Source organism: Phocoena phocoena, chromosome 18 (assembly GCF_963924675.1).
Source record: "Phocoena phocoena chromosome 18, mPhoPho1.1, whole genome shotgun sequence".
Classification (NCBI taxonomy): domain Eukaryota; kingdom Metazoa; phylum Chordata; class Mammalia; order Artiodactyla; family Phocoenidae; genus Phocoena; species Phocoena phocoena.
In genome coordinates, this window is record NC_089236.1 from 76,506,699 (window position 1) to 76,578,787 (window position 72,089).

Genomic DNA, 72,089 nt, shown 5'->3' on the forward strand with positions numbered 1-72,089 from the left:
ACTAGCCTGTAACCTAAGGAATTAAATGGCTAACCCCCATCAGAAGTTCTTTTTTTTTTTTTTTTTTTTTTTTTTGCGGTACGCGGGCCTCTCACTGCTGTGGCCTCTCCCGTTGCAGAGCACAGGCTCCGGAGGCGCAGGCTTAGCGGCCATGGCTCACGGGCCCAGCCGCTCCGCGGCACGTGGGATCTTCCCTGACCGGGACACGAACCCGTGTCCCCTGCATCGGCAGGTGGACCCTCAACCACTATGCCACCAGGGAAGCCCTGCCACAATTTTTATAAATGCTTTATGTTGCGCTTGAGAAGGGTTTGTTTTATGTATATATAATGTGTGTGTGTATACAAATATATATGTATATATACACTCATATTTTTAAACCAGGTTATATATACACAGTGTTTTTAACTTTTAAAAAATTTTTAAAAAATAGTAAATACATTACGAACACTTGCCTTTAAAAACTTCAAGGCATGTTACTAAAAAGAAACCTTTTTAAACTTTAACACAGAACTTGTCCACAAAAGTTTTCAAAGTCCTGGAATCCTCTTTGAGACTTGTTGTTCTGGGACTCATGGATATCAGACACTGAAAGAAGTCTATGTGTGGATGTGAATGTGTACAATGTTGTCACTGTCCCATACTGTTTGTGTTTGTTTTCTCTGCCTCTTTGTCCAGATAGTTTGGCAGAGAAATCTTTAGAGCATCCGTGCAAACTGGGAAGATAGGGATCCACTCTACACCAGGCGTGGAGGAGGTTAAACAACAACAGAGAATAAAGATAAGGTGCTGGCTTTTGAAGGAGGGCAGAGGGGCTGAGCTCCCCTGAATCTAAAGAAAACTACGGGGAGACCATTTACAGACCATTGACAGAATGAGATGGAGCCCAGGACTCACTCCTTTCAGGCTCTTCCTTGTCTCTGCCAGAGTCTCTAGGAGAGAGAAACACATTCCAGGGCTGCTGGGGAGTCTGCACAGGTTAACCATTGATTAACACCCTTGCTAGGAACCAAGTCACGGAATCCTGCAACACTCCACCCAGATCACGTAAAAATGAGCCCTGCTGACCAGCTTGAGAAACACCCCCTTTAAGTTTCCTAGAAGTCCAACGTTTGATGTGATGTAGAGAACTGTGAGGAACCAACCCCTGCCACATGGCCTTAGAGGGCCCTTGGTCTGACGGAAGGTCGATCTTTCCAAGGCGTCACTAAACGTTTCACAGTGATATTCTCGACGTCATCTCTATGCCAGCTTTCCTGACAGTGCTCTGGATTAGATACTTACTCAGAAGCCATTTTTAATTTTAGCATCTGGAGGGCTGGGAGCCTTCCAAACTAGCAAGTCACGCTGTAGTTTTGAGAGTCTTTGCTTATTCTTGTCCTCACGCGTTTTTTTAATAGGCGATGGGAGCAATCAGGTAACACTTGACACACCCTGGTCGAAAACCCCCTGGGATAAATCACCTGGTAAATTAGGTGTATTTTCTACCTTCCATATACCTACAGGTGATGGTGTCACCCTTGCCATTTCAGATCATATCTCCGTTCATTGAATACAAGAGAGATTTTTGTCTCTAAAACCCCACATTAAGTTTCCAGGAGTATCTCCTCAGCAGGTACCTCAATCCTCAATTAATCCTGTCACTTTCAGCCAATGGCCATATAAGATGAGGAAATGGGGATGGAGAGGGAGGAGATGGGGGCCGCACACCAGGTAGGTGGATGATAAAGGGAGAAAAAAAATCATGAAAAAGCACGCTATGCCTGGCATAATGTTTACAAGGGCCAGTGCAGAATCTAGACCAAATGCATGATTTGCAGCCTTCAGATCCTGCTTCATGTCTCAGCTCCATCCAGATCTGGCATTATGTCACTGTACGACTTGCAGCACATCTGTTGACCTGAGTCTCAAGTTTCTCTTCTGAGAAATGAGGATCGATCATGTCCCTTTGGTTCTAAAATTCTGAGTTTGCGCTGCCTTTGGAAAACTTGTGCAAAGAATAAATTCGGCATTCCTCATTACCCTCAAAATCCAGGATAATCGATCACCTGTCAGGAAGCCCGTCCTCAGGGCCCCTCCCGACCCGAGACGTGGACAGCATAAACTTGCCCTCTGTATCAGATCAGGATGAGAAATCGTAACTCCAGTAAGTTATCTGAAACATGGGCCATTTAAAAGGGAAGGAAGACAGGGCAAAACATCGAATGAATTGTGATATTAGATTGAGAAACTGAAAATATATATACATTTCCTATTTATATTTATTCTTATATTTGCTTTTATTCTGCAAACTGAAATATTAACCTCTGAGAAATAAAGATTTTTCTGTTGGTGATTCTGTTCATATGAGTTCAAAACTGGCACATTCTTTAACAATCTTGTATACTGCTAATTGTTTATTTGAAGAGAATAAGAGTGATAGAAGTATAATTTCGTGAAGATCAATACCTGAAGTCATTAGACAGATTAGTAAAATGTGTCACTAGCTGTGAGAACAATCAGACAGACAGTGGCAATGTCACCGCATGGGTTTACCTCCCACCTGTCCTCATGAAGGTGGCAGGTACTGAACTTGCAAACTCTTCAACAGCTACCTCTATGTCAAGGCAATCATTTCTCATGGAATTTGGTTGATTTCGTGACTACTTTTGATAGTTAAAGTAACAATATCTTTTGAACCCCTTACCATATTGAATATTAGCGTTTTATTTTTAATTGCATTAAAGTAAGTGATTTATTCAAGGTCACACAGCTAGTAAGTGATAGAACTGGAACGCTCATTTTAATTTTTTTTCCACCACACAATGCTTGAGCATGTGCGTGTGTGAACACACACACAAACACAACATGATTGATTAAGAATGAATCAACCAATACAATAAACAAAGCTTTGAAAGTCAGTAACCCCGGAGGGTAACGTACTAATAGTACCATCAACCCTTATCCCAGAACATGAGGCAGGGACCATACTAATTCCCACTTCCTTGATCCCGTCTATGCCCCACCATCAATTGCTTAATCTAGAAACTGACTTGGTTTTAGCCCAATTGTAGCCCATAATATTGCCTGCAATAGAGTGAGAAACACTTGAATTTTCTAAATTTCTTCAGAACATAACTCTGAAACGTAAGAAAATTGCAGTGATGACTTAGAAGAATCACAGGTTATAATGCCCTCAACTTGGTCAATCAATTTTATCAGCTTTATCCAAGTATGGTTGACCTACAGTGAAAATGACCAATTATAAATGCACAATCTGATGAATTTTCCAAATGTGTAGTCATTTAACCACCATCACAATCATGATATTGGACATTTCTATCACCTCAAAAAGTTCCTTCGTGCCCTTTTGCAACCAATCCTGCCCGCCCCCCCCCGGGAATTACTGTTCTGCTTTCCATCACTAACTAGAGTTTTGCTTCTTCTAGAAGGACATATAATTGGAATCACAGAGTAAGCCTTTTGCGTCTGATCAATCAGTAACATTTGAATATTTATTAAATTTAGGACCCAGGCAAATGCAGGTTCTCGGGGGCTTATTTAACAGAATGGATAACTTTACTAGCACCAGGAAGCAGTTCACCTAGAGATTATGTCTTTTTTGTGCGTGCATTTTCAACCCTCTATGTGAAATACAACCTGGCTTCAAACAGTAATTTTCTGCAGCTCTGGAAGTTCGTGAGATGAAGGGAAACTAACTGTGACTGGAACACACTGTTGGTATTGGCAAAATCTCATTTAAGCCTTAAAAGATCACGCAAACATTTATCCTACATGTTAATGCAAAGGAAGCCAAAGGTGGTTTTGTGGACAAATAACAAAAGCATTTTGCTCTTGTTTGAGAAATCGTGGGAGAATAATATTACATAAATATCTATAGGGCTGTTCCAATCTTCTTACATACTGCGATGTTATCAATTATTGTTTAAAATTTGTTTCTTTGTTTCGCCCAGTATTTGGTTTCATTTGCTGTCTGTGTTTCATTTGTGGTTCTTACTCTTTATTCATAATTGAACCAACGTCTATTTTATGACATACTGTCTCGGGCTGTGATCATAACCGTTAGGACAGTCTTTCTGGCAAGGTCAGCAAAACCGGAAGGGGTCATCTGAGGACCGAGATGAGGAGGGAACACGTTCGAATAAAGGGTGGATTTTTTCTGTGCCTAAATCCATCCCCCGCCTCAATTAAGGACAAACCAAAGTCTCTCTATCCACTTCCCCCTCACCACAAGACCTGCATTTCTGAGCCCAAAGTAGGTTCTCCTTCCCTCAGACTCCGGGAATTTAGGGGAAAGGAGCCTGATGGTGTTAAATCACAACCTCAGGATTTATCAATCCGATCAGCAGACAAATGAGAGTCACAAAATGAAGCTGATCCTCTGTAGCGCTGACTGAAGGCCCCTCTGGTGTTCAAGACCCTAACTTTCTCTCGTTTATGTTTCTCACATATTTCTTAAGTTTGTTTATACACTGTACTAATACCTGGGAAGTCAGAACAACTACAGAACATCACCCTTACCCTGGTGGGCCTCACAGAAAGAAGAGAAACGTAAATGAGTACCTCTGGTGTTAGATGACCAGGACTACAATGGAGACACTTGTGTGCGTATGAATAGGAAGGGCCGGCTACTTGTGGACTCTGGGCAGATCAAAGAATGATCCAGAAGAGATGAGACATTTCAACTGAGACCTAGAGAAAAGACATGGCAGGAAGGAGTGCAGAAACACGAAAGCTTAGGGAAACGAATGAGTAATTCACTTCACCATTTTGCTACTCTTAAAACATGAAGAAGCTAAGTGTCCATTATATTCCCCAGCTAAAAGATGTGAGGTGATTAAAAGTGACTACAGCTCGTGCATCTGAAAAAGGAAACAAATTCTTAACCTATTTAACGTTATTATTCTTTCCTTAACTATCTCCAGTTAAATGTGCTTCCATTCTATGAAACCGGAAGCTTATGAAATTAATCAGCACATGTGGAGAGGCAGCGGACATCAAGGCGCTTTCTTCATTCTGTTAGCGCTGGTCCTGCTGAGGGGCCTCGAGTGTGTGGTGCCCCTTTTCTCAACATTCCCTCCAGCTTCATTTTCATGAGCTTTCTCATCCTGCATCCCACAGTTGGCTACTGACATCATTTCCTCTTGCTTTTATTCTCTAATGAGGTCGAGGTCTGACTTTTGAATTCTTTGTTCCATCTACCCAATGTTAACATGCCGCGGAAGGTAGGGTTCTGATTAAGGGTCATTCATGATTAGGATAAAAATTTCCTTGTTATTTTCCCCTATCTTTTAAACACATAATGCCATTAAAGTACACTGAACTGTGTCCCACTCCCTTACAGCTCAAACCAGAAGATGATTCACGTGTGTCCCCAGATAGTCTTAATTTCAAGGACAAGTTCTTGTTGATGATAATTCAGAAGAGGGCTAAAGAGAACAGGAAAACAATTATAGCACCTAAAGTGATAGATAAGGCAAAACGAGACTCTTGTTCACAAATCATCATCACCATGCCCAAAGATTTACGGAGTATGACTAACGTCTCTGCATTATGGCAAAGATATGGATATAAAACAAGACTCTTGAATTTGAAAAAGTTACAACCACAGTTAGAAATAAGACATTAAAATATAAGCCCTAATCATGAAGTATGTAAACAGTTGACTTTAATAGTATAGATACGATTAGTCACTTAATGAATTTTAAAAATAAAAATTATTGAGGTCCTCTGTAAAAAAGAAAAGAATACCTTCAGGCTGACATGGAATGCACAAAATTGCTACTCACTTCCCTAAAACCTAGATTATCAAACACACAGTTTGCTTGTGCCTTGGAGTCACTGTCATTTTAGGTTGCCCCTAGCAAGTGTTCTTTTCTCCAACCATGATTGGGTCAAGCATGAGGGAAAACTAACACCGATTGAGACCATTCTTCAAGCATGGCATTGTGTTAATAGTAACCCAGTCGTCCCTGAAATTCAGGTTAAATCGACTTAAAACCCATTTCAAATTCCTAAGGAGTTTTACCTGCGATTCCACTGATATTTGGCGGGACTGGAGAGGTAGAAGAGGGGGATTTACAGCTTCATAAGCCTTCTCACTGCAAGCCCTTGTGATAGCCTTGGCACCTGGGCTCTCCTTTGGTCCAGTGTGTAGTTCAATCTGTGTGTCCTGGACAATGTGCTCTCCCGTAAGGATGAGTCCCCATTAGAAAAATCTATTTCTTTCTTAAGGTCCTATATTCTGGTGTCTATCCTTTGCATTATAAGCCTGGAACGGCAGTGTGATGGTCTGTATTTTGTAACAATGCTGGTGATTTGCCACAGTATCTAGCAGACTTTACCTGATGGAGAAATTAACTTGTAGTAGTAGGTCAAGTGACCGATATTTGGAAGTGTTACCACAACAAAGCCCAGTTAAATTCAATGAATGCTCAGAAGGTCAGCCTCAGATTTCCATCCTCACCTGCAACTCTTTCACCTTCCTTCTATCTTGAACAATTAGAGTTCTGCATCCATGGGCACGCTATACCCATCTTGCTCATGTGGCATTGTTCCCCGGAAGTCTTCCGAACTTTCATTGTTTACACAAACTCTCTCACGATACAGATATGACATCACTTGATCAGTGATGACTTCCTGAACCTTAGAACGGATTGAGTGCCATTTCACATCACCTGAGAAAGTCACCAACTGAGAAAAAAAACTCTACAATGTTAAAATTATCTCTTTCTACACCTTTCTCTTCTATCAGGTTATAAGCTCTTTATATTATTTCAGATTTTTGTAATATGTGATTATAATATCTCAAGGGGTAGCCTTTGGGCTACCATATATAGGGATACTTTAAAAACCCCAAAGAGTGTGACATTTTGTCTTTTGCTTCTAAATTTGTGTCCCCAATCACCTTGCATAGTTCCAATAGAAAATGGGTGCTTAATATATATTAGTAGACCTGACTTGAATAATGAGCTATGTTATAATAGGGTTGTATTATATCAATAATTAAAGTCTTACTCAAATCCTGTGATAAAGAACAAGGCTTAATTCACCCTAGAAAGGGCACCAAGCCCTTGAAAATGACAAGATTAAAGGCTTATTAATATTGCAGAAAATGTGCAATCATTAACATTTATCTATGATGCCTCCTATTTTTAATGCTATGTCACTTTAGGACTCGACGTATCAGCCCTATGAAATTCAATTTTCCACTTTTTTTGATGCTTATTTGTCGGGTGACCATCGGAGAAAAATAAGAGCAAATATGGAGCTTTGGGAACATACGATTCCTTCTCTATAACAGCATAATCCTGTAACAAAAGAACAAGGAATACAACAGAGCATCTATACATCAAATAAAATGTATGCATACTTGAGGGAAGAAACCTGAGTTAAAGGATACGTAACATACATTTAACAGAAATAGTCAAATAGGGAAATAATCTCTTAAAGATATCTAAAGTCATGTTAATCATGGGTGAAATGATGAATGTGACCATAAAAAGAACAACTGTTAGAAATAGATTTTATAGGGAATTCCCTGGCGGTCCGGTGGTTAAGACTCCCGCGCTTCCACTACAGGGGGCGTGGGTTCGATCCCTGGTTGGGGATCCCACAAGCTGCACGGCCAGAAAAAAAGAAATGGGTTTTATATAATGGAAAAAAAATCTAAAAAAGGATATATATATATATATATATATATGTAATGTATAACAGAATCACTTTGCTGTACACCTGAAACTAACACAACATTGTAAATAAACTATATTTCAATAAAAAGTTTAAGAGAAAGAAATAGGTTTGAAACCAAGTCACCAAGGTGGCAACACATGTTATTTCCCTGCTGTCTGTTGTTTCCACGCAGCAGGATCCTACCCGCTCTCTTGTGAGTGAAATGTAACTTATAGAACTCAAAATTCCTTTGCAGAGACCCCACTGTGAGGACATGGTTCTATCGAGGGTAGGTGATGATTAGATGACTAATCAGGCACAGGATTGGTTTCACTGCTGGTGTCTCTCACTCTGCAATTCCTGCTCGTTTTGCTCCTCAAGGAGACATATTTCCCAGAAGCTGCCTATGGACAGGCCCCCACTCAGACGCACACTGTACATTCGGTCTCCCATAAGCCTGTCGAGGAAAATGCTTCCTGCTCAAAGGGAGAATATGGTATTGAGCATATACTTTGATTAAAATCCCTCATCTGTTTTGATATCCCATCTACAAAGGCACTCATTAAATTGCAAGGCAAAAAAATACATGGTGTTTGGGTAAGGATTTGTTCGGATCTCGGTCTTCAGAAATTATTTAACCTTTTACATGAAGCTTTCAGTGGAATCTTTCAACAATACAGAGCATTCTTGGACAGTGGCCTGTGTAAGTTCATTATACAATTAATATCTGTAATTTCTAGCTCAGGAAAGTAAACCTTCTCAGATATCTACAATACTGCATCAAGGTGGGTTCAGTTTTTGACATCTGCATGTATTATAGTGGGTTGGTTTGAAATATCACCATCATCAAGAGAAAGGAGCAGTGCCTGGCAGGCTGACTGGCAGTTGGTAATTTAGTAAAAGCCATTACCATGATCTCTCAGACTTTTCTCTGTGTGGCTCTGAGCTACATGCTCTAGATCTGTCTTCCCAGACAAATTCCTTTATAAGGCTTTTAGTAGTAGCCCCACCGACAGGCCCCCATACAGTAAAAGAGGATCAGCATTAAAATAACCAAATTAGCCAGGTAGATAGAACACCTTGTAGAACATCTTGTAGAAAATCTGTGGAGTAAGCATATATGGGAATAAACATAAACTAATTGAAACACTAAATAAATATAAATAAACAATTCATACATGTGCAGTGATCTAAATCATAAAATTAAAATATAAGAGTAGTATTTAAATTACATAAATATTTTAGATGAATTCTTGCTAATTTAATATCACTCTAACATTTCAATAGAGCAAGTAACCTAAAAATAACTACCTGTTGATGCTTTTGTGAAAAGTTTTCACATGACACGACTCCATTCTTCTTTTAGATGCTCTATTATTGAAGTATTATGCTAATTCAAAGGGAACTTCCCTTGGTTTCCTAATAATTTATGAAGTTTTACTGTTCAAATAGAATGGTTGCTAGTGAGTGGGGTTATTAAGAGAACACAATTTAGAATCAGAAGACCTGGATGAGAGTACATCCTCCACCACTGTGTGAGTCTTGGAATACATATTCATATTCTCTGAGCCTCTCTTTCCTCATCTGTTAAATGGACCCAATAATAAGATTTGTAGGGCTGTTGAAAAGATTAGATATTTTTGTGTAAAACTTCACAGGACAGAAATGGCTGTTGTTACTATAGACCATTTTTAAAATCCAACTGTTAAAATAAAAGGTAATTGTATTGTTAGTTTTATACCCTGAAGTGGCTCTGAGGACTTTTGCCTAATTGCTATGAAAGAAAGAAAGAAAGAAAGAAAGAAAGAAAGAAAGAAAGAAAGAAAGGAAGGAAGGAAGGAAGGAAGGAAGGAAGGAAGGAAGGAAGGAAGGAAGGAAGGAAGAAAGAAAGAAAGAAAGAAAGAAAGAAAGAAAAAAGAAGGGAGGGAGGGAGGAAAAGAATGATCCCATTGCCCGTAATCAAACAAAACTGATAAGGCAGGGGCCGCTCTACCCCGCACCACAGTGCCCCCTGCTGTTCCTTTCCGGGGACGGCAGCTCTGCCCGTCCACCTCTGCCCGGCACCCTGTCCAGTCCAGCTCTACGGCACCCTCCTTCCTCACACACTCAGCTAGAGCTTCCCCTTTTTCCGAATCTATAATGAAATTCCTGACCCTCCTAACTTAATACTTCTAGATATGATCCTGAAGCAGGGAAAAGTGAATAAGCAGAGAGAAGGACTTAAGAAATGTCAACAAAAGAGAAGCAATAAACAAGACATTTAAGGAGTGTAAAGGAATCAAGAATTGCTTGGTGAGCAGAAAATCATTGTGGGTTCCATACATACTTATTAAAGGTGCAGGTGTGTACTCACACCAAGAGTATACATACAACACATGTATACTATATGTATACACAATAGTTTCTGCTGGGTAAATGCCCCACTAAAATGAGAAGTGTATGAACCTTTTAGATAAGAGAATGATTTATAAATTCCCTTTGACCTCAGAAATTTAATAATCTGTCCAAAGATATCAATAGTCCATTATATCAGAGGTTTTAAAGCTTCTTTAAGATGAACTCAGAAAGAACTAAGCAGTGTTCAAATTGTCATTCTGACAATTTTTGCAGAATAAAGTATATTATGGGAAAAGTACACCAGTTATTAAAAGGAAATTCTGAGCTAATAGCATTTTTTTCGGAAGAACTGATTGCTGCCCAAAAAAGAACTAAGGTTCTTTTGTTTTCTTTTACAATAATCTTACCTCATATATATTTTCCTAAATGCCTTTTTTTTTTTTTTTTTTTTTTTTTTTTTTTTTTGCGGTACGCGGGCCTCTCACTGTCGTGGCCTCTCCCGTTGCGGAGCACAGGCTCCGGACGCGCAGGCTCAGCGGCCGTGGCTCACGGGCCCAGCCACTCCGCGGCATGTGGGATCTTCCCGAACCGGGACACGAACCCGTGTCCCCTGCATCAGCAGGCGGACTCTCAACCACTGCGCCACCAGGGAAGCCCCCTAAATGTCTTTTTATTCCGAAGACATTAATATAATTTTATCTCAGGAAGTTTCCTTTAATGCCTGGAGTTATTTAAGAAATTAAAAATAATTATCACAGATTCCATCTTGAAAAGTGTGGAGAAGTTGCTGGTCAGAATTGTACTTGATTTTTCCAATGGTATGGGAAGAAATGAGTGCAAATAAGATAATTCAGTTATGAAAATAAGGCCTGGCCTATTTAGCCAAAACCTAAAATAAAATACATTGGATTGGGCTCACATGAGTAAGTACATGAGAAACATGCTGCAGACCTAGAGGACTTGTGGCCACAGGTGAAGGAGGGATACAGGAAGGAAGACCATGAGATCTTAGAACAATTTCCCCCCCAAAAAAGGCTTCTTGGATCCTCATGTAAACATCATGCCAAAACAGATCCCAGACAAATTCCGGTAAGACTCCACTAATCAAAACACTAAGTTATTAAGTAATCCATAGAATACTTTGAGGAAAATATAAGTAAGTCTTTAATAAACCTATTGGAGGAGGATCCCATTAACTTCCACATAACTCAAAAAGAGATCCCCCCAAATAGATCTATTTGGTGAAACTGGTTGAATTTAAGCTTGGATGTTTCCAATAGAACACACCAAGCCAACCACAAAGGTGGTTTACAGTGAGATTTGTTGGCTTCCCAGCACAGTTACCCATCCTTCTGGGACCACTGGGCCCGTGTGCACGGGGCAGGACTGAGCCAAGCTCAGCTGTGGCGGCCAGGGGAGAGTCCGATTGCCTTACACCAGTCGATGACGCCCCATTCCCTGGTCACAGCGGATGGCTCAGGGAAAATCCAGAAGCCAAAGGAGAACAATGGGATGTGAGGAGATACTTGCTAAGGTCTTCTGGGAAGGGGACAGTTCCTCTTCTCTCCACAGAAGCTATTAGGAGTGATCCTGTCTCCTCTTATGAAGTACATGTGTAAGGACTGAGGTCTGGAACTGTAGAGGCCCTTTTGCTGTTACATGAGGTGCGACTGCAGGGCAGAGTGGTGGGAGACGGTGCATCCCTTACAGGCTGAGGATGAAACCAACACTGAGTGAGGCAGAGGGAAGAATCAGGATGAATCATGGCCCTGGGTATGTAGCTTGAGTTATTACATAAAGATTCTTTTCTCGATGCCAGATTTTTAGTTGCAAACCCAGTAAATTAACTTTGTCGTTTAAAACATTTTGAGTTGGGTTTTCTACAACGTGCCGCACAAAATATGCCAAATGATGCATATTTAAGTAGACATTTTCTCAAGGCATTTTTTGGAGTTTCAAGGAGGGTTTTTGAGTCATCCACAGAGAGCCTTAAACATATGAAAAACAACAGGAATACAACAGGAAATAATTTCTCACTTTATAAAAAATTCATGATGGGTCTCTAATGAATATGATCCACCCTAGTGCACTTAAGATAGAAACTGACTTCTAAATATTTTATGTTCTTATTTTTTTTAGGTACAATATTATAATTTTTAATGTGCTTTAAAAAAATTGCTTTAATAGATCTGTATTGGAGTATAATTGCTTCACAACACTGTGTTAGTTTCTGTCGCACAACAGAAAGAGTCAGCCATATGCACACACGTGTCCCCATATCCCCTCCCTCTTGAGCCTCCCTCCCAAAGTAATAGCCTTCGTCTCTTAGGATTTTACAGTTTCTAAAGCTGTTTGGTGTGTATTATCTCACTGAATCTAGGAAACCCAAAGAAGCTTATGTTGGCCAAGATCCCAGGAGGGTACTTTTAGGAAGAGCTGATGTCCATCTCAACCCTTCTGACACTGATACTGACCCACTTCTCAGTTCTCCATCATCATGCAAGTACCATCCATCCATAATTACCACACCCTATCATTCACCGGTCACCCACCTCTCACAAAGCAGACACACAGCATATTCTGTTTGATGGTCACTGGTTCAGTAGCCCTATTGTCAAGTGGGAAGCTTCTGTGCTTATTGGGAGACACACTGCCCATGTGTACTAAGTATACAACTAAGCATACAACATTTGGAAAAATCACTTAAACACTTTGAGCCACTGCTTTATCACATGAAAGTGGAAATAATAAGTGCCCACATCATAGACTTTTGAGTACCAAGCAAGATAACTCCTTCTATGTTCTTTTATTCTTCCTATGACCTGTCTTACCCTCTTCAATTCTCTGTTCATAAAACTTTGCATATTTCCCTGCTTTTAAAATTGATCATTTTATTCCCAAGCTTAAAATCTTTCAATGATTACTTGTTTCTAAAAAATGAAGCCTAAACTCCACATCAGGGCTTCCAAGATTACCCCTGACCTGGCCCTGGACCACCTTCTCACTTTGTCACTTGGTCACTCCAGGGTCTATGTGCTCCAGCATCTAGATCCTGCCCTGGATGGCATGAATCCTGAATGTTCCCTTCTGTGTCACCAAACTTTAATCAGGCTTCTTCCTACTCTAGACCCTGACCTCCCTTCTCTTAGAGCATTTACTTTAGAAAACTTGTAAATTTTTTCTCTGCCTCTTTGTGATGAATGCAAATCTTTTTTAGAGACTCTTGCAAGTTTTACAGCCCAGGACTGTTTTTGCCAAGGGCTTGGAGCCATCTCTTTGAAGTATAAACATTCAGGGAGATAGCACCCCATTTTCCAGTTTCTGTTGGAGTGTGGAATTAATTGGTGGGATTTGCTCCAAGTTGGAAAACTAACTCCTGTCACAAGGGTACAAGAAGGTTTGCTTTTTCTTTGGGTGAAGCTGATGAATCCTGACTTTGAAAATCCCCCTGCCCTGTTTCAGTGGAATTAAGGTCAGACTGAGTTCCGGCCTCTCTCTCCTATTACAATAGCCTGGAATAAAGTCATGTTTGCCTGTCTACATTTGTCTGGTGCAATTTTTGCTTTGCCTATCCCCAGATGGAGCATGTGATATGTTCACGCCTACCTTAGCCCGTGTTCTCTCAACTTGGAACCACTTTTTCTCTCCTACCCACAGCTCTTCAGGCATTCCTATGTCAAAGGATTTACCACACTCCCCACTTGGACGAGGAGCCTCTTGGGGACAGAAACTGTTTCATTCAAATTTTTGTTCTTACAGGTTAACCCAGTGTTAAATGCTCAGCAGACCCTCTGCAAATGCTTGGTGCCTATCAGGAAGAATAAACAACTTCTCATCCCAGGAAACTGGCTTTCAGCCTCTTATTTTATTGAGCCTGAAAAAGTAAATTCAAGTGAAAAAGGAAGTTGGAATTCAAAAGGAAATCCCGCAGATAAACCAGGGACAAAATAGTTGTATTGCTGGTCAGCAAAGATGTTGAGAAAACTAAACCTGTATAGTCTTTTTGTGCAGGAAATTAACTACCCTGGTCACGGAAAGTGGTGGTAAAAACAAAGACAGTTACTTCTCACGCTTCAAAAGTGTAGTTCCTTCCAAATAAAATGGAAATATCTCTTTAATGTTTCCATATAGGTTAAGACTTCAACACTTTTCCTAAGTATATTTTAGACATTAATAAAGCAGATGTTGAAACAAGATTTGGGGTTGTGTGTAGGCAAAATCCCATCTTAGTTTGGTGACCACACCTAGCCTGGGGAACATAGATGCTCAAAGAAAAACAGAAGTGGAGTACACACACATTAAGCCAAAGTTATCAGCACTTCATTTACCTGTGCCCTAAAATATCTCAAAACTGAATAAATATGGATGAACATTAATTTTCTAGACAAACCACCTGTAATTTTTAGCAAAAGTGTTTTCAGATCAGCCACAACAGAATTTTTCTCCTCTAATTGAACATAAGTACATAGAATATTAACAGCAAAGAAAGTCATATTTTCCCAAGGAAAGGGCAATTCTACTCGTACAGACTTCATCCCAGTTTGAGAATGATGAGCTCTTCAGAGGAAATAATTGCGTTCCTGTGGGGTGCTCTGACATCTCAGATTGCTCGGCACCTTGATATTAAATTACTCAGAGGTCCCACTGGTCACTGTTTGTTAATGCACATGGAACCAGCAAGGGAACTGGCAACTGAAAAGTATTTTCCAAGAAAAAGCAAAGATACTCAATTAGAGTTTTAATAAGAAACCCAGGAAATCTCAACAAGAATATAGTTAAATTAACTTCAATTTTATTATGTTTAATCTTTTTCCAAGGTAGACAGGAAAGAAGCTTAGATGTAAAATAAATTAATTTTTACTGTTTTAGAGACTTCATGTAGATATTAGCCATGACCTTTAGGAGTCACGTTGGTTTTATCTATTTTGGGATGACAGTAGCTAAAAGTTAAAAGCTAAAACTAATAGTGGGAAGGATAACTGAACTATATCCAATCACTTAAAATTTCTGATGTGAGGCAGGGACTACTGAGTCTAAGATCACATAACTAGCCTCTTTCATGTTACCTAATCGAGTAGAGAGTAGTCAGTTTACTTCTCAGTAAACTGTCCCCCACATGGAACACTTTGGAATAAATATTTTGAAATTTTTTCATGGTTATGTGTTCACATGTGTTTTAAAATAGTGTGAACTTTGGCAAGGACCATGTGCATCCCATTTATTGTGCTATGCATTTGCTAAATTGAATGGTTGATGTTTTGATCTTATATTATTGGACTTTTCTATGGAATTTGACACTTTAATGTTCTCCTAAAAAATGCTGTCTTCCAAATCCAAATTATATATATATATATATATATATATATATATATATATATATATATATATACACATTTAAATGTGTACTCAATGAACCCAAATATCTGTTTCTCAATCAGCTCAACTTCCTCTACTACTGAATTTTCTTCCCTTGCTCTTCTTCCCTTGCCAGGTTGAGTTTGTGGTTCTACATTCCAAGTCTGGGACATTGTCCAACCTCCATCTCTTTCCTCTCCCATATCTAAGTTTTCTTGCAGATTTTTCATTGTACATCTCACAGCTATTCTCATCCCTCCATCCCCATTGTCAAATGTTGCCTTGGGTCAGGCTCTCATTATATGTTTTTCAAAAGTCCCCCCCTGACATTGTTACTTATCACCCATCCATCTACAATACTACTACCTGATTAAGCCTAAAATGTTGTTCCGATTGTGTTGCTATTCCATGTAAAACTCTTCAATAGCTTTCCATAACTTATACAATAAAATCTAACTTCCTTGCAAGATTTTTTTTCCATATTCCTTTTCATTATGGTTTATTACAGGATATTGAATATAGTTCCCTGTACTATACAGTAGGACCTTGTTGTGAGACCTTTAAAGATAGAGTATTGCCCAATTTTTAATATGCATTACTTTCTCTCTTCTCCACCTGCAATTTATGCAACAGTAATGCTGAGCTACTTATTTTGCAAATTCACCGTTACAGACTTAATATTAGTATACGTTTAAAATCAGTATGCTGAAGCCCTTATCCCCAGCATGGTGGTATTTGGGGTGGGGCCTTTGGAAGGTAATTAGGTTTATGTGAGGCCAGGAGCGTGGAGTCCCCATGATGCGATTAGTGCCCTTATAAGAAAAGGAAGAAGCACCAGAGCTTTCTCTCCCTCTGTGCACACGCACCGAGGAATCTCCATGTGAACACACAGGGAGAAGGCAGTTGATCAAGCCAGGAATAAGGTCCTCACTCTGGTCTTGTCAGTTTTATGGACATTATCCACTCTTATAGGTATGTAGTGAGATCACATCATTTTTCATCAAGTGTGATTTTAGCTGTGGATTTGGGGTAACTGTTCTTTGTCATATTGGGGAAGCCCCCTCCATTCCTAATTTGCTGAGAGTTTTTATCATGAATCAGTCTGGGTGTTTTTCAAATATTTTTTTCCTGCCTGTTCACAGAAAAATGGATAGGATCATAGGATTTTTCTTCCTTAGTCTGCTGATGTGGTGGATTATATTAATTAAACTATAAATTACATTGATTAAACTGTATCTTTTCACTAATGACATTATCACATAGCTAAAAAAGTCCAAGATTCTAGTATGAAACAACTAGAATTAATAAGCACTTGAGGAGGTGGCTATATACAATATAACAACAAAAAATCAATTGATTCTATGTATTTCATTGATAAGAACCTAGAAGAGGACGCAGCAGAAAAAATTGACAGTATGGAAAATATTATAAAAAGTCTTAGGTGTCAATTTAATAAGAAAGTTATTAGACCTATATGATAAATATTCTAAACTATTTTTGAAAAGCAAAGAATATTATTTGTTTTAGCTCTTCTGTATATCTTGCTTTCTCAAAGAACTTTAGAATCAGCTTGTCCATTTCTGCAAAAAAGGCAGCTGGAATTTTGATAAGGATTAGATTGAATCTGTTAAGAAGCAGGAAAAGGAGAAACAAACAATAGAAACAGAACTACAGGTGAGCCAGACACTGGACTTATTAGATAGAGTCCTTGCAATAACTTATTAAATAGAGTGCTTGTCAGGTTCAAGAAGAGAATGACAACATGGAGAATTTCACCAGAGAATCATAGATTTAATGTTGGATATTTAGTATAAATAATTGGAGAGCATCTGTGTGAACACTTAGCTTTTGACAAGCAGTTGGAATAGAGAAAGATCCTCCTAATCCAGCCTGGAATTAAGTTTTGCAACATGTGCATCTGTGTCTCCCACCTGAATGATTTTATTTTCTCTCCAGTTTATGGCTGCAAGGGTATACCTCCTGGTTTTGAGGCAGGTTTGGGGCTGCAGATTTTAGAGGTCATGGGTGATTTCTGGTTTATATTTTCCTGAGGATGCAGTCCTTCTGGTATTCCAGCATCCAAGCTAAGAGCATGGGATGTCTGATAGGGTGCCTTGTCCTTGCAGGCCTGAGACTCAGAGTTTTGTCTCTGGCTCGTGAAACCTACGAACCCCTGCTTACTCCTCAGCCCCTGAGGAACCGGCCTCCCCAGTCCTAGCTGATTTGGTAGCCTGAATTTCTCCTGCTGCCGTGAGATAGCCAAGCTCTGCACCGTCGCTGCTCTCTGCTTAGATTTCTCCTTGGTTTCTCAGTTCCTGTCCAACTTAGTTTACATATCAGCAAACACCTCAGGGGAAATGCAGCAAGGAATGTCAGGCTCGACTCTCTCTTCCCTCTCTGAGCTTGGACCCTCAATTTTGGCTGCCTTGGCTCCTTTCTGATGTCTCTGAATAGATTTTCTTTTGGGGGGGGTGGGTGTGGGGAGGTAGGCGAAAAGTATTGTTTTGGGTGTTGCTTTTCTAATTTTGGAGGATACAGAAGGCTTGCTTTGCTGGAATCTAGTCCCTCATTAGCTGGAAACACAAGTATCTGCTAGAATATTTTAAAGCAATTCCCAGTTACAGTATCATTTTGTCTGTAACTGCTTCAATATGTATTATTAGCAGATATGATATGTTTAATGAGTTTAACACGAGTCTGTTATAAAAATAACAATAAATAATATAATCTAAATATCAAGTCTAGGTTCAAATGTTCAAAAAAAATTATCTCTTGAATTTGGATGCAAATGAGGCCCAATCTTTGTATTTTGTTGATGTCTCTTTTTAGTCTATAACAATCCCCTGCTTTGTCTCATGTTCATTTATAATAAAAAAGTAATCATTTTCATATAAAATTTCCCATATTCTGAATTTTGCTGATTGCATTCCTGTCATTTAACTTATCCTCCAATCCCTGTATAATTTGTAAATTGAAAGTTAGATATAGCGGTTTGATTATGATCAGGTTTTTAACAAAAATACTTCAGAGTACTCAGATAAGGTTTTACAAGCCTACTCTTAATGATATCTTCCATTGATCAGTAGTTCCAGGTGTTACCAGCACAAAACGTTTTTAGGTGAAAAAAGACATTGCCATAGACATACAGTATACGCCAGTTTTGTAACTCCCCTGTGATCACGGTGGCTCTCTTTAGGTGATATTATCCGTGGCTTCGTTTTGCTTAGTGTTTTACTTTTAGTTATAATTGCACTTTTATTCAGTTTTAAGGGACATGTAAATTCATCTCAGAATATTCAAGCACTGTTAGAGAAACAGTACCTGCCTTAGAAGAACTCACATGAGTAGAAAGAAAAAAAATAAGACACTGTTTAACAGGGTAGAGTAAAAGAAGCATCCCCCGGAAGTCTCACCCTGACATAAGAAGAGTGTAAAGCAATGGCTCTCCAAGGGGTGGGACTACCCTTGGTGAGCATTGTGGATGGAATGTCATGTACCCCCTAAATGCATATGCTGAGATCCCAGCCCCTAGCGCCATGGTACTAAGAGGTGGTCTTCAGTTAATATCTGGATTTTCCTGAGTCCTACTCAGCTTCTGACAGCCCTTCTCCAAGAGGACGATCTACCCACTCAGCCTCCTCTTCTAGCCTGGACACAGGCTGTGCTACACATGGACAGATCCCTCCCACCTGGGGGTGCTGTGATTTCCTTTCCAGCCTGGGAGTGAAAGAGTGTACCTCCTACAGAGCTTTCCTGAACATATTCATTTTGTCAACTGTGACTTAGACAAGCTGGTTATCGTCTTTGTGGCCATATTTTATAGCTGTTTATTCTCTCTCCCAAATTAGAAAAAAGGATCTCTGCTTGATTTCAGCTCCCTGTTGGCCCAGGGCTGCTAAGATATCTGGGTAAGAGGTGCTTGGGTCCAGCCAAGATAAAACAGGTGCCATACTAGCTGGACTTGGCACCACTCCACCCTCTACGACTAGTCACTGATTCCTACTGGATGCAAAGTACAGTGTGAGGTATTAGCAGCTAAGTTTGGGAGGACCTTGAAGGTAAACAAAAGGTGGCTCCACCTCTGAAAGGAATTTACCACCCCGTTGGAGAAATCACAGTGACACCAGAGTTGACAATGCCACGAGAAGGCTTCTCATCCCATTGCTTTTGAAACATGAGCCACTGTTTACCCCAGCCTCTCTGACAAGCCCCTGCCCCTCTTTCTCCAACCTATCCATTCTGCCTCTCCTTTGGTCAATATTGACATTAGTCCAATAACCATTATTGACAGGGGCCTGGGAGATGGGGCTCCTCCAGGTCTGGGGAAACAAGATAAACCCACAGAAGTATAAACGTGAGGGATGTATTCAGAGAATAGCCAGTACCCCACGGTGAGTAGGGTTTCAGGGAGAGAGACGTTCGTAGATAGGACGGTAATTAACTAAATAAAAACATTAAATCAAAGGTCATCTGTAAATCTCCTTACTCTTCCTAATCATCACACAAAGGAAAAATTATGGGTAAGTACAGATATTCTGTAAGCTCTGTCCTATTCCCCCACCGAGGGGTTATGTGCTCTGGCCGCAGCACAGATGGAGGTGATGGAGACCTCATCCTGGAATTAGATGGGCAGGGTGAAGCACAGGACACAGTAAAGACTGATTCCCTGGCTAATGCTCCATCCCGATGCAGAGCCTTCTCCACGGCCCCGTGCGCCCCTGTGACATTTTCTGTGCCCACACGAAGTTCTCTCCTCTCTCCTGCCCTTACGTGTTACCTCTCTTTGCCCTACATCAGAGTGCTCTGATTCGGACCATTAACGGCAGGCCTCCTTAAAACCTCATTTTCTCTTCTAGTTTTATTCATTCATTTCTTTATTTCTTACTGAAACACTCTTTAATGACCTAGTAATTAGCAGCATGACAGTGGTTCAAAGACTGGCCATTAGAGCCAGATGGCCTGGTTTAAAATTCTACCACCTCCACTTAGCAGCTGTGAAAACTTGGGCCAAGTCCCTGCCTCGGTTTTGTGGCCTGTAAAATGGACACAGTAATAATACCAACAGAAAGGTTGGTGTGAGTAATACATAAATGCCGCGTATAAAGTGCTTGGAACGGTGGGAAGCGTAGATTTCGCTCTCGATATAGTTTAGCTGTTTTTATTATGATTGTCTTTAGCATGGTGTGTTATCTCCGTACTGAAAAGTTGTTTTCATTGTTAGCACGTACACGCATGTTACTTTCACGTTAAAGGTCGCGGGGCGGGCTCAGTCACGGTAAAGGGTGAAAGAACAGCGCGCTGGTGCTTAGACTGTTGGAGGCGATTCGGCCCTTTTGCGATATTCTATGCTGCCACCTGCTGGAACTCTCGGGAATTGTTCCCCTCAAGAGGAGGTGAACCTTGCCGTGGTGTTTGAAAGAATTTCACATTTACACAAAATAAAGGAAAATATATTACTCGAAGCATTCAGTCATCTAATATTCATCTGAGCAATCGGTCTCACTGGGTGGCTCTGTGAATAACTAAATGTGATCTTAAAACGCTCAGAAAGGCATGTAGTCTGTGAAAAGAAGACACCGATGTGATTACGAGCATCTTCATATTTATGATAACGACGGTAAATGCTCTCTTAGCTATAAGAGCCACACTTCAGGGGACATTTTAATGAAAAGTGGAATGTGAGATAAATGTGACATTTAAAAGATTGTATTTTTTAAATTAAGTGAATTTAAATTATTGATATCATAAAACTGTTTTCCTCTTGTTATTTAGAAATACTTTAGTATAAAGTGAGGAAAATGATTAAACAAATAGGAGATACTGAAATAAAACATCAAAAACCTCTATTCAGAATGTTAAGGAGAATATAAAATATATTAAAAAATTTTTTTCCATTAGTTCCAGTAGTCATCAGATTTTTGTTTCACAGAGTCCAGGGTTCTGTAATATTTCTGTTATGTGCTATGGCTAAGCTATAAGCCAAAGTGAGAGACAAATCCATATGCAAGCGCAGAAAATAATATTGGAGAATTTCATAAATAAAGCTTAGAAAGTATAAGATCTCATGATTTTAAATTTCTTAACACCAAACAGAATCTTAGAACATGTGACATCTCTCATAAGCGCGTGAAGACAGTGTGGTCCCTGTCCCTTGAAGCTCACAAATGCTAGGTAGTGGAGTGTTGGGACACATCTCTAAGACTTAGTAATATTAGCAAATTATCCTATATCCCTTAATAATCACTAAATCATTAAATTCTGGATTCTGTCTAGAAGGAGCACAGGTGAGGGCCAAGAACACCAGGTGAGACGATGTGACAGCTCCTCTCCTAGCTTTTCTGCTGAAGAGGTGTGTGCATCTGGGCACACCTCTGCTCCGCTCAGTACCCTAACCTATAGCCTGTGGGGTTTGTACCGCATGGTGGTTAATATGCTGGGTGTCAAGAACACAAGTGAAAGTCAGATGAAAGCTATGAAGCTCTTCCTGGAAAAATTCTCACGCCCATCCCTCACATACATACACACACACACACACACACACACACACACCCTTGCCAGATCCCTGAATAGATCTCTTTCTTAGACTGCTTAAGGGTAAAGAATCCATATCATACATAAGGAACATTCCAGGACTAAAGTCCAAATAGGAAGTGTAGGCATCATGATGGCTAACGTTTTATGTATCAACTTGACTGGACCACAGGACACGCAGACATTTGGTCACACGTGCTTGGGGTGCGTCTGTGAGGGTGTCTCTGGACGAGATTAACATTTGGGTCCGTAGACTAGGAGAAGCAGATGGCCCCTCCCTGAGGTGGGTGGTCCTCACTCAATCCGTTGAAGGCCTGAATAGAACAAAGAGGATGAGTGAGAGGGAACTTTGCTCTGAATGTCTTCCAGCTGCCACATGGCTCTCCAACTGCTTTAGGGCTCGACTAGGACTGGAACGTACACCATCAGCTCTCCTCGGTCTCCAGCTTCAGAACTGACTTCAGAACTTAGGACTTCTCAGTCTCCGCGGTGGTGTATATAATCTTTATAATAAGTCATATACACATATGTGTGTGTTCTGGAGAATTCTGACTCACACAGGTATGTAAGAGGAGAACCCACACTCCTGGAACTGGGGAACTGGAAGACTGAGACAACTTAAACATTGTGTGTGTTTCCCTCTTCCTTGCCCACCAGGTGCAGTTTTGCAATGACAGGCACTCACACTGAAAGACCTTTCCTAATACCCTCAGGAAGCCTCACAACGTCTACCTGGGGCATAGCAGGACCCCCTGCACCCAGACATAAATGTGGCAACACACACGTTTGTCGGGAAGTACGTCTGTCCCACTCACAATTCCAACTTTGTCTGAGTCATTAAGTATTAGTTGGTACTTCTTATCCTTCACAGCCTCATTGTAAAATACGTGACCCTCATTTATTCCCAAACTCCTGTTAGTGGTCTGCTGTGAATCCCCAATGCACCCCTGTACGTATGGCCCTTTTGGGTGTATTTCTAGACCAAGGGTCTACAGAGGGAGAGCCTGACTCCTAAATCCTACCATATAAGAGCACTCTGCCTTCCTTGTGTTTGATGCCTCAAGTTCATAGCCATGTTTATTTGCAGGTGACTTGGATCGTCATGAGGACATATGGACTGAGAGTGAGGGGAACCCCAGGACGGGCAGGGCTGCTTCTTCTCAGTGGACACTTATCCTGAGCGTCAGGAGGCGTAGCTGACAAATGAGTGCCAGATGTGCTCAAACTTATTATTTTTTTTTAGTTTTTTCTGAGATATACATTTTAAAGAAATAACTAGAATTATGCCTTATAACATTATAACAAATAACTAGAATTATGCCTTATAACATTATACCAGAACATATAAGATTTTTAGAAATTTCATGTAATGTCTGAAACATTTATATTAACATTTCCATACAAACAACCCCAAGAAAGTTTAGTATTAGTTGTTTTTTTGTTTGTTTGTTTATACAGCAGGTTCTTATTACTCATCAATTTTATACACATCAGTGTATACACGTCAATCCCAATCGCCCCATTCAACACACCACCATCCCCACCCCACAGCGGTTTTCCCCCCTTGGTGTCCGTTTGTTCTCTACATCTGTGTCTCAACTTCTGCCCTGAAAACCAGTTCATCTGTACCATTTTTCTAGGTTCCACATACATGCGTTAATATACAATATTTGTTTTTCTCTTTCTGACTTACTTCACTCTGTATGACAGTCTCTAGATCCATCCACGTCTCAACAAATGACTCAATTTCGTTCCTTTTTATGGCTGAGTAATATTCCATTTATATATGTATCACATCTTCTTTATCCATTTGTCTGTCGATGGGCACTTAGGTTGCTTCCATGACCTGGCTATTGTAAAGAGTGCTGCAATGAACATTGGGGTGCATGTGTCTTTTTGAGTTATGGTTTTCTCAGGGTATATGCCCAGTAGTGGGACTGCTGGGTCATATGGTAATTCTATTTTTAGTTTTTTAAGGAACCTCCATACTGTTCTCCATAGTGGCTGTATCAGTTTACATTCCCTCATTGTCTTTTTATTTTTTATATACATTTTAAATAATTAATTAATTAATTTTTGCTGTGTTGGGTCTTTGTTTCTGTGCGAGGGCTCTCTCTAGTTGCGGCAAGCGGGGGCCACTCTTCATTGCTGTGCGCAGGCCTCTCACTATCGCGGCCTCTCTTGCGGAGCACAGGCTCCAGACGCGCAGGCTCAGTAGTTGTGGCTCACGGGCCTAGTTGCTCCGCGGCATGTGGCATCTTCCCAGACCAGGGCTCGAACCCGCGTCCCCTGCATTGGCAGGCAGACTGTCAACCACTGCGCCACCAGGGAAGCCCTCCCTCATTGTCTTGATCACTGTTTAATCCTCAGCATCCACACCGTGCCTGGTACACAGTTGGTGTCTGATAAATATTTGTTAAAGGATATAAATTATTCATCTTTAATTAACTCTTCTGGAGAAAAATCTCTTCTTTAAAAATCCTTTCTGTGGTTCACACTGAAACCACCTCTTCTGTGTGTTTTCTACAAACCATAATATGACTTAATCAATAGATTCATACTTCAATTTTAACAATTTAATAAGTCATATAGATTTCAGTTATTTTTCCTCCCTGAGTTTCTTCTCACACACATCACAGCCTTTCTGACATTAGGACCCCATATTTGAACCATTTCTTTGTACTTTCTTGTGAAAATTCTTCCCTGACCTCCAAGACAGGATTAGATGTCTCTCATGTGTTCCTTTGCACCCTTGTCTCTCCATATACCCCTTTGATGTCAAGGCCTCATTTTGTCTTTCTGTTGAACAAAACCACGAACTCTTTGAGACAAGGACAGTGTCTTATTTTTGTAACAGTAGTGCCTATCATATAATAGGCCCATAATTTATATCTGCTGAATTATTTAAAGGCAAACATACAAATCAATGAATGTCAAAACAGTAAGACCAACAGAATTCATTCTTGACCAGTAGGTGGCAACAGTAGAAAAATGCCAAAAGAATGACCCCTGGGAGGTGACCAGGAAGCCTTTGGTGTGGGGTCTGAGTGGGGCTACCAGTTTTGCCAGAGGAAGTCACCTTATATATTAAATTTATTAATATAAATTTAGTCGCTCTTGTCTAGATGCCTTCCAAATTTGCTGTACCTTTTTCCAGCTCCAGAAATCTGAACTGGTTTAATTATTCCATTTGTAATAATATTTTTGCTGGACTTCTTTTCCCAGTAGCCTAACTTGTAAAATATTTATTTTCAAAGAACTGATAAAAGTGTTTATATATTTTTCTTATCTAATTAAGCTATAATTTGAATACATATATGATACATGTCCCGATTTGAAAGTATACCTTCCTATTCCTGAATATTTGTGGATTTGGAGAAATTCTGCCTTTAATAACAACCTGATATTGGAGGAAGATGAAGTTACCCAAAACAAGAAACCATTATTACTGAACACGGAAGCAGAAATGAATATGAACAGTTTTCCCTTTAGGTTTAACCACGGTCCAAACATTCTAGAAGAAGGGGCACGCTGCAATAAAATTAAGAAAGAATGTTCCTCTCACATTTATTTACATAAATTCCCATCCTTCTAATCAAACTATTCAGACTAGTGCTTCTTTTACAGTGCAAATAAGTCACTCAGAGATTTTGTTAAAATGATGCAGGGAAGGGTAAGCTGGGACGAAGAGAGTGGCATGGACATATATACACTCCCAAATGTAAAATTGATAGCTAGTGGGAAGCAGCTGCATAGCACAGGGAGATCAGCTCCGTGCTCTGTGATCCCCAAGAGGGGTGGGAGAGGGAGGGTGGGAGGGAGACACAAGAGGGAGGGGATATGGGGATATATGTATATGTATGGCTGAATCACTTTGTAATACAGCAGAAACTAACACACCATTGTAAAGCAATTATACTCCTATAAAGATGTTTAGAAAAAAACCCCACAACAGCCTGGCCAGCCATATGACCAAGAAAAAAAAAAATGATGCAGGGAGTCTGGGGTAGGGCCAGAGGTCCTGCATTTCTAACAAGCTCCCAGGTCAGGCTGAAGGTCCTGGACCATGGACCACAATCTCAGCAGCCAGCACAATTATTTCCAGCACTTCCAGGACAAGAATAGCCTGTGCCTGTATGTTAGGGTATCTGATGGCCTCAGGCTGAATCTTAAGGTATGAATCCTTCTTAGTTATATTTGACTTAATACACTTAGCTCTTATGTTGATTATTTTATTATTCAGAGACAGTCATTCCCTGAAATTAATGTTAAATCTCTTCCTAAATTAATCCAACCTGCAATATTCTACTAACGCATAACAAACTCTCCCCAAACTCAGAGGCTTTAAACGACAGTAATCTCATTGTACCTCACAATTTTGTGCACCAGGAATTCAGGCACGCATTGCCTGAACATTCGGTTAGTTTGGTCTCCAAGGTCCCAGATGTCTTTATTTCCAAGTCTGGTGCCTTTAGAGCCATGGCTAGAAGGCTGAGCTCCTCTGCGCCCTTCTGCTGTCCCCCAGGACAGGACATCTCTAGATGGTCTGTTCAGCAGGGCAACTGGACATCTTACACGATGGTTCAGGCTTCAGGATCAAGGTGGAAAGTGCCAGTCCTCTTAAAAGCAAGTCGTGGCCTGTCAGGGCATCACTTCTACCGTGCTCTGTTAGTCAAGACCATGACAGGCCAGTCCAGGCTCCAGGGAAGGAGCAATAGGCTTTCCCCTGGACAGGACGAGTGTCAAGGAACGTGCACCCATCTGGACTCTCCCACAGCTGCCTACTCTCAGAGAACAGATGGACACCATGGAACCAGGGCACATCTGTGTGTCTGTGTTAAGTGGTAGGAGGAACTGGAATATTTATACTGTTTTTTTCCTCCTTATAATTGGTCATATATTCAAATTGAATTTCTTTGCATCTCTCTTCATTTCACTTGACTGTCATAAGATGGAACACATTTACGTTTGCAAATACATTTGTTAGTGTTGAGGTATGTATCTCTCTCTTGGTCTCAATTTTCTTCTTGTTAAACTGAGTAAGAACTTATGTGACAGCTAAGCCTCCTTGGAACTCCATGATTCCAAGATATTTAATCTCTTTTGTCATCTCGTGTAATATACTTATAGTAGTTTTTAAAAATATTTAATATATTTAATGTCTCAAAATTATACCAATCCAAACAAAAAAGTATGTACTTATATATAATATTATTAATACTATATTATATATAGTATTATAAATATTATATATAATTACCTATATATATAAATTATATGTATATGAAATATATATATAATTACCTATTTATATCCTAAGTCTCTGCCTCATCTTTATTTCTGGCAAGTTCTTCAAGAGCTTCTGCATAATTTAAGTATTGCTTACTTAAAGATTTACCACTTTAATTATAGCATCCTCCCTCTTTGAAAATCCTTTAGATGTTTAGGGAAATCTTACAGCTCATTCAAGCCCATATAATTTATCTATATAACATAATTTTAAAGCTTAACTAAAACCTTCCTCAGTTCAAATTATGATTGACTGTTTTAAATCTTTCGACCTTTTTCTATTTCGTATTAAACATATTCTCGCAGCTATAATTTCCAAAAAAAAGTTAAAGCATAAAAAAAAATTGCACCCATTTACTACAACCTCTAGCTCCCTCTAAAACTGAGTGATAGTGAATCTTTGGATTGACATTCAAACCTAGAAAAAGGAAGAAAAAGAAGGTCACATTATCATAAAGTATCACAGAATTTTCTAGATGTTTCTTTAAAACTGCTGGTATGTAGTGACTTTTCTAGAGAATGAAAAAACATGTTTGTAACTCACGGCAGAAAAAGAAAAGGGCTGGGATTAAGGAGAACCAAACATCTGCAGATGCGTTAGGTTCAGGCAAAGAGCGAGATGCCTGATGAGAATACAATACAAAATAAGAGATGAAAGGTCAAGATGGAGAAGCCAAGGTGCAGAGGGAAAGGAGGCAGTACAGGGTCTGAAGATTCAAGGCTGATGCCAGCCAGGGGCCCGCAGGCGCCCTTCAGGAAATGCAGATGCTCAGGAAAAGCAGAGACTTGCAGTTGATGTGCCCAAACTATTGTCCATCCCATTTTAGATGTAAAATGGAAACACTTTAAAGAGAGTTCTTAAGTATACATGGTTTTATCTCCGCATTTAGAAAGTAGTTGTTATGGACTGAATTGTGCCCCCCCCCCCAGCCCCATGCCAATTCATACGTTGAAGGTACCTTAGAATGTGACTATCGCTACTTAAAGAAGGGCCTTTAAGGAGGCGATTAAGTCAAATCGAGGCCCTAAGGGTGGGTCTAATCCAATCATACTGGCATTCTCATCTGGAGAGGATACACAGATAGGAAGGATATAGGCACCCAGGAAAGACCACCTGAGGACCTCGATTATCTGTCTGGCTGAGGTAGTGTCTCCCAGGTGTCTCCACCATAACATTACGCTTTTCCTTCTGTGTACACAGTGAGGAAACATTTCAACCACCCTGAACCTGTTTCTTACTGTTGTAAAATATGGACGAAACCCCCTCCCACTGTTTTGGAAGCAATTCTGTGAAATGATGTTTTCATTCTAGTGATGGACCCGAGCGGCATCTACTCTACACTTACCTTGAGCAGGACAGGGGAGCTGCCTGTGCACGCAGATTTCACACACACACACCCCTGCCCCCCAACCCACGCCGGGTCCAAAGCCAACAAGTGTCATCTGAAGCTCTCTCTTCCAGCCCATTCCCCGTGAGCTGCAGCCCCCAATCTCAGATTCCATCCCCTTTAATACCTCTCCTCGTTTTCTACGTCAAAGAAATCTTGAGTCATAACAGCCATCACTTAATACAGTCTTCAACGGTACAAAAGTCTACCATACTCTCCCCGGTAAATCTTGTGGCCACTTCTATTCAAAAGTCTGGAAAATAATAAATAGCTTTTTTTTTTTTTTTTATCATCCCTTGTTTTCCTCTTCCACTGGTGAAAGTTCCATCAGGTTCACCAGCAACCTTATGGAATATTTACTTAGCACCTTTTGGACACTCTTACTGTTTTTCATTCTAACACTACTAAGATAAAAATACAAATTTAAGAGTATAATAGCACATAATATCTAATTAACTAATGATAGGAGTTTGCTATATAAATTATAACTGAAAATTCCCCCCAAAATAGGGGTAAAAGATTAAATTTCCCTGAAAGAACTATTAAGACTACTACAGCTCTAGATAAAACAGAGTGCTTAAGTAACTTTTTTTTTTTTTTCCTTAGGCTAGAAATACAGTAAGAGTTCAGAGAAAAGGAAAGATTAGAGAAGGCTGTTGTGAATGAAAATGTCACCTGCCGTATCAGTAAACAAAGAATGTTGCAGCCGTCAGGTCCCTGCAGCGGCCCCTATGGTGAGCCCTGAGGGGATTCGGGATGAGAAAACACGGGACACTAACCCCAGAGAGCTAAGGTGCATACGAAAGGAATGATTTCAATGAGCCCAGACTCTTGCATCTTCTCATACACAGAAAAGCACTGAATTCCTTTACTTGAGATGTCTGGTTTTCTTTAATTAACAGCAATCTTTTGATGTTCCGACTACCTGGTCCGTGTTGCAAAAACCCCTGTATATCCTGGTTCCTTCCTTACCTCTTTGGAGCCGTCCCTCAGAACTATCTAGGAGGCTGCCTCCCGGGCTTAAGTCCTCAGAAAGTCTGCTGAATAAAACATAACTTGCAGCTTTTAGGCTGTGTTTTTCTTCTTCAGCCGATGGTGTATGGAGCAGGTCAGAGTAGGAGTGAGCCACAGAAAACACGATGGGTGTTTCCAGGCAGAGAGGGGGGTCAAGGGTGCTCTAACATCTCTGTGAACATAAGGAAGGGTGTATATAATGATACATAGATCTTTCCTGGTTTTTTACAGAAATGATTTATTATAGACTGATGGGCCACTGGGAAGTCTGTTGATGAGAACAAAGATTTCATGTTGAGAAATTGAAGCGTAATTTGAGCATTAAAGAGGAGGCTATGGTGAAGAGATGATGGAGATTATTGATAAATAAAGAATGAAGGTTCCAGTGAAGGTTCTTTCTTCCATAGAATGACAGGACATGGCATTCTATGGTTTCTCAGTCCCAGGACATTATTTTTTCTAGTTGCCCTCTCCCTTCTAATTTTTATTTGTTGTCCTTAAGAAGCACAATCTTCAAGCTAGAATTTTGATTAACACAGAAATGCTAAACTGTACTTGTCATTAAGCTCATAGTAAACGTTCCTGAGAGAGGACTGAGGAAACCAAGAATCCTATGACTCCGGTACGATGCATTTGATGTATGTTTCTAGCTTCATAATTTATACTTCCTATTATTTACACAAAGGACACCTGGTGAATTTTTACTTCTTATCTTACTTTATTCTGATATACTGTGCTACGAAATCAGTTGTTTAAAGAACGCAGAAAAATGTGTATGTAAGGTTCATTCTCATAATATTCTAGTGATTCTATTCTATTCAATTCAATTCTATTCTATTCTATTCTGTTCTATAGTCTGGGCCCAGTCACTCTTTCCACATTAGCAGAAGGACTGGAGTGAGGGTCTGTGATACTACAGGCCCTATTTGGTATCAGCAACACCACCAATGAATTAGAACCAGATTATACCTAGCAACTTACAATTAGAATAAAACATAACTCCTGCTTTCCCATTAGTAAAAAACTTGTGAAAGAATAAAGGAATCATTAGAAAGGAATCTGAAAAATTAAATCAGCCAAAATTTAAAAAAAAAAGGACATATCTTATGAATTCCACCAGGAGAGAAAAATAAGATTTCTGATTTCAGTGTTCAGTGTCTCATTTTTTTAAAGTTCATAACAATTTCATTTCCCTGGAACTTTTCCCTCAGTGCAAAAGTACTAAAAGATTTAGGAAAACACAAAGAAAAGGAAGTACTCATAATTTTCGCATTTACATATAATTGATGCTCATATTTTGATATATGATCCACAGGTTATATTTTTTCTATGCAATTAAGTATTTTTAATTGCATACTGTTTATATCATTTTGTCCACATTGCAGGCTATGAAATCTTCCTCAATAATTTAATGTCTGTCTATCATACCATTATATGAAGTACTTTATTTTACTTACCCATTTAGATCGTTCCCCAATTTTTCTATTACCGATAGCATTGTGATAAGCACCCTTGCACATACGTCTCTCCATATCTATGGAATTCCATATTGAAGAGCGATGCTAACCAAGAATTAGATCATGAAAAATGTAACCTCCATTCTCACTATGTTCAAATAAATGAGTATGGTTACAATCATGCATTCATGCCTACATCTCCCATCAGGTATTTGATGGTAACCGCTAATTAGCAACTGCTCCTACAGTGATCTCATTTACACTAATAACAAAATCAAATAAGGTTGAAACCTATTGTCCTGTTCAGCGAACCATGAGTCTGTCAGCTGCTCCTCCCGAGGCTGGCGTTTGAGCCTGGTTGTTAACAGACTGCCTGCAAAAGTATTTTGCTGATTACCTTCTAACGAACTTATTCTTTGGAGACAATAGTATAAGAAATACATAACCAGATTTCTCTACTGAAAAAAGTGTAAGCTGATTTTACATGAGGATTTCCCACACAAAAGGGGAAACTCCTTCAATTAATAAGTTTACATTGAAGGAAAACCAGGAAACTCTGGGGAACAGCCATTTTGAGATACCTTTCGGAGGAGAAAACTGTATCTTCTCCAAGCAACAACACTGCTGAGTGGAGACGAAATCCATTTGGCGCCTACTGTGCCCTTTAATTTTCCATCTCATCATCTGAAATTACAGAGTATCCATTTTGAACAAGTCAGATCTTATCTTTTTATCTGTATTTACAATACAAGGACCAATATCTAAGGGTGTTCATTGTCGGTGCAATAAAACAAGGAAAGAAAACAGTGGGTCTCTGTTGTAATTAGACAAGGCTCTTAGAATTAGCACTTATTCTTGAAAAACAAACACAAAGTATAGTTTGAATTTAGCTTGGCTATCATGCCAAACATAAATGCCAGGTAAATTTAACCTTTATAAAAATGTGTCAAGAAAATAGTCAAGGCTTCTTCATCTAGGCTGTTTCAATGAAATAACATCCTTAACTCCAGTAATGTTTCTCCATGATTAAACTGGTATCATTTGTGTGCATTTTTTCAATAAATGAAAACATTTTTATTTTAAAATATTTTATTTCTATGTATCTAATAACCAAAAATATGATATAGTTCAGATGACATGATAATATATAGAAAGAATCCTAAAGATGCTACCAGAAAACTACTAGAGCTAATCAGTGAATTTGATAAAGTAGCAGGATACAAAATTAATGCACAGAAATCTCTGGCATTCCTATACACTAATGATGAAAAATCTGAAAGTGAAATCAAGAAAACACTCCCATTTACCATTGCAACAAAAAGAATAAAATATCTAGGAATAAACCTACCTAAGGAGACAAAAGACCTGTATGCAGAAAATTATAAGACACTGATGAAAGAAATTAAAGATGATACAAACAGATGGAAAGATATACCATGTTCTTGGATTGGAAGAATCAACATTGTGAAAATGACTCTACTACCCAAAGCAATCTACAGATTCAGTGCAATCCCTATCAAACTACCAATGGCATTTTTCACAGAGCTAGAACAAAAAATTTCACAATTTATATGGAAACACAAAAGACCCTGAATAGCCAAAGCAATCTTGAGAACGAAAAACGGAGCTTGAGGAGTCAGGCTCCCGGACTTCAGACTTCAGGTTCCCGTCCATCAGAATTTGGCAAAGCCAAATCTCACAGCTCAGAATTATTTACCCCAGTATGTCACTACAGATACTTCATCCAGATTGAAGCTGAGTTAAAGACAACATTGTTATTTAAATCTGAAGGTTAGATTCTACCTCCTAACAGGAAAATGGTCACATTAGGTAAAATCAAGAGCCGTACTGAAATTTAAAGACATTTATACTGTCAAAGGATAAAATTATATTTATGGGACATGATTTACACTTCATACCTACAGAAAAAAGCATACTGTATTATACTCAGTTTCTTGGTTCCTTTAGAAGTTCTTTGCAGTTCATTTTATTGTCTTCATTATATCAGACCCAGTCCGAGTTACACAGTGACTCCCAGGCCAGAGAAAACCAGTTTATAAATATAAATAGTAGAATTTTTCTATAAATTAATTGTTTCTTTATAATAATTAAAATTGTATTATGGATTCTTGCTACTCCCCTCCCCCACCCCGCATACAGTGCTGTGAAATTGGAAGAAACTTACTCCTGTTTAGCAGACATATCCCAAAGCTAAACCTATAGTTTTCTTAGTCTTAATGAGCCAAGTTATATACAGTCACATCCTAGCCATTGAAAACTGGCTTAGGTCCTGATGCCCATCTTTCTCATTATAAATGTTCCAGCTTAAATAATCACGCAGTGCCTCTTAGGCCTTTGAGGCTTGGCTGTGGTCATGAACAAGGATCACAGCACGGTCTTCCAGAATGGTAATTAATAACATAGCATTTACATACGATTTTACATCTTCAAAGGACTTTGCAAACACTAATTAACCCAGTTACTAACACTTTTAAAGGAAGAAGCGGGAATTAGCTTTCATTTTATGAATGAAAAACTGGCTCGCAACAAAGCTGTGATTATGCACGGTCTTTTGGAGTTACTCATAAGTAATATAAGGTCTTCTTTCGTTACATTTCAGGTGACTCTTTGTCAGCCTCACCATTACTGACATTTTGGTCTGGATTGTTACTTGTGAGGAGCTTTTCTGTTCGCAGTAGGATATTTAACGGCATACTTGGCCTCTGCCCACTCGATGCCAGTCACACCTCACCCCCCGCCCCCCCGTCTTAACAATCAAAAAGTCTCCAGATGTTGCCAAACCCCAGAAAGGCAAAAATCTTCCCCAGCTGTGAACCACTTCGTAGGAGAAAGGGCCAGAAAAGTTTGGTAATGCCCATTACAGGGTTTTCCCTTACAAACACAGTTCTTTTCTCCAATTCACATTCTATTATTACCATGTATCACAGAACCTCTGCACGTATTATTTTTCCTTCTCACATTACGTACAAAAATTATAACTGATGATAGTGTTCTACACAGTCATAATACGTATACACACACAGGGTCCTTACAACCACTGGATAAACCAGTTACCACTATTACCCTATTTTACGCAAGAGGAAACTCAGACACATTTTCCTAAATGGGAATAGAATTTGCAAAAGAATAGATACATGCATGTATTTAGCCGAATCACTTTGCTGTACACCTGAAACTAACACAACATTGTTAACCCACAGTACTCCAACAGAAAATAAAAACTTAAAAAAAAGATCATGTTTGTTTGAGAAGTCAGGAATTCTACACTCCAACAGAAAATAAAAACTTAAAAAAAAAGATCATGTTTGTTTGAGAAGTCAGGAATTCTACTATAAAATATCTTTAGGTGAAATCATGTGATCTAAGATGACTTCAAAATAATTCAGAGGTCTATAAATATGAAAAAAAGATTAATCATTGATAATTGTTGAGAATGGGTGATGTGCATGCAGGTTCACTATGCGATCCTCCTGGTTGCATTTAAATTCTTTTCTATGATTAAAAAAATGTTATGGTTGGACACATTATGTTTGAGAGGCCCATGTGACTTCATGAGGAGATGTTACGTAAATGGTTAGATATGTGAACTAGAGTTAAGCAAAGAAATCGGGGCTAAAAAAAGCGCGTGTTATTAGCACATTTAAAGCCACTGGGCAAGATGAGAACGCCTATGAATTGAAAGGAGAGAGAACAGGTCTAGTACTAAGAAACTGACCTCTCCAAGAAAATCCAGAAAGGCATCCTTGCCAGAATTTTACAATGTGTCTCAAGTCACTGGAAAATACGTAACCATGAATCACTAATTCCATTTCTACAAATGCAAACAACTGATTACAAAGCTCAGTAAAGAAGTGAGGGTGACTTAGTGACATAACCTAAAAGCCAGACAATAAGGACCAGCTGGATACATTACAAACCAGTCAATGGAATATTGTGCAGAAATTAAAAATGATGTAGATATAGTTTAGTGACCTGTAAATATTCTCACAATTTATTAGGTGAGAAAAGCTAGTCATAGAAAGCATTATAGCTTATTTTGTTACACTGTAAATATGCATTTTGTGCTTTCCCCACCATCGGTAACCTAAAATAGATGTTATCTTCGGTGGTAAAATTATGTACTTTTCTTCTCATTACACATACCTGTATTTTGTAATTTTTCTCAATAGACATTATATAAAAATATACAAGTTTAAAAATTTTAATGAAGCTCATTCAGTAATATGAAATTCAAAGGACCTGAAATAGGAACTGACTTGAATCAAAAATTATATTAATATCATAATGTCTATTTGACTGAAATAACTATTATGAATTGTTTGAAAATAAAGATAAGAAATTATTTTAATAGTACACTAAATATTTTATTTAAATTAAGAAATATAACAAAATAACATACATTTGTTCCATGGGTTCGATAAAATTTTTAACTACTTACAAATAATCTACACACAGTTTCTCAGGTACCAAATTCCAAGTATTTAACTGATGTCATAAAAACATATTTTTCAAAATGTGCAGGCTGCATTCCAAAATTTAGTATATTTTGGTATTTATATATTTGGTGTATAAATCCAGACATAATATATATATAAATACATACACATACTATACAAACTTTACATAACCTAAGGGTAAATAAAAGTCACTTAAAAAAGTCAAAGCAATGTACTTCTCTGTAAAGAAAGTTATAACACACCTGCCATTCTGACACATTCAATGGGTTACACTTAAGAAAATCACTCTTTGTGGATACTATTTATACTGAAGTACAAATTCACATAAAAGTATTTTCTTTAAAACATGCTCTATTTTAGAAAAAACATTAAGTGTGGGCCAAGTACTTTTAAATTTGCAAGAGATTTTAAAAATCAAACTGATCCAACTTTAAGTTTTTAGACCATTAAACCTCATTCAACTTCCCCTGATTTAGCTAATGACATCATTAACAAGGTATGTATTCATGAGCTTGACTTAACCTTAAAAAATAAATTTGTTCACATTTCACATTTAAAAGAGGAATTTTAGCCTTCAACTTAATAAGACATATTATTTACAAGTCCAATTGTAACAATTCTGATTTTTTTCTTGCAATGCTTTTATTAGACAAAAACTATTATTAAAATTTTTATTTGACTTCAGAAAATCCTGTTAGGTCACTGTTTTTAATGACTCTAAAAGCTTCTAAATCTATTTTATTAATATCTGAGTCAAAATTCTAGATTTCTATAAGGAGACTGTTAACGTTAAATATTTTATTTCATCTTGGTTATAAAAATAATCAAATACTACACTGTTAAAAAATTTTCTTTCTTGACATTGGGCCATTGGGTGTCTTTTCTATATCAAAAGTTACGATTACTGTGTTTCTATATCTAATAATACTGTTTAAGCACAGATTTTAAGAGATTAAAATAAAATGTGGTTTAATGAGTCAGCCAGATCAGAGGCCTTCCCTCACTAGGAAAGCTAGCTTCAAAGCAAATATTGATTTTCCTCCTGTAATTCCCTCTTGTCTATTGATTCAGTCACCCAACGTTCTTGTAGGATTTTAAACTTTCTCTTCAGAGTTCTTCGAAAAGCTTTAAAGTCTGCAAGCCGACTCTGATCCTCCCCAATGATGACATGAGACACTCCCTCAGCTAAGCATGAAACTACTTTTGCTCCATGAAATTGAAGCTCCAGGGCTGTGACAGCTAATCTTGCCCCCTCGATTTTAGTACTTAGGTCATTAATAACAGTATACAAGTCCAAAAAAACGGTGTGGTGTCGAAACATGCTAAGAGGAGTGTTGTCCCAGGAATACCGGTGTTCCAAATCGGCAATCACAGGATCCATTTCCCTAGGAGTCTGTTCACCAGCATTTTTAATTCCCGAGAACACTTCCTTCAGTTGGTTCCAATCTGTATCGACAAAGTAACTATCCCCGTAGCAGTCGTATTCCCGAGCAAAGTGCTGTTTTGTGGACGGGCACATGTGAGTCATGAAGCGAGGCTGCCACGGCACACAGCTTTTGGTCTCTAAACACTCTAACAGCCACTCGGGCTTGACGACGTCGTGTTTATCAGAAGAGATGATGTTTTTCACTCGAATGTTCTCACACCCTGCGATCACACAGTATGTGTCTGGGCCTGGATTTTGGACTACGTAACCACCGAATTCGGCGATTCTGTTCTCCAGATCGGGCTTTGGATGGCTCTTGGTTCCACTCATGACACAAAACTCCACATCTTCAAATATATTAGAAACTTTGTTTATGTTAGAGAGGTTGGGTGCTTTTAGGTGCTCAATAATTCCAATAACTTTCTTCATCTTTGGGGCAGCTTTCCGCTTTTTTTCTTGTGGTTCATCATCGTCACCCACATAAAGGTGTTTAGATGCGAGCTTTCCAGAGGCTTTCCCTCGAAGTTGTTCTAAGTCCTCCAGAGATGTACATTCGTGCCATTCTTTGTTTTCTCTTATGTTCTCAATTCGTGGAAAACGCAACGTGCAGCCAGTTTTATACATACCACTGGGGACAATCTCTGCGGCCTTAACCTGAACGATGACCGAGTTCCAAGGTTCGATGTAGACCTCTGGCTTCTCTGTTCCACATAAAATGCAACTTGGTGGAGCTTTCCTATGAAAAGGCTTCCAGTGTTGGGCCAACTTCAAACCCAGGTCGTACAGTTCTTTCTTGGTGTAACCTGAGCCAACGCGACAGAGAGTATGAAACACTGATGGTTTTTCACCAGGAGGGGGTTTCTCTGACACCGCACACAAAAAATGAGACATCATTCCACCCCGGGAACCTTTCCCCCAGTAGCCCCCCACGATTAGGATGTCCAGTTCATCCATCAGCCCATCGACATACTCTGGTTTAATTTTTAACCACCCTTCACCTCTCTTATCTGGCTTGTAAATGGACAGAGGATGTTTTATCATGATCCCCTCTTCTCTTTTATCTATTGCTTCATTCAGAGCATCAATTACTTCTTTCTTAGTATGAGCTTGTGTCTTTTGCACTATTTCTATTCTACCTGGTATTGGTGTAAAAACACTATTAAGAATTTCATACCTCTTTCTCAGTGTCTCCTGGCCTAGCTTTTTATCATTAACCATCAGTACATCAAAAACACAGTAACAAGCGTGCAGATCAGAATCTTCGACCATTCTTTTAATATCAAACTTACTCCCCTTCTGCATAAAAGTTTGTGTATTAGGGTTGTAGGCCATCATCTCACCATCAAGGATACAGTTTTGAACATCTGTTTTGAATGCATCATGGATGAACGGTGTAAGGGAACCTTCCTGTGGGGAAGAGCCAAACTGATCCTCATAGTTATAGCCATTGCGGGAGAAGTACCGATACACGTCCCCATCCTTGTGCATCTGCATACGCTCACCGTCCAGCTTGGTTTCGATGTAGAAACTCTGGTGTTTCATGTCCTTCTCAATTCGCTCGATATCTGCTATAGAGGCCAGCATGGGTTTAAATGCAGAGAATAAAGTGATAGAAATGTCACTGAGTCCAACTGAAGGATCATGCAGCTGCCTACAGACCTTTTCCAGATCTGTGGTGACATTATGCAACTCAGCAGCATCATTATGAAAGACAGCAAATACAGTTTCCCGAGTAAAGCCAAGCTTCAAGTCCTTTAAAATCATCCGTATCAGCCACTTTTGTTCAAGTGCTGAACTCTGAGTTATAAGCTGAAGAAGACTCTTCTTTACTAGGTCCTTCCTTTGGGCAGAATTATTGTTGGCAATGGAGTCTAAAAGGTCATTTACTTGCTGTATGGTTAAACTTCCCTTCTGTAAACATCTGGGTTTCAACACAAAGTATGCAATCATCGCAAAGTCTCCAGCATCTCCACGAGTTCCGGTAGGTGTTCTGTAGTTTAGAAGTTTGAGGGCATCTTTTCCTTCTCGAGGTAAGTTAAGCAATTCAATATAAAGCTTAGCAAGCATAGTTTCTTTGATGCCATAGGCCATTCTCTCTCTTTCCAGCTGAGGAAGAATAAGTCTCATGGCTGGATAAAAAGAATCTGTGACATCTTTTTGGTTCTTATGAAGGGCATCATGAAACTTTCTCCAAGAATCTAAAAGTTCTTTGAAGTGTCTGATTTTTTCTGCACGTCCTTTACTTTTCTGTATTCGTTCTAAAGTTGAACATAAATCTGCAAAAGGAACGTGAGATGCAACAGTCTGTGAAGTTTGTGAGGCAGCCATGGAAGCGACGGTGAATCTTCTGGTTTATCTGATAAAGCAAAAAGAGAATAACTGTAAAGGATAAAATTCAACTAAATTTTAATGTAAAGACCTCACAGAAAGTGCCTGGTTCATAACAAATGTTTAATAATGTTTGTTAAATGAAAACAGACCAATGTTACAAATGATGTCTCTTTTCAACCTCTACATTGAATGATAATCAACTATTTTGTTTCAAACCCATTTCACTTCTGGGCTCCTGAGGTCTTTTCTTATATTTCTCCTCTTTTTCTTTCAGACCACCACCACACAGCACCAGAAACAAACTTTTTTTTTTCAATTTACAAACAATTTTCCCCATTTTATTGTTTTATTTTTTACTGAAGTATAGTTGATTTACAATATTGTGTTAATTTCTGCTGCAAAGTGATTCAGTTATACATATATCTACATTCTTTTTCATATTCTTTTCCATTATGGTTTATCACAGGATAGAGAAGATAGTTCTCTGTGCTATACAGTAGGACCTTGTTGTTTACCCATTATATGTAAAAAAAAAAAAAACCTTCCTAAAATCATGTTTTTAACAAATTGCTAGCTCACTGAATTGAAATTTGGCTGAACTGAACTTCTACGTAGATAGGGTCCTTTCCCCCAAATAAGTACCCTCTTCTTCCAGACAAAGCCTATGACTATGTTTACTGTCACTTCTTCACTGCTATGACAAATCACTCTAACATTCAAAACCCAAATCAAAATATCCTCCCCATGAAATTCTCACTTTACCTATCTCTTTTTTTCTTTTTTTTTTTTGCGGTACACGGGCCTCTCACTGTTGTGGCCTCTCGGTTGCAGAGCACAGGCTCCGGACGCGCAGGCCCAGCGGCCATGGCTCACGGGCCCAGCCACTTCGTGGCATGTGGGATCCTCCCGGACCGGGGCACGAACCCATGTCCACTGCATCGGCAGGCGGACTCTCAACCACTGTGCCACCAGGGAAGCCCCCGCTTTACCTATCTCTTAACTCTATTATCATAGTTACTTACAGTTTTATAAATTTAAATTCATTAGTGCACTTTTTTGGCTGATAATCCCATGCCAGTAATCCCCAAACTACTTGCTGACTATATATGGGACATGCATTGTGCTATGGGCAAATACAGTATGTTTCTGCCTCAGGAGTACATTTTGCAATGAAAAAGAGATGTAATGGGAACAACTATAAAATGAAAAGTGCTTTAACAAAAATATAGCAAAAGTAAAATGTCATGAGACAGAGCTTTTCACTGAAATATCTCCTAAAAGTCAGAGAGGAAATAATGGGAGCCTTATTCTAGACCCTAGACCCTGGACTAAAGTGGTCACCACAAGCATAAAAGTGGTCACCACAAGCATAAAATTTCTTTGAAGTTTTAAATAATCATGCAAGTTCTATTAGAATCTATAAAATATCAGAACTAATATGGTTTAAACTATGGAATACTAAAATATACTAACTTTTCCAAAAAAAGATTCAAGTAAAATGTGTACTCTAGGAATTTAAGCCGTGTTTTATCTTGTGGTTTCAGATACCTCCTGGCATATCCCCACGTAGCCCAGAGGGCAGGGAGTCAGAGCAGCTTCTGGGGAGTGGGGAGGTCTCTTGTGGTGCAGAGTCCATGAAATTCCCAGCCCCAACAAACAAAAGAGAATCACACAGTATTATCAGCACGAGGGCTACACTATCTAGCAGGAGAAATCACATGGTTAACTACAACACCACGTTAACTAAACTGTCAGTCTCTGGAGGTTAGAAATCATGTTGTAATCTGTGCCACTAGCTCCTGGCGCATAGTAGGTTGGTTTGTTGAATGAATTACTGAAACCTACAGTTGAGTTCCTGGAAAAGCACACTAGGGAAGGCCAGGAGCTGATCTCACACACACACACACACACACACACACACACACACACAAGTGATGGGGTAGTTTGGTTAAAAACACCCAGCAGCTATGACTACTCTGGGGAAGGTTAACAAAATCCATTTGGGGGCCTATGGGGCAAAAAACCTCACCTCTCAGTCTAATTCCTGACAAAGGAAATCCAATTTCTACAGAGTCCATTAGGCCGAGATAAACCCAGGAGAGACCACAATCCTGAGTCTTTTATCTCTGAATACAGGAACTGCTTCCTCTGGCTGTGTCTCATTTGAATAACTGACTGCACCACCTGGTTAGGTCTGTTCACTCTCTCATCTCTCAAAACATGCTCCCTCAACCCAGCGCATTACAGTATATAATGCCCTGCTTACAATTCATATATAATATATACCAAACGAAGTATGTTAAGAAATACTTCTTCGAATGTTCAAGATTGGTGTAGGGTTTCTGATTTATCTGTAGATTCTATTACAGTCTCAAAGTCCAAGTTTCCCTGAACAAGTCTCAGGCAAAGGCTCAAATTACTTTATACTAATGTTGAAATCCACGTAATGATGTAAATATGTATGCGTCGTAAAACTGCTCCATAGATAACAAGGATTCCAAAATTAGTATAAAATGAATAGACTTCAAATATTTTTACTTATTAAAATAGTACAAAAGAGTCGAATATTACCATTTCCACTGCTTTTTACATACTCTTTTCATTTTATTTTCTGGATTCTGAGGACTTTGGCTGATGCTTTTGATTTGTGAAAAAGCAATACAAAGAAGTTTGTGGTTAGGGCTCAGGCTCTGGAGTCCAATAAATCTGAGTTTAAATGTGGAGTCTAACACTTCATAGCTGTGTGATATGGGGCAGCTACTGAATTTCCTTAAGTGTTAAGTGGGGTTGATAACTATGTGGAAGATGCCTGACAACTCACATAAGATGCTTAACACAGCACCTGGCATTTAGGAAGCCCCTGGTCGATTTTAGTACTATAATGCTTGTTGACCCCAAAGACACTGAACACCTGAGTATTACAAAATACTAAGCTGGTACGAAGAGAGGGGGACGATTCATTTTGACAAGGATAAGCAAAGCTTTCAAGCGAATATATACAAATAATTGGTACAATAATGACTCATCATCTATTCAGCTGCTGCCTATATACAACACGACACACTAGCAAGGTTTTATTCGGTGAATATGGGAGATGATTCAATGCTCTTCTACTGGAGAGAAAGGAATGGCACAGGTGAAGTTTCCTTCGTGCAACCCTCGACAAGACAGAAATGTTGACAGGAGCCCACCTTCCACAGCACTTTGTGATATTCTGGGAGAACCTCAGGAGAAAGAAATTAGTGGTGAGAAAAAGCCAGAAAGCTGTGGGAGGCAGGAAGTTAGTGAAAGACAAGGTGTAAGAAGAGAAACAAGCATACTCTCTCTCCGCAAAATCACTGGACGGTCCACACTACCCTCATCAGCGGATGCCGGGGGAGCCCTGGCCCTGGGCAAACCGTTACCTCTGAGTCCAGGGGTCTCCAGCCGGCGGGGCGGGCGCCGGAATCAGGCCATTCAAGCAGCCAACACGGCTCCTGAGCGTCAAAGGCGGGGGACACTACAGTCCCCTCGCCCCACGTCCCAGGAGGGGGGGTCCAGAGCAAGAGCCCGAACCTGGGACCGGGCTTCTAACGCGGCGGGTCGCCAGGGTGTCGGTGCCTCTCACCCGGGGACCCGATGAGGATGAACCGAAGGACGAAGAAGAAACCTGAACTCTTAAGACTGTAGCATTTCCTGGACTAAGAAGACGCTACACGGCCCCCTCCTGTTCGGCCACACCTACCCAGCCTCCGCCTGCCCAGACTCCACCTCTGGATCCTCCGTGGAATCCGAGGCCCCTCCCGGGCCGTCACACAAACCGCCAACCAAGCCTGAAGCCGCTGCCGCCGCCGCCGCCAAACCGGAAGCGGGAGCCTCGAGGGCCGGTTCCGCCAGCTGCTCCCTGCGCAGGCGCAATCGCTTCCTGCGGACGGAGCGGCCCTGACTTCTCGCTGCCGATGTACGCGAGCGCCGTCGCCACCTGCGGGCCCAGAGGCTGTGACGTCAGGGAGATGATGTGCGCAGGCGCCGTACCTTTCGGGAGGCACGGGGAGGACCGCCCACCTTACTGGGCTGCAGAGGCCCAGAGGGAACGGGGTTTACAGTGTGGTTACCAACACATTTCCGGTTGGCCTCAGCAGCAGGTGCTCTTTGCAAACGGTTGGCCCACGAGAGTGGATTTCGTCGCTGAGGGAGACCCCCAAATACTTTGTCCACTGGCTCCTTACTGGGACTTTGAGCCTGAGCCTCTCTGCTTAGGCTACTCTTAGCAAGCGACAACCTCTCAGAGTTCTGCTCCCTATGTGTAAAGAGTGGTACCATCACTCATTTCCGTGGTTGTGAAAGCACCCAGGGGAGAGGAGGGCATCTTCCCTCCCAAATCGTCTGCGGTTTCATTTAGGTGGAAAAATATGCTTTTGCAAAATTTCCTATTTGCTTTTCATGATGGTGCAACTGTGATGTCAGCTCTTGTCTCCTAACACAGAAATAATACATAATTCACAATAATACATAATTCATAATACAAACAGTTGCATACTCAGAAATCAACAATGGACTCCTAATTTCTATTCAAGGATTCAAAATAAAACTGTTCCACAAATCTCTCCTGAGCACCTACTATGATATTGTAAATCGTGCTACATACAGAGGATTGAGAAATGAAAACAACCCGAATCCTTTTGTGTGGCTTTCCAGGAGCTGTGGCTTTCTACCAGTATCTTGCTATGGTTTGTCCTCTTCCACCATGGAGAATTGAGAAATTATTCATAAACTGTAGGAGGAGACAACTTATAGAATTACTTCATTTTAGCATAAAATATTACTGCTTTAAAATGAAAGTGAAATTTTGCTACAACAGGCTCTGAGAATACATTTTGGAGCTTTTAAGTGCCCTTAGGAGTTGTCTAATGTACAAAAGCCTCTTTTTACAAACTGACACACATTTAATCCACAGTACTAATTTGTAGTAAAGCTACACTTAGGGCTCCTTCTAGCTCAACAACAACTATATGTCACATCAGCTATGTTATCTGACTACTTTTCTAAAATCACTTGAGTCGTAAAGTCACATGGTACTGTTTTGTGGGTAGTTTTCCCACCTACTAGTCAACTTAATTATCAATTCACTTTGGAAGAGCACCCAACAGTGTTAAGTTAGAGGACCCTCCACGTGCCCATCTTTTGCGAAGGCATTTGTGGACATTTTTGTACCCTGTTCAACATCTACTGAGCTTGTATAATGTCGGAGATTGCACTTTGTATTAGTGATATAAGAGGGGAACAAGGAAACCAGACAAACTCCAAGTTGTTTCAAATCCCCATCTCCAAGTTACCATGTTATTTTAGCCTTCTGATGCTTGGTTCACAGAGAATCGAGTTTTTCATTGAGTATCGTCTAGAGTTGCTTTGATTATTAGTTTATTTGTGTAAGTGGTCGGTCTACCATGGTGGGTGGTGCTTATCAGATGATACACCACCTGATAACAATTTCTGATAAAAACAGGAATTATTATCAAGAGCCTCTCTGACCTGGAGCTCTCAATTTGGTAGCAGATTCCAAGCTTTAAAAAACATTGTTACATATCCTCTGTATATATAATACAGGGTACAGAGAATAGGGAATGACGGGGGGTAGGGTTAGACATCGATAAACAAACAATTGAGTACAATTTGGTGCGCAAGGCGGTTGTCAGTGAAGGTAATGACGCTCCAGCTTCAGGGGCCCATTTGTATGGTCACTTCCAAGGACCTGGGAGGGGCCCTAGCAATGTCTTCACTGTCTTGTGCTTCTGTAAAATTTGCAAAAGTAAGGTAATGTTCCATTCTTTTTCTTTACAAGGGCCGTCTAAATGGTACAAGTTTCGGGCCTCATAAACCATGCATCCGCCCGTGACGGTCCACTCTGACAAAGGTAGGAGCGGTCTGGGTTGGGAGAAGACAAAAAGAGAAACGAAGTTAAGGAAGCGATTTAAGTGCCGGAACTCACTCCTATATCCTTAACAACCGACTGGGGCACACACCGCTTCTTCGGGAAGACATGCGTCCTACAGGCAGATCCGGCAGGCTCCGAGCTCTCACCCCGGAGGCCTCGGAAGCGGGGCGAGAGGCCTCCGGGTGATCGGAGGGAAGAGAGGCTACCGGACAACCCGCCGCTGGGTATCCGGCCCATCGCGAGCATGCGCGTGCCGGCGGCCCGTTCCCGCGGTATCTTGTCCGTCCGGGCCGCCGTCGCGGGTGGGGAAACTCCTCCGGCCGCGGTCTCTGCGCATGCTCGGGAGGGCGGGCCCGCTTCCCACTCCCGGGAGGAAGGCGAGAGCAGGTGATGTGGGAGCCGGCGGGAGTATTTGCCGGCTACACAGAGCGTGGGCCGGAAGTGGAGGAGCCGAGAGCGGCGCCGCAGGAGCTCCGGGCTACACTGTGGCGACGGCGGCGGCCCCTCGGCTGGAGGAGGACGATGAGGAGCGACGGAAGCGGCGCGGGGGGACGCTTCTCCGCGGCGCCGGGTTCCGAGTCCGCGGCCGACTGCGCAGCCTGCGAGCAGGTCTAAGTAAGTGCGGTGCGGGCCTCGGGGCCGCCGTGTCCCGGGGCCGCGGGGGGCGGCCGGCGGGGGCCTCCCGGGAGCGCGGGGCTACGCGCCCAGGGCCGTGCGGGACCGGACGGAGCCCTCTCCGCAGCCTCGCCGGCCGAGGGGGGAGAAGCCCAAACAGACGCCGCTGTGGGAACCGAGGCGCGCCGATTCCCGACCGCCCTCCAGTGCGGCGCCGGGACGCTGTCCTAGAAGGTGTCTTAGAATCCGCTGTTTCCAGTAACGTGTACAAACCGGCGCGTGGACACCATCCATCCCCAGCCCAGCCCTCCCCCGCACACAGGAAAAGTGCAGCGAAAATCCCAGCTGCCAGGTGTGAGACATGGAGTAGTCCTGGCCCACTCAGGTCAAGAACAGGTTTAGACCTACGAATTCCATGTTAGGAACTTTGGGGTGTTTATGAAACGGGGCGGGAGCACCCCATAGAATTAAGTCAGTTTTGCTGTAGAGTCTTGTCAACATGTGTTTTCTGCAAAATGCATTACGAGACTTACTGCCCAAGGTATCAGAACCCCAAACAAAGTCTTTTATTCGATAGCTCTTTGACTTAGGTTCACCATGTTACAGTTACTGCATAGAAAGGCACAAGAAGATGTGGGCTTTAAGTTTTGATGCTTGGCTTTTCATGGATCCTCTCCTGGTATCTTTCGGCACGCGTTAAGAACTTGTGCGCAAGCGTGGGTTAATCTCGTATCTTTTGCTGAGAGGTTAAGTTTTATTCCACGAGCTAAGAACTCGTGGTTGACCATCTAGTGGTATGTCATAATTGTCCTGCTTACGTCCTAGACTGCTCAATTCAGTAGCTGTTAATAGAGACTTACTGTGTGCCAGGCATTGCTCTGTCGACTGAAAATACGGATTTGCATAAGATGATGTCACTGTCATCAAGGAACTCACAGTCTCTGTAAAGCAGATGAATTACACTACGGCAGTGAGTGCCACCACATGAATTTGTACAAACTACAGGATGTGAAATGGTTGGCAGTAGGGAGTAGAGGACCAGGGAAGGCTTTCTGAAGGAGCTGCTACCTGAGCTGGGTTTTGACAGGAAAAAATAAGGCAGCGCCCTAATTCCTTCCTGTGTGCACCTACTCAGGTAATCTCCAGTGAGTCCTACCATTATTTCATCCAGGTCTAGCAGACCTTCTAGTTGTACTTACTCTGCTCTAGTAGATAATAAAATGCTTTAACTTTTGTCTTGTACAAGTAGCTGCGTGTACTAACATACTGTGTTACAGTTGATCGCGGCCGTGTTTCAGTTACGTGTTTGACCCCCTTTTTACACACCAGGAGACATATATTTAGAAAGCTTACGTGAGTTGGCAAAAGCCACCCAGCTGTCAGCATACGGAGCCTGAAAACACCCTCGTTCCCACAGCACGACGCTGCTTGCCATTGATAGGTCCTTTGGAATGATGAAAGTGAGCCAGCTTATGAATATCTGTACATACGGACCTTGGCAAGCCTCCTGGCTTCTCAGCCACACCTCAGGCCTGAGCGAGAGCATTTACTAACCAAGTTGTCCTGGGTCAACATTGTGACTTTAGAAGTGGGTACAGGAAACAATCCAACCTAACCTTTTTCTGGGATCTCTTCTCTCTGGTCGCTTACCTCAGGAAAATCTACTTCTGTTTCTCTGTTTTTCTTTAATTTAGAACTCGGTTGTTACTCAGAGATTCTAAAATCTTTCTAATTATCGGTTAGTCACCTCAGGAATGTTTGAGGCCCTTATATACTCTTTTGAGAACAGACCTAAAAAAAAAAAAAAAAAAAAAAAGGGTTCTAGTTTTTCTATTTAAGATTTTTTCCCCCTCAAGCGATAGACTGCATAATAAATTATTACATTTTACGTTGCTGTTTCGTATAAGTCTCAACTCCTACAGCAGTATATTGTACTGGAATTACAAAGCTGTAGTATATCCAGGGTGTGAACTGTGTGCATTTATGAGCTAGCCTGAGAATCTTACTTCTTCTGTAACACTGATTTTATAAGAAAATAAATTCCAAGTTTCACCCATTTAGTTAATAGTATTTAGAACACTATCCCGTTGTAAGTTGGAAACGTCCTGAATTTCATTATCAGTTTTAATTCTTACATCACTGTTTGCATTTTTAGCCTTGTGGATCTATTTTTTTAACCCTTTTCTTTCTTTGATATTTATAATCTCAGAATAAATTGTGATTGACTTCCACAGTGACAAGAATCTGTTATCTTTGTTCTCTCAGAGTTGACTAGATTTGCGAAGTCTTCTGTGCTTCAGGCGAAAGGGAAAGCACAAAAATGCTACTAAGTTGCTGCCTGGTATAATGTTCCAGATGTCTGCTCAAGCCAATTGAAATCCCAGTTTAAATCCAGCATCTCCATAGGCAGTTACTGTTGATTTGTCCCATAGGACTATTAATACACACTTTTTCATTATTGATGACACGTGGGTAACCATTAGGGAAATAGATAATTCATCCTGTGGTGTCTCCAGCACACTGATAGTGGCTGTTTGTGTTTTCATTTCAGCTGTGCAGCTGGCATGGTTTCTTAACTTTCCAGTGCTTAGCAGAAAAGGAGATCCATTGATGCAGGAGAGCTGAATCTGCTTTCCCTGTTACTTGAAATGTGATTGGAAGCTGTGAATTCCCCCAAAGGATACCATTCTCCCCCTGTGATGCAGACGTTAGGCGTGACACATGAATTTGCTTTCCACTTTTTAGTCTTCCCTTGAACCTGCACATGGTTTTGTCACTTGTCGGTATGTTTCTTTAATGTACGAGCAGTTTTTATTTTTAAGCAAGATGTTCCTAAAATTATCAATCGAGATGGATATAAAGGCCTTTAAAATAATAGTACGTTTATGACTTCTTAAAATTGTATTTATAATTGGTTACTCTTCAGTCAGATTGTTTTTTGGGGAAGTCATATTTAATTCATGTATAGGTAAAACGTCTTTTGTAGTTTTCAAAGACCTTTTACTGTTGGCAGAATCAGTAAATGAATATATACTGTGCAATACGATATAAACTTCTGCATTTAAAAAATAATGAGAATAATTAGCATTTACTTTTTTTTTTTGCGAGACAGTTCCAGCCTTCATTAAAGTATAATTTTATCTGCGATTGAAAGAGTAACATATTTGTTCAGTTTACTCTGCTAGTATTATTGGGGCAGTCATAATTTAATGTATCCATTCCCATAGTTTGAGCTTTAGTTCTTGATATATCTAAGTTGTTAATCTTTATTTATTTTAAATTTTTGGATAAAATATTGCTAAATGAATAAGTGGCATAGACAGCTGTTTGATGGAAAGTAAGAGAAATTCTTCACCCTAGAGTTGTACTTTGTCCTGTTTTTTAAAAATTGGCAAAAATTTCCCCATGGTTTCTTTAAGTATTCAAGCATAATGAAATCCAGAGATTACTAAAATTATGTTGTGAAGGGCACATAGTTAAGGTTTTCGTTTTCTTTTGCTCTGTGTAAGGACAGTGTGATCTTTCTCTAGTTTTCCTTGGCCCCTCTATAATTAAATTTATGTTAGACATATACAGTTACATATGCCCATGATCCCTGAGTAGACCAAGGGCTACTGAGTAGATCATGAGCTACTTAAGAATAGGACTGCATATTTATAAGTTTTAAATAGTCTATAGTGTCTGAGCACTATGATTCAGATAGCAGGTGTCTGCAAGTATTGGTGGCGTTGTCTTTAATCTTGAAATACTATGATAAGATGCAATGGAATCTGATGAGGCTGGGAAACCAACCCTGGGACCATTTTGTGGTCTGGGCTGGGTTTGAGAACTCCCTTGGGGGACGTGTAGTTGTGTTCTGAGGACTCATATGATTGAAGGTGAGCATACGTTTGGTATTGATCTCTCATTTTTTTTAAGCCTCAGCTTACTGAACAGTATTTTTCCTTAGAAATGGAACCATTTGCGATCCTCCAAGTACATATGTGAGGGAGCACATAAGGTGATTAAAGGAGGTCAGACACACATGTTCATCACTCACTCAGTTGACTGGTCACTCAGCTCACACCGTAACCAACATGGTGGTTCTGACAGCTTCACCGCTATAAATTGTTTATATTTTTAGCCTTAAATGGGTTACTCTGTACTTATATGGGCTGATATTTAAAGATAGGAAGCATATGGAGCAATAAAGGTGAACAAAACGAGTTAATGACTAAAATTCTCAAGATGAGCATCATCAGATTTCTTTTCATTCATTTGCTCAAAGTACTTGTAGAGTATAAAAAGATACTACTAATATTTCAGAACCATTCTTTTAAAAAGAAAACAATCATAATTAGATTTACTTTGTCTATACATTACAATAAAAATTAGTCTTTTTTTTTTTTTTTTTTGCGGTACGCGGGCCTCTCACCGTTGTGGCCTCTCCCGTTGCGGAGCACAGGCTCCGGACGCGCAGGCTCAGCGGCCATGGCTCACGGGCCCAGCCACTCCGCGGCATGTGGGATCTTCCCGGACCAGGGCACGAACCGGTGTCCCCTGCATCGGCAGGCGGACTCTCAACCACTGTGCCACCAGGGAAGCCCCTAGTCATGTTTTTAATAGATTGTTTCTTGAGAAGTGCTCATAATATCAGATGGCACCTCTAACCACTTCATCTAAATAAAAAGCACAAAAATTGTTTTTAAGGTTGATATTTTTTCATTCGGATATAAGACCTGTGCATGTTATAATAATGTACCTATTATTGATATTGTAACATAGTTAAATTTACTTTGCATGTTATTTTATATGTAGCCCTAGCATCAATTGTTTTTTAAAAAATATATTTGTTTACACATCATGCTTTTTTGTTCATAATTAACATAAAGCATGTAAAACATCAGATGAGGAGGATTTGTTTAGTTTTGGGTAAGTCTGTGTTGTTAACGAAGCATCGGGTACTCAAGGAACAGATAAATTGAGATTATCGATGGAGTAGACATGGAGAATGGGAATAATTCATAAACAAGTATGATGGTTGGAGCCATGAGAAAGAATGAAATCCCTGAGGGAAAGAAAGGTAAATACACAGGGCCTTGGAAAATGCCAACATTTAGGGGTGGGTCAGAGCGAGAAACACAGTGATTTGATTATACTGGAAGCTGAGGAAGATTCCAGGTTTGGTGCTACTTAGGGGTACGGTGTTGCAGTGGGGATTGGGAAAAGTCCATTGGATTTATTAGTAAGTGAGGTTTGCTTTTTATGAGAGATCATCACAAGAGCTCACGCATCAGATCCTCTACTAGCGAGTAGTTAGCAGTTACTGGGGTGGTCGAAGCCATAGATAGATGGGCTTTAGAGACATTTGGTATGTGAGAGCTGGTGTGATAACTTGGCAAAGGTAGAATTGAGAAATGAGAATAAGTCAGGCACTTATTTAAGACGTAGGCATAAGATTAGAAACAGAGTAATAATGTAGAAGAAGAATGGCAGATGAAGGATATTGGTTGACCGAGCTTCTATGCTCTACAGGTCTAATGTTCTTTCCCTTTTTAATTAGTATAAACATTGATTTCACTTGGAGTACATTAAACTCAAATTTCTCTTTATTGTTTATGATACTAAGATGTTATCAGCAGGTGCATCGCAGCATGCAAAAGAACCTGGCGAATAACCCATCTCTTCTGGCAACACATTTCATAAATTTTCCTCATAGGATGTACTTTTTTTTTTTTTTGCGGTACGCGGGCCTCTCACTGTTGCGGCCTCTCCCGTTGCGGAGCTCAGGCTCCGGATGCGCAGGCTCAGCGGCCATGGCTCACATGTGGGATCTTCCCAGACCAGGGCTCGAACCCGTGTCCCCTGCAGTGGCAGGTGGATTCTTAACCACTGCGCCACCAGGGAAGTCCGAGAAAAGGTTTTGTTAACCCTTTATTCAAACTAATTTTTTGACAAAAGAAGTGGAAAACTTACTGTTAGCTCTAGGATCTGTGCAGTGGACTGTACCGGAGGCAATGTTCATTTTTATTGATCATCATAGCCTCTGGGTTTATGTGAAGTTGTTTTTACATCTCAGCAGATGGCTCTAGTAATTGTACTTTGTTGATAGTTTCAGCAGATTTATCCAAAAAAATCCTTCTTATATTGTTTGATAGATCCAGTTCCATTAAGAGCATGGAGGTGTGATACAGAAGGAGGAGCAGAAATTATTGGTTAATTGGGTTATAGGACAAATAAGGCAGTTCGTGCATGGAGGTCTCTTTCTAAACCGCCAATATGCCGTAATGTATTATAGAGAAGAGACACACACTCTAGAACAGTTTTTATTAACCTGTCCTTAAAGTTGACATCCATTTGATATTCCTCAAAATGAATTGACTTTTATTGACTTCCACAGTTTAACAGTCCATTGCAAGATTACCTTTGTTTATCACAAAGTCATTTAATTAAGGCAGCTTTTCAGGAATGCTTTGTGGAAAACTGCAAGGTTAAATCCCTATTGTTCCTAACCAATAATGGACTCAGATATGCCATTTTTCTGGTGTCCAGTCTTAAATATATATGTCTGACGCTCAGAATGCTGTTTTGTTTTCTTAGAAATCTAATAATTCAGATACATTACTGGATTGTTCATTTAAAAAAAACATTTTAGTTTTGAATATATATAAAGTGGTGTACTACCCGTAGGGATACAGTAGTGAAAAAGAACACAGTTCCTGGCCGTACAAATTTAAATTCAGTATTGTATGTTGAAAAGATTCTGAAGACGAAGCAGCTGTTATAGGAAATTACCAGTGATTGGAGAAGCATCCATACCGTGAACATGATGAGATTCTAAGAGACTCAGAAATAGTTAGATGCTTTGAAATCAGAGATTAAGAGCTTTGGGTCAAAAAGACTTGATTTCTCATCTTGTCTCTAGCATTAATCAGCCTTGTAAATGTTAGCAAGTTGCTTCACCTCTCTACCTGTTTTTTTTTTTTTTCATCTGTAAAAAGGAAATAACATTACATGCTTCCTTAAGTTGTGAGGATTAAATGACTTAAATTGGAAAAATGAGTCAGCTGAAAATTAATGAAAATTGCTCAGACATTGTTACAGCCCTCAGAGATGCCACCAGAGCATGAGGTATGCTGGGGACTGTGGTTCCTGACAGAGGAGCCCAGGAAGACGGCTGCTGTTATTCACTAACCATGATCACAGGGAGACCATACTTCTGTCCCAGCCTCACTTCACTTCGAAATATGTCATCTCAGCCAGGCAGCAGGTCTCTGGATATTGAGAGCTAGCGCATCAACAATTCCCTATTCCGGGGTTAAAATGCCCTTAAATATATCTGTAGTTACAAATGGGAGAGCTGGTTGGATCAACAGTGAGATGCTTGAGCAGAACTTATTTCAGAAGCTCTCACTGATCATGGATCCTGTCCTGTTCCCATCCTCTGGAAGAAAGAGGAGAAGGAAGAGCCCGGTGCGAGAGACCAAAAGGCTGATCTCTGTACAGAGCTTGTGATTTCTGGGGAAGAGCTCAGAAACTTGTTTTCAGGAAATTTCTCAACAAAAGATTTGACTGTCAGGTGATGCTGGCATTTCTCATGTTCTCAGGCATTTCTCATTATATGAGGTTAGATTTACTGTGTACATTATAGAAAGACCTTTAAAAAATAGATGTTTTGCCATAATTTCCTGTGAATGATGATAAATATATGCAAGCAACTGTGTGTTTAAAAAAGCAAATTTATCTTTAAACATCTAGTTGCAGTTCCCAAGAAGGACAGAATGAAATAAGATGATGTAAAAACAAAGATGATGGTAATGATGACAGCCATGGTAACGATGATAATAGCTGTTTACTGAGCCTTTTCTGTGAGTGAAGTCTTGTTTTGGAGGCAGCAAAAAAAAAAAAAAGAGACTACTTTTTTAAAAAAGATATTTTTTCAAAGTTTGAAAATCGAAAACTTTATATAGTTTAATCTATATAGGTGGTTTGAATTTCAAAATATGCCCTGTCCATGTATTATGAGGTTTATGTTTTATTTAGTGTTGTACTAGTTTTTTATAAGAACTTTGATGTGAAAACTTGAGTCAATTCACTCCTGATTATCCAGGTTGTAGGAGTGCTTTGCCATGCCCTTATCAAATTCCTATATATTTTTTTCTTATAGGTGCTTGGTAAGTTCTAATTTTGATGTTAATTCAAGCAGAACATGGTTAAGAATGTAGTAGTACAGCCAGAAATACTAGTCACAAAAGCAAATGAAGTTAATATATCTGTAGCATTTGTAAATGCTTTTTTATCAATTTTATTTGACAATGCTGACCACCTTTATAAATAGGCATTTTTAGAATTCTCATTCTACTGAAAAGGAAATTCAAACTGGAAATAACTGATAAACCCAAGATTATTTAACAAATATATGGTAGAGCAGACTTTAAGGGTGATGGAATTTTAGTGTTTTTTTCTACTATATCACCAAATAAGTGATATTTGAGTTACTCATCTCTCTGATACTTCTGCCATAAACGATTGGCTTGACTATGAAAAAAAGTACATTTTTTCCCTAAAGAAATATCTTAAATGGTATCTTATTTTCCAAATGACACAGTGCCTTAGTATATTTGTATGTTATATCCCAAACCTTGTTAATCCTAATCATTATACAAAAATTATTTTATTTTGATGTATAAAGTAAATGCCAGTCTGTTTTCAAATTTTCCTAATATACCTTCCGGGTACAAATGAAAATCGTTCTCTTAAAGAAATAAAATTAAGTAAGCATTAGATGAAAAATTTAAGTGCTCAGATGTGTTGTTCAGACTTATCCACTACAGTAAAGGATTATAGAGTAGCCCTGTATAATTTAAGCTGTTGATGAATAGTGGTCAGAGATTGTAAACAGCATTGATTATTGACCTGGAACAGTTATTCAGTATTCAGTGTAATTGGCTTATTTGGCTGCTGTAGTGTAGCCTCTTTCAATCTGGTTCTTATCCAGGTCTGACACCTAATGCTCAGGTATTGCTTCTCTAGTTGTTAAGCTTGGATCTTTGTTTTACCTCACATACCTGCTTTTCTCTGGCTTAACATAGTGCTTATTGTAATAAAACTTGCTGCAACTGGGTGGCAGTGTTGATTTTAGAGAAACTTCAGAAAAATGCTACACTGTTGGTTTATGTTCAAAGGGAGTTATTTGAACGCAAATTCAGATTCGAAGGTCCATGTTTGGCGGAATAGTAAAATATTCTTGGTGAGATTATAATGAAAAATCGAATCTATTAAATTGTCTAACTCATCTTTGTAGCCAGTATAATTTAACTTGGTTTTCAGTATTTAAATCTAATTTGATGAACTAAAATGCCACATTTATTAGCTTATGAAATACAATAAAATTTTATAAAGATTAAGTCATTAACAATTATTTATTAAACTTAAGAATAACTTCTTTATGGTAGTTTTGTTAGTGAGTAAAAGAATGTAATTTTTAAAAATGGTAAATATATAAGTAAATGAGTACTACGTAAGCAAAATTGTAACATCTCACCTCTTGTGCCTTTTTAAGACAACACACATAAACTTTATTTGATAACAAAAACAATGACTTCTGAAAGCTTTTCTTTTGTATTTTCTTTACATCAGTTATAGTTTTTAGCAAACTTTAAGAAGATTTTTCTCCAGTAAGTCATTTTCTTCATTTATCTCTGGTTCTGAAATAGAATTTCTGTGTCTTTGTTTCACACTTATCCCACAAGTGTTTATGGCCTTACCAGTATACTGTAGCAATCTTTGTTGACCCGCTGGTGTGAAATTGCAGTGAGGGCTCTATAAAAGATTGAGCATATTTCACAGTATTAACTATCTAAAGTCTCTTTTTAATCAGATATGAAAGACAAATGATTAGACTTTTTCTTAAAAATAATACAATATTAGAAACTGGTGTTCCATTTAAATTATTTTTTAAATTTAGCTGTGAGAACCTCCAAATAGAAGGGAACATATTTTATATTTTAGTTTAATTATAATTTTTTTCTATAATGTGAAAAAGAAAATTGACAATAAATTCTATTGGATTGGTCTTGATAGGTTAGAATCTGTTAACTACCTCTTTAATAAAATTTGCCCTTAACCTTACCTAGCTCAGTAAAGTTGTTTTGGGTCCATCTCCTAGAGAAATGGAAACAAAAGCAAAACTAGACAAATGGGACTTAATTAAACTTAAAAGCTTTTGCACAACAAAGTAAATCATAAACAAAATGAAAAGACAGCCTATGGACTGGGAGAAAATATTTGCAAACCATGAGACCAACAAGGCCTTAATTTCCAAAATATACAAACAGTTTATACTGCTCAATATCAAAAAACCCCCAAAAACTCTCAACCCAATCCAAAAATGGACAGAAGACCTAAATAGACATTTCTCCAAAGAAGACATACAGGTGGCCAGTGGCACATGAAAAGATGCTCAGCATCACTAATTATTAGAGAAATGCAAATCAAAACTACAATGAGATTCCACCTCACACTGATCAATCAAAATGGCCATCATCAAAAAGTCTACAAATAATAAATACTGAAGAGGTTGTGGAGAAAAGGAAGCTCTCCTAAACTGTTGATGAGAATGTAAATTGGTGCAGCCATTATGGAGAACAGGATGGAGGTTCCTTAAAAACTAAATATAGAATTACTCTATGATCAAGCAGTCTCATTCCTGGGCATATATCCAGAAAAGACGAAAACTGTAATTCCAAAAGATGGATGCACCCCAGTGTTCATAGCAGCACTATTTACAATAGCCAAGACGTGGAAGCAGCCTAAATATACATCAGCAGATGAATGGATAAAGAAAATGTGGCATACACACACACACACACACACACACACACACACACTGGAATATTACTCAGCCCCCAAAATGAATGACATAATGCCATTTGTAGCAACATGAATGGACCTAGAGATTATCATGTTAATTGAAGTAAGTCAGACAGAGAAAGACACCGTATGGTGTCACTTATATGTGGAATATAAAAAAATTATACAAATGAGTTTATTTACAAAACAGAAATAGACTCACAGATATAGAAGGCAAACTTATGGTTACCAAAGGGGAAGGAGGGGGAGATAAATTGGGAATTTGGGATTAACAGGTATACACTGTTAGATAAACAAGGACCTACTATGTAGCCCAAGACACATTCAATATCTTGTAATGACATTATGGAAAAGAATGGAAAAGAATCTGAAAAAGTTATATGTGTGTGTGTGTGTATGTATGTATCTATATATAACTGAATCACTTTGCTGTACACCTAAAACATTGTAAGTCAACTATGTTTCAATTTAAAGAAAGAGTAAAATACCAAGGAATAAATTTAACCAAGGAGGTAAAAGAATTGAACACTGAACACTATAAGACATTAATGAAAGAAATTGAAGGATACACAAGAAAGTGGAAAGGTATTTGGTACTCATGGATTGGAAGAATTAATATTGTTCATACTGCCCAAAGCAGTCTACAGATTCAGTACAATCCCTATCAAAATTCCAGTGACGTTTATCTCAGAAATAAAACAAATAATCCTAAAATTTGTATGGAACTACAAAAGACCCTGAATAGTCAAAGTATTCTTGAGAAAGGAAAACAAAGGTGGAGACATCATGCTTCCTGATTTCAAACTCTATTACAAAGCTATAGTAATCAGAACAGTATGGTATTGGCACAGAAACAAACACATAGATCAGTGGAACAGGATAGAGAGCCCAGAAATAAACCCACACATAATATGTCAATTTATGACAAAGGAGCCAAGAATATACAATGAGGAATGGACAGTTTCTTCAATAAATGATATTGGGTAAACTGGGTAGCCACATGTGGAAGAATGAAACTGGACTACTGTTTTACACCATACAGAAAAATTAACTCAAAATGGATTAAAGTCGTGAAATTTAGCACTAACTCAAAAAGATATATGCACCACCATGTTTACTGTAGCATTATTTACTATATAGCCAGGATACAGAGACAACCTAGGTGTTCATTGATGGATGAATGAATAAAGAAAATGTGGGATGTGTCTGTGCGCACACACACAATGGAGTATTATTCATCCATTAAAAAGGAGGACATTTTGCCATATATAACAACATGGATAGATCTTGAGGGCATTATACTAAGTAAAGTAAGTCAGAGAAGGACAAATACTATATGATCTCGCTTATGTGTAGATTCTGAAAACAAACAAAACAACCCCATACTCATAGATAGAGAGAACATATTGGTTGTTGCCAGAAGCTGGGGGTAGTGAGCAAAATAAAAGAAGTGGGTCAAAAGGTATAAACTTAACAGTTGTAAAATAAGTCATGGGGATGTTATGCACAGCATGGTGACAAGTTAATACTGTATTGAATGTTTGAAAGTTGCTAAGCGTAGATCTTAAAAGTTCTCATCACAAGAAAAAGATTTTGTAACTATGTATAGAGATGGATGTTAACTAGATTTATTGTGATCATTTTGCAGTATATACAGATATTGAATCATTATGTTGTACACCTGAAATTAATATGGTATATGTCAGTTTTACCTCAAATTAAAAAGTTGCCCTCACCTTACCTAGCTGACCAGTGGGTGCACCAGGAGCATTAGAAGCGTGCTGCTTGGTCTCCAGGCTCTTCTGTCTGCACAGCTGGGACACAGCCAATCCACTTATGCTCCAGAGCGTTTGTTCCCTCATATAAAAAATTGGGAACATGGCATCAACTTATTTTTCTGTCAAATCAAGGAGAATACATGAATGAAAGTACCTGCATTTTTTTTAAGAAAATGAATATAGTTTGATGAATATTTGTGTTTCATATATACAGCAGTGGAGGGAGAAAGGAGACCTTGAGAACTGAAGGAATGAAGAAAATTAGAACAATCGATTTTGTGGATGGATTGATGTAGGTTTCCAAGGATTCACCTAGTACCATGATTTATTACATCATGGATCTAACTTTTAAAATAATAGATATATGTTGAATTACTGATTCTCCCTATCTCTGTCTCTCTTCAGGACGCTTACGGAGAGCCACAATGGAAAAGTCCTGGATGCTGTGGAACTTTGTTGAAAGATGGCTAATAGCTTTGGCTTCATGGTCTTGGGCTCTCTGCCGTATTTCTCTTTTACCTTTAATAGTGACTTTCCATCTGTATGGAGGCATTATCTTACTTTTGTTAATATTCATATCAATAGCAGGTATTCTCTATAAATTCCAGGATGTATTGCTTTATTTCCCAGAACAGCCATCTTCTTCACGCCTTTATGTTCCCATGCCGACTGGTATTCCACATGAAAACATTTTCATCAGAACCAAAGATGGAGTGCGTCTAAATCTTATTTTGATAAGATACACTGGAGACAATTCGCCCTATTCCCCAACTATAATTTATTTTCATGGGAATGCAGGCAACATAGGTCACAGGTTACCGAATGCATTGCTTATGTTGGTTAACCTCAAAGTTAATCTTTTGCTTGTTGATTATCGAGGATATGGAAAAAGTGAAGGAGAAGCAAGTGAAGAAGGACTCTACCTAGATTCTGAGGCTGTGCTAGACTACGTGATGACCAGACCTGACCTTGACAAAACAAAAATTTTTCTTTTCGGCCGTTCCTTGGGAGGGGCAGTAGCTATTCATTTGGCCTCTGAAAATTCACATAGGATTTCAGCCATTATGGTGGAGAACACATTTTTAAGCATACCGCATATGGCCAGCACTTTATTTTCATTCTTTCCAATGCGTTACCTTCCTTTATGGTGCTACAAAAATAAATTTTTGTCCTACAGAAAAATCTCTCAGTGCAGAATGCCTTCTCTTTTCATCTCTGGACTCTCTGACCAATTAATCCCACCAGTAATGATGAAGCAACTTTATGAACTTTCCCCATCTCGGACTAAGAGATTAGCCATTTTTCCTGATGGAACTCATAATGATACATGGCAATGCCAGGGTTACTTCACTGCCCTTGAACAGTTCATCAAAGAAGTAATAAAGAGTCATTCTCCTGAAGAAATGGCAAAAACTTCATCTAATGTAACAATTATATAATGTTTTTTTTTGATTAATGCACTGTATTTTAATTTGTGCAGAACGATAAAGAATGTTCCTTTCTAGAAGTGTGTTATATCTGTACTTGTCTGAAGAGTGACATTAAACTTTGAAAGGACTTCAGTGCTCCTTTAAAATGATCCAAATAGTTTTTTACATTTGAAGGACTATAATTATTGGGATTTCATACATTTTCATCGAACCTTTCAATATGGTTATGTATCCATATCTTTAGTTTAGTATGCTATCATAATAGCATATTCAGAAGTTTCTTGTTGCTGAAGTTGTGTAATCTACGTGACACTTAGATTAATGACTAAGTGTGGAAGGAGACATGTAAACAAGAAACCTTTGGGTATTATTCCTTTAGTAAATATTGGGACAATCATGGTAAGCAAACTTAGTTCTGTAATTGCATTTTTCACCGTAAAAATGAAATGCATGATGGTATTTTATTCCTTGACTTATGCAATGCAATGTTTTTAATGTAAATACTGGTCATATACCAATGTATATGGTAACCTGGGTTATATCTATTTTTATGTAAACTCTATTTTGTTTTTAGCAAGAAATGAAATTGAGGCCTATGTGCAGGTTGCCATTGAATTTTGCTCTGGTGAATGCTGAGATCCAGCTTTTTCTTACAAATAAATGGGACCCCATTTTCCAATATAAACGTACCGTGTTTTGTTAGGTACAGTCTGGATCATGGCATGTAAAAATAGAAATTGAGAATTTTACTGCAGCTTTGATGTGCATATTTGAACTTTTTAACATTTGTAATTTTGGTGGCAAAGAGAATTTTAGCTTCTGTCGATTTTGTAAGTCTACAGCTGAACCACTAATAGCAGTCATAATGAAGATTAGAATCTGTTTAAGAATTAGGAAGTCTTATCATTACATTATTGTACATACTATTTTACAAGAATTCCCACATTTCATTTTTAAGTCCAAGTATCTAGGTATATCTGTCCCACTAAAGCCAGGATATCATTTATTGGACTTTCTGAAAATAAAAGTTACAAAAACAAAAGTAAATGAAAACTATATTCTTTGGTCTGATGTTTCAGTTATGAAATAGAAGAACTGCATCAAAAGACAGCTTTAGGAAGTCTTATTTATTTTCTACATGTGAGAATGTGCGGATAAAGGAACTCTAGAGCTTTTGATCACAGAACCTGTGACCACATTTAACAAATAAATGGCTGTTAAGTGGGAAGTAGTATTTCGACATATAGAAGGTAAGAAAAATCTTATTTAAAAAAAGAGCCCCTTAATCCTTACAGGATTTACCTTAAGATATATAAGCTAAGTTGTTTCAAGCAGTCCTCAAAAATTAGATGTAATTGAGCTCTGTATGTTATGTCAGCTTTAACATATGATATTCTGAGTATTTTAGCTATATTTATTGCCTTTGTGCAAGCAGCTAGGGCAGAGAAATAATGGGTCAGTGATCTTGACCTTAATTGAAGCTCTTTCCATAGAGATAGGGCTAGAAATACTTTTGCCAAATAATTCTTATTCACTTTATGTCAGTATTTAGAAAAAAATAAATTATAGCAAGTATGATTTCTAAAGGATAATGTTTTCTATAAATTGTAAAAACATAATGCGTTTTTAAAAAAAGTTGGAAACGCGTATCATGGAAGGTGTATTTTGTATTTATAAATTCACTACAATTAAAGGCTACTTTTCATCTTGTCAATCATAGCTATGTAGAATGACTATCCTAACTAATAATGTATTAACAAGAACGTTAATACAACAAAATGTAGTGTGTTTAGACATGAGTTTACGTGGCATACCTTAGACTTGTATCATTCTTTAAAGTTTACAAAGTACCTTATGTTTTCATGTGATGATTTAGTCTAGTACACTATGGAGGAATTTATCAACTTTAGTTATAAATATTATGCTGATGAAGTATAAAAAGCTTTTTCTTCATCAGTGTTTTGTTTTATGCTGCTTTTTTTTTTTTTTTTTTTTTTTTAGTACTCCAGGTTTATTAACAATCCCCCCCTCTTCTTTTTGACCCAGGACTTCAGAAGTTGTGGAGTACATGTGTCCCATCCCTACCTTCATTCTCCTCTTTGGGTTGAGGAGCCTTTCTTTCTGCAACAAAAGGAATAGGTGTCTAGGGTTGTAGCACATCTTTCCTTCCTAGTTTCCTTCTGTATTTGAGACTGGTTCCTTAGATGGGAAGAGAGTAGAAGACAAACTCCTATTATCAGGGGTCCATGAAGCCTGTGGCATCATCTTTTTAAAGCATGTCTAATATTGTGGCCAAAGCAGTTGGTCTTAATAAAACGTGAATTCTTCATGAGTCACACCTTCATTTTGGACTCATCTCTTAGTGGGAATAGGTGTGTGTCCATCTTGTTTATTAATTTCTGGCTCATTGATGTAAGAGCAGCTGTAGGAGTTTCTGAATGAGTTTTTAAGTTATTAAGCTACTGGAATTTGGAAACCCTAGAGTCATTTTAAATATGGCAAGAAAAAATCCGTTGAGATCAAAATCCATTATTTTAAAAGGGATTATTGGGGGTAAAATGGCAAAAGATCCTAAAAAAAGATATTACAAAATACAGGAAAAAATCATTTGTAACAGATAAAAGAATACTAATAGGATAGAAACAACTGGAAAGGGAAATGTGACATCGTTCTTAAATGTAGATCTAGGAAATAATTAGCTGGTGAGGTTGGTGAAAAGGAAGCATAACATGTAAAACAGATCATTTGAACTCAAGGTGTTTCTAACGGAGAAGGCAACTGGAGCACCTGATACTGCATCTACCCTATGTTTTTGCAAACACTTTGACTGTAAAATTGGTGGTTTCGTTAAAATGGTGTTCTGAAATTTGTTATGGGGCAGCTTAAATTTATCTTTTCATGACTGTAGACAGTTGAGAATAACCCAAATTCTACCTTTGGTAATGCGTCACCAGATTAATGATACCATAATATTTATTGAGAATCATACCACCTGATGCTTTCATACTCATTTCTTTTGTTTATAAGATTTGGTTTGAGGTGGGTATGGGCTTGTTTGGTGGAATTAAAGAATGAAGGCCATACTCAATTTTATATAAACTATCATGCAAGCCCAGCCAAAGTGTAGTTTTTGACTGAGTCCTGTCCTTGAGGTTAGGAATAAATAAGGTAAACTTTAAAAGAGGGTGTCGCAGAAGTCACTTTTTAAATTAGACTATGATTGAGATATACTGAAAACCTCCACTGACCTCTCCCCTCTCTGTTTTTCTTATTATGTTTGACAGCAATTATGGAGAAAGAAATGTGAAAAGAATGTCATAATGCTTTTGGATTATCCTTAAATTTATGTATTTTCATATCACTCAGGTAAAGTTGGGAAATGACAGAGCACAGACATATTTTTAAAATCGGAGTAGAAAATAAAAAGCACTTCTGTTGACTTATATTGCCATATGCGCACATCATCTCAGCTAATCAGAAATAGTATATTCATTTGTATGACAAAATAAATGCATTCATCCTAATAGTAGTCAACACATTTTGCCAGATGGTGCAAATATACCTCCATTTATATTTTGTATCTTAAAAATGTAGTTTAACAATAGGACTGTGTGTCAGAGACACTTTTTTTACGAAAAGTGTCATATATACATATGTAACAGGGATGAGTGTGTGTTGTTTAACATCATTTATAACAGAATTTCTGTCAGTACTCCATATACTGAAAATTCAAGTTGTTTTCAACTTCAAATACGTTCAGGATAAAATAAGTTAATCCAATTTCATAATGTAAATCATATTTTTGTTATTTGCCATATTTTATTTGAAGCAGTGATAAAATTTTATAACTCAAATCTGAATGTTACAGTACATTATGTGCTAATCATGGCAAAGGCAAACATTTACATTTGTGTTTTTACAATAAATTTCTTTTAAAATACACTTTCTATTTTTCTGTACTGACATATGCAATAAATTGATACATTAAAAGTTTGATTAATGTCTTAAGATAGTTTGTATTCAGTCTTTTCTATTAACCTAGATTATATGGTAGGACATTAAAGCTTCCTTAATGATCAAATAAACTCCTGAATTTGTTCTGAAATTAATTTTTATTGTACTAATGGTGTGAATAAAAAGTAGAAGTTAGATTTATTTTCCCTTTCCTCGTATTTTTCTCTCACATACATTTCATTTAGGCTAATATTAAATATTTTCTATTTGTGAACTGCTGGTGAATGACTAGACCCAAAGCATTTGATTAGTTACATTAATCTAGGAATAAATAGATTTTAACTGTTCATGGTCATGTTGTCTTGAGATTTCATAAAGTGCCCTTTTATGAAATGATGCTTTTTTTTCTCTTATTATACTGTGTTAATGATTTGGGATGATTACAAAAATGGCCTAATATTCATTCGACCTTTAGGGGGCTGTAGCTTGCTTTCCTTAACCAGAAATTTGCATGCTTAAGTAGTGTCACAACCAGCTGGATGATAGGAAATGTATGAGAAACCTTAAATGGCCCCCTGTAAGTGCAGATGAAGAATTCACCTAGTGGAGACCATTTTTCCATGGGTAGATCTGGTGGGAAGAAGCATCCCTCATGTACTTCCCTGAGAGATCACCAAGCTGAATCCTTTAGATAACTAGTTCTTATTTTCAAGTGATAATTTTTTCACATTCCTATTTCACTCTTCAGCTCCTGCTTTACATCCTAAAGATGATGAGCAGTTGGATCTGGTTAGAGACTGTAACTCCTGTCTTACTAAGGGGAAGGGAGGGAAAAGATACTTTTTGAATACCTACAAGTGTAGAATGTGCTAATGTCATTGAACCCTCACAGCAAACTGTCTAGTAATTTACATATAAAACTCCCATTTTATAATAAACGAGCTCAGAGTGATTCAGTAATGTGCTCAAGATTACCCAGAATGGAGCTGGGATCTGAATGTATCTCCAGTTCTAAATCTAGGACAATTGCACATTCCCTCATTTACTCAGTGAAACAATTTGTTTTTTTCCATGTTGGAGTTGATTTAAGACATTGAAATGAAATTAAAAGTGGCTATGTATAGAAAATTAGGAATATACAAGAAACTACACTTTTTTCAAAGTAGTTAAATGTATGTTCCTGCAGGAAAATGTAGAAGTTAATTAACCTCATAAGACTTCTCATCCTCTTTCCTCAGCCTTTTATAGAAAAATTTAGGAGTCATCTTCCTCGTGAAGTGAAACTGATATATCTGATCTTGCTGTTTCCTTTTCCAATAAGATTTATTTTCCCAGCCTTTCCTCTATTACCATATCACCATACCAGTCCCTGGAATTATTTTATAATAGCTGACATTTTAATTGAATGCTTGTTATGTACCAGGTATTGTTCTGACTCCTTTTTGTCATTTATTCTTTTTTTAAAAAATTTTTGGCTGCCCTATGTGGCTTGTGGATTCTAGTTCCCTGACCAGGGATTGAACCCAGGTCCACGGCAGTGAGAGTGTGGAGTCCCAACCACTGGACCACCAGGGAATTCCCTGTCATTTATTCTTGGTAATTGAATAGTCTATGATCTGGTGTCCAAATCCACTGACCCCACTCCTCCATGTTTGTCCTGTTCTAATTTGTCAGAAAAATCTGCATGCCTTTCCCTAAGAGCATTTAGTGACTTCATTTCTCATTAAAGTCAAGACTTCTTGGTCGATAAGGTCCTTCACCAACTACACAATCTCGTTGTGAAAGAAATTTTCTCTTTCTGTTTCATAAGCCAAATTCATTCCTCCTCTGTGTGTTCACCCGTGTCCGGTGCTTTAACTGCTAGGTGGAATGTCCTCTCACCTTGCTAGGCTCCCAAGCTCATCACCCAAATTCAACATTGTACTGGAGGTTCCATGCAGGACAATTAGGCAGGAAATAAAAGGCATCTAGATCAGAAAGGGAGAAGTAATATTTACAGATGATGTGAGCTTGTGTATAGGAAATCCTAAGGAATCCACTAAAAATATGAGAACTAATAAATGAACTCAGCAAGGTTGCAGGATTCAAGATCCATATACAAAAATCAATTTCATGTGTATACACATCAAGAAACAACCCCCAAATGAGAGTTTTGTAGCTTGGATTATGTATCCCAAAAAGATATGTTGAAGTCCCAACACCTGGTACCTATGAATGTGATGTTACTGGAAATAGGGTTTTTGCAAATGTCATTAAGATGTAATTCAAATAAGATCCTTCTGGAGTAGAGTGTACCATTAATATAGTGTGACTGGTGTCCTTATCATAAAAAGAGAAAAGACAGAAACAGACATACATGGAGAGGAGAATAACATGTGAAGACACAGCCAGAGGAAAGATGGTCGTGTGGCAATGATGACAGGTTGGATTTATGCAGCAGCACCAAGGAATGGCAAGGATTTCTGTCAGCCGTTAGAAGCTAGGAGAGAGAGTATGGTCCTGCTGACACTTTGATTTCGGATATCTCTCGTTCAGAGCTGTGAGAGAATGAACTTTTGTTGTTTACGTCACTTAGTTTGTGGCTCTATGTTAATGGCAGCCCTAATATATATTTTAAAATTCCATTTACAGTAGCACCAAAAATAATGAAATACTTAGGAATGTAATTGGCAATAAAGGCAAAATGTCTTCTCTGCAAACTACATAACATTTTTTAAAGAAATAAAAGAAGTCAAATAAATGGAAACTAATCACATATTTGTAGATTGAAAGATTTATTATTGTTAAGATGGTAATCAAGGGATCAATCCACGAAGAAGATACAACAATTGTAAATATTTATGCACCCAACAGAGGAGCACCTCAATATATAAGGCAAATGCTAACAGCCATAAAAGAGGAGATTGACAGTAACTAAAGTGGGACTTTAACACCCCACTTTCACCAATGGACAGATCATCCAGAATGAAAATGAGTAAGGAAACACAAGCTTTAAGTGATACATTAAACAAGATGGACTTAATTGATATTTACAGGACATTCCATCCAAAAACAACAGAACACACTTTCTTCTCAAGTGCTCATTCTCCAGGATAGATCATATCTTGGGTCACAAATCAAGCCTTGGTAAATTTAAGAAAATTGAGATCGTATCAAGTATCATTTCTGACCACAACGCTATGAGACTAGATATCAATTACAGGAAAAAAATCTGTAAAAAAAATACAAACACAAGGAGGCTAAGCAATACACTACTAAATAACCAAGAGATCACTGAAGAAATCAAAAAATAGCTAGAAAAAAACCTATGGGATGCAGCAAAAGAAGTTCTAAGAGGGAAGTTTAGAGCAATACAATCCTACCTCAACAAACAAGAAAAATCTCAAATAAACAACTTAAATTTACACCTAAAGCAATTAGATAAAGAACCCAAAGTTAGCAGAAGGAAAGAAATCATAAAGATCAGATCAGAAAGAAATGAAGAAAACAATAGCAGAGATCAATAAAACTAAAAGCTGGTTCTTTAAGAAGATAAGCAAAATTGATAAACCATTAGCCAGACTCATCAAGAAAAAAAGGGAGAAGACTCCAATCAACAGAATTAGAAATGAAAAAGGAGAAGTAACAACTGACATTGCAGAAATACAAAGGATCATGAGAGATTACTACAAGCAACTCTATGCCAATAAAATGGACAACCTGGAAGAAATGGACAAGTTCTTAGAAAAGCACAACCTTCTGAGACTGAACCAGGAAGAAACAGAAAATATAAACAGACCAATCACCAATTACAAGCACTGAAATTGAGACTGTGATTAAAAATCTTCCAACAAACAAAAGCCCAGGACCAGATGGCTTCACAGGCAAATTCTATCAAACATTTAGAGAAGAGCTAACATCTATCCTTCTCAAACTCTTCCAAAATATAGCAGAGGGAGGAACACTCCCAAACGCATTCTACGAGGCCAACATCACCCTGATACCAAAACCAGACAAAGATGTCGCAAAGAAAACTATAGGCCAATATCACTGATGAACATAGATGCAAAAATCCTCAACAGACTATTAGCAAATAGAATCCAACAACACATTAAAAGGATCATACACCATGATCAAGTGGGGTTTTTCCCAGGAATGCAAGGATTCTTCGGTACACGCAAATCAGTCAATGTGATACACCATATTAACAAATTGAAGGATAAAAACCATATGATCATCTCAATAGATGCAGGAAAATCTTTTGACAAAAGTCAACATCCATTGATAAAAACCCTCCAGAAAGGAGGCATGGAGGGAACTTACCTCAACATAATAAAGGCCATATATGACAAACTCAAAGCCAACATCATTCTCAATGGTGAAAATCTGAAACCATTTCCTTGAAGATCAGGAACAAGACACGGTTGTCCACTCTCACCACTATTATTCAACATAGTTTTGGAAGTTTTAGCCACAGCAATCAGAGAAGAAAAATAAATAAAAGGAATCCAAATTGGAAAAGAAGAAATAAAGCTGTCACTGTTTGCAGATGACATGATACTATACATAGAGAATCCTAAAGATGCTACCAGAAAACTACTAGAGCTAATCAATGAATTTGGTAAAGTAGCAGGATACAAAATTAGTGCACAGAAATCTCTTGCATTCCTATACACTAACAACAAAAGATCAGAAAGAGAAATTAAGGAAACAACCCCATTCACCATTGCAACAAAAAGAATAAAATACCTAGGAATAAACCTACCCAAGGAGGTAAAAGTCCTGTACTAAGAAAACTATAAGACACTGATGAAAGAAATTAAAGATGATACAAACAGATGGAGAGATATACCATGTTCTTGGATTGGAAAAATCAACATTGTGAAAATGACTCTACTACCCAAAGCAATCTACAGATTCAATGCAATCCTTATCAAACTACCAATAGCATTTTCAGAGAACTAGAACAAAAAATGTCACAATTTGTATGGAAACACAAAAGACCCCAAATAGCCAAAGAAATCTTGCGAAAGAAAAACAGAGCTGGGGGCATCAGGCTCCCGGACTTCAGACTACACTACAAAGCTACAGTAATCAAGACAATATGGTAGTGGCACAAAAACAGAAATATAGATCAATGGAACAGGATAGAAAGCCCAGAGATAAACCCATGCACATATGGTCACCTTATTTTTCATAAAGGAGGCAAGAATATACAATGGAGAAATGACAGCCTCTTTAATAAGTGGTGCAGGGGAAACTGGACAGGTACATGTAAAAGAATGAAATTAGAACACTCCCTAACACCATACACAAAAATAAACTCAAAATGGATGAAAGACCTAAATGTAAGGCCAGACACTACAAAACTCTTAGAGGAAAATATAGGCAGAATGCTCTATGACATAAAACAAGATCCTTTTTGACCCACCTTCTAGAGAAATGGAAATAAAAACAAAAATAAACAAATGGGACCTAATGAAACTTAAAAGCTTTTGACAGCAAAGGAAAGCATAAACAAGACGAAAAGACAACCCTCAGAATGGGAGAAAATATTTGCAAATGAGGCAGTTGACAAAGGATTAATCCCCAAAATTTACAAGCAGCTCATGCAGCTCAATATCAAAAAAACAAACCACCCAACCCAAAAATGGGCAGAAGACATAAATAGACACTTCTCCAAAGAAGATATACAGATTGCCAACAAACACATGAAAGGATGCTCAGCATCACTAATCATTAGAGAAATTCAAATCAAAACTACAATGAGGTATCACCTCACACTGGTCAGAATGGCCATCATCAAAAAATCTACAAACAATGGATGCTGGAGAGGGTGTGGAGAAAAGGGAACCCTCTTGCACTGTTGGTGGGAATGTAAATTGATACAGCCACTATGGAGAACAGTATGGAGGTTCCTTAAAAAACTACAAATAGAACTACCATACGACCCAGCAATCCCACTACTGGGCATATACCCTGAGAAAACCATAATTCAAAAAGAGTCATGTACCACAGTGTTCATTGCAGCTCTATTTATAATAGCCAGGACATAGAAGCAACCTAAGTGTCCACCGACAGATGAATGGATAAAGCAGATGTGGCACATATATACAATGGAATATTACTCAGCCATAAAAAGAAATGAAACTGAGTTATTTCTAGTGAGGTGGATGGACCTAGAGTCTGTCATACAGAGTGAAGTAAGTCAGAAAGAGAAAAACAAGTACACACACACACACATATATATATATATATATATATATATATATATATATATTCCATATATATATATGGAATCTAGAAAAAAAATAGTTCTGAAGAACCTAGGGGCAGGACTGGAATAAAGATGCAGATGTAGAGAATGGACTTGAGGACATGGAGAGGGGGAAGCGTAAGCTGGGATGAAGTGAGAGAGTGGCATGGACATATATACACTCCCAAATGTAAAGTAGATAGCTCGTGGGAAGCAGCCACATAGCACAGGGAGGTCAGCTCGGTACTTTGTGTCCACCTAGAGAGGTGGGATAGGGAGGGTGGGAGGAGACACAAGAGGGAGGAGATATGGTAATATATGTATATATATAGCTGATTCATTTTGTTATACAGCAGAAACTAACACATCATTGTAAAGCAATTATACTCCAAGAAAGATGTAAAAAAAAAAAAAAAATGCTGGCAATACTCCCCAGTTTGATCAATGGATCAAAACACTCCCTATCAAACCTGTCTCTTTTTTTTGCAGAAGTTAACAAGCTGATCTTAAAATTCATGCATAAATGCAAGGATCTAGAATAGCTAGAACGATCTTTAAAAGAAGAACAAGGTCAGGGGTCTCATATATCCTGATTTTAAAACTTGCTAGAAAGGTATAATGGTCAAGACATACAGGCATAAGGATAGACGTATAAATCAATGGCCTACAGTTGAAAGTCCATAAATAAATATATATTTACAGTTAACTTTTGACAAAAGTGCCAAGATAATTCATTGTTGAAAGGACAGTCTTTTAGCAAATGGTGTTGTGTCAACTGGATATTCACATGCATATGAGTGAATTTGGACTCCTACATCTTACCATATAAAAAATTAATTAAAAAGGGAGTAAAGACTCGTGTAAGAGCTACAGCTGTAAAACTCTTGGTAGAAAACGTAGTCACATCTTTGCGACCTTAGATTAGACAGTGGTTTCTTGGTATGACACAAAAGGCACAAAGGACAAAAGAAAAAAAATAGATGAATTGGGCTTAATTTAAAAAAATATTCCTCAAAGGACATTATACATTATCAAGAGAGTGAAAGACAACTTATAAAAAAGGGGGAAAATATTTGCAAATCGTATATCTGATAAGGAACTTGTTTCCAGAATATGAAGAACGCTTACAACTCAACGATATAAAGACAAACGACCCAATTTAAAAATGGGCAAAGGCACATTCTCCAAGGAAGACATACAGGTGGCCAATAAGCACATAAAGAGATGTTCGCTGTCATTAATAATAAGGGAAGTGCAAGTCAAAACTACAATGAGACACTTTTTCATATCCAGTAAGACAGGTATAATCAGAGACAGAAAACAATGTGTCAGCGAGTGTCAGCGAGGATGTGGAGAAATTTTGAACGCTCACATTGCTGGTGGGAATGAAAAATGGAGTAGCCACTTCGGAAAACATCTAGCAGTTTTTAAAATGTTGAAAGTGGAGTTAGCATATGTCCAGGATCTGCACGACTGGGTGTGTATCTAAGAGAATTGAAAATATATGTTCATACAAAAACTAGTACATGAATGTTCATAGCAGCATCCTTCGTAACAGCAAAAGAGTGGAAACAATCCAATAACTAATGATTGAATAAATAACGTGATGAATCCTACAATGTAATGTTGTTCAGCAATGAAAAGAAATGAAATTCTGATAGATGCTACACATAGACAAACCTTGAAAACATGCAAAGTGAAAGAAGCCAGTCACAAAGGACTGTTCATTTGCCAAGTCCAAAACAGGCAACTCCATTGATATAGAAGGTAGATTAGTGGCTGTCTGAGTATAGGGGTATTGGGTGAGGGGGAATGGGGAGTGACTGTTCATGGATATAGAGTTTCTTTTGGGGAAGATGATAATGTTCTAAAATAGATTGTTGTGATCAATCTGTATCACAACTCTGTGAAAATACTGAAAGTCATTGAATTGTACCTTTAAATGCATGAATAGTGTTGCATGTAAATTATATTCAGTAAAGCTGTTATAATGGGTGAGACTAGGAATAGTCTAAGTAGAAACTCTTGGATTTAA

At 38.7% G+C, this 72,089-nt stretch overlaps 2 protein-coding genes across 2 annotated transcripts; one reads left to right on the forward strand and one right to left on the reverse strand.

Annotated features, from left to right (window-relative positions):
• Nucleotides 1–36,538: 36,538 nt before the first annotated feature.
• LIG4 (DNA ligase 4) lies at nt 36,539–39,274 on the reverse strand. The gene has a single exon (XM_065895969.1). It carries the CDS (start codon nt 39,272–39,274, stop codon nt 36,539–36,541), a length of 2,736 nt encoding a protein of 911 aa, XP_065752041.1.
• Nucleotides 39,275–45,608: 6,334 nt separating this feature from the next.
• Nucleotides 45,609–59,939, forward strand: ABHD13 (abhydrolase domain containing 13). Its single transcript, XM_065896185.1, has 2 exons — nt 45,609–45,806; nt 58,841–59,939. Exon 2 carries the CDS (start codon nt 58,861–58,863, stop codon nt 59,872–59,874), a length of 1,014 nt encoding a protein of 337 aa, XP_065752257.1. The 5' UTR covers nt 45,609–45,806; nt 58,841–58,860; the 3' UTR covers nt 59,875–59,939.
• Nucleotides 59,940–72,089: the final 12,150 nt, after the last annotated feature.

Coding starts and splice junctions, on each gene's coding strand:
- LIG4 (XM_065895969.1), bottom strand. CDS start 39,274: ATGGCTGCCTCACAAACTTCACAGACTGTTGCATCTCACGTTCCTTTT.
- ABHD13 (XM_065896185.1), top strand. CDS start 58,861: ATGGAAAAGTCCTGGATGCTGTGGAACTTTGTTGAAAGATGGCTAATA.